A 72,089-nucleotide genomic window follows, 5' to 3' on the forward strand; every position below is an offset into this window, starting at 1 on the left:
CAAAACCTACGATAGTGATTATTGACAAACTGTTTGACTATGGGGTGCATCACATTTGGACTCAACCCATGTTGACAATCACAGCTGTACTTTAGAGCTGGAATTACAAGGCATGAATGAGCAATGAGAATCTTGATGTGTCTTTCCTCTCCCTCTTTAAACTGTGGGAAGCTGCTGCCAAATACAATTCTCACTCTGCTACGTTCTGGTCTGTATAATGCAATTTGTGAGCCCACTGACTCACTGGGGACCAGCCAGCACCTTCTTTTATACAGGGACAAACTTTAGAAAATGGGTGGGAAGGATCAGTCAGAACTAAAGGTAATAGATACTAATTCAGTGGTTAGGCACGATAATCAGTCAAGACCATGTGCTGTGCTTTCCTGTTATCTCATAATATTCCAGTGATAATTTGAGGACACCTTCATGTGCACACAGATCAAAACTGCAAGCACATTTCTTTGAAAGGATTTGTAACATTGGTCAGTGTGTAAGTGAAAATCAAGGGAATAATTTAATGCAATAATCAAAGTGTCTCTTTAAGTAAATCTCACCGATATAGAGATTTGTTTGTTGTAATTGTTTCACTGACAAGTAACCCACATCAGTCCTATTAGAAGAACCATATGGCATGGATCAACATCATAAAGTAATAAAATTTTGGTTTTGAAGTCACGACTTCTTGTTAATTATGTTTACTCTAGGCGGGAGATGGGAGCATGGGAGACAAGAAACATTTCAAGCAGGGTCAAGCTCACATTAACTGACAATTGTAGAGTGAAGCCTACTCCTTGAAAGGTGAGAGGTGACCGTGGTGGTAGAATTCATTTACTATGACATTTCCAGCAGATGCAGCAGTCTTTGTTTCATACACACAAGGATGGAATCACGGCAAGCTTAAAAAAAATTACACAACTTTCGTCTTTTAAAAGCAGAACAACATCAATAGAATTCCCTCAGAAAAGAAAGAGTCCTCGTTACCTTGTCCCCATTCCCCTTCTTCGCGATATTTTCAACTACATTTTTCAGAGGCCTTATTGATCAGAACTGGGAGACTGAAGAGAGCACTTGTTGAACTTTAACCTCTGAAATGGATTTTTTTGTCTGAACCCTCTGCATGAAAGTTATTCTGTTCTACTTCTGAAGGATATATTCTGTCCATGTTCATTTGGTATTGAAAGTGGCTTCACTCTTCTCACTAGCTCTTTTTACTCATGATCTTCATAGCTGAGCAGGGCAATGAAAAGCTTAGAAACATTCTTTTTAGTAAATCTATTCAATTTTCTACTTAAATGTGTGTGTCCATGTGTGTATGTTTTTGTCAATCTAAATGTACACAGGCGTATGTAAGTGTGTTCAAATGTTTGCAAACATACATGAGTCTGTGTTGAAGTGCAGTAAAGTACAATTTTAAAATAAAGAATAGCCATCGAAGCAGAAGAAGTGGAGAAATGGTAAGATTGTTCACAATGGCAATAAATTGTGGCACCTGCCTTGCTGATGCTTGGTATGAATTAACCACAGCATCTGTAAACTTTAGACACAATTGGCACCAATACATTGTGTGATTGGCATTAAACTGGCTGTCTTTTTCTGCACTGTGGGTCAGAATAGTGTCTGTGCACACATGCATACTTCTGCTGTGAATTGCATCATCTTAGTATAACAAAGCATGAAGACAATGATGTCAACTGTCTCATGGGACAACACTGTCTTGAAGCTAGCGGAATTTTCGAGTTACTTACTGACTGGTTTCTAATAGCTGTTGCTATAACTGTACTAGTGCTTGCTGCTTTTAATTGTTCCTTCCAGTTGCAACAGTCTTTAACAAATTGGGTGGCAGGTACTGGTGGACATTTTCCTGATTCTGCACTTACTCCCAAACATGGTTGGTTTTCCCCTTGGAAAAAAAATGTCTGCAAGAATGGCTACATAGGAAAGGGCCAAGGGCTGTAATCAGGAGATGATATGCACCCATAGTATTCAAAAAGCAATTTCTCTGCATGAAATTCCATGGGAAACAATTAGTCAAATGTAATACGACTTGTCAGGCTGGCAGGAAAGGTAGGAGGTATATAAAATCAGATGTGTTGAAGGGTTGTTGCATATGTCACCCCATCAACTCTATCGGTATTTTACCAATGCAGGTTAGGTAGTGAGTAACACATGCAAATTGGGCCATCTGGCCTTACTAATGCCTCTGAATGACCCCTTCCCTCTCCCTCTGCTGTTTTGATTTTGGATGTATGTAGAGGGCAGGTCATGCTGATTTGACCCGCAATTTGCCATTTGTTTGAGTGAGCTGCAGTCCAGTTCACACCTCTCTTAACCTTACACAACCTAGTTTGCATTCAGCAGCAGGGAGGACAGCACATACACTCCAATTTGATTTACAAAGATCAACAACTATTTTCAAGTTGGTTGCTGATTGATTTCTGCTGGCTGTTGCTAAGTGACTAGAAGCATTTGAAATTTTGCACTTTTGTTTAAAGTTGGTAAAGTTTGCAGGGAGTGATATTGCATGTGGTGAAGTCCTTGGTTTTTACTTCAAGGGCTCTGCTTGCAACACTTACTTCCAGCCATGGACATGCAGTTACTATCCTACTTGGTCTGCAGCATAACAGGGAGATTGAGCAGAGGCAAGCTAGAGAAGAACAGGTTGTTTGAAGACAGAGAAAAAAGGCTCTTATCATGAGAATGTATTCACTCAGTTATTAGGGAGCATTCAGCTTACCTTGACCTCAGCAGGAAGCAGTATTTCTTTACAGTAGGGCAAGGGGTAGCACTAATAGCTGTAAAAGTGACTGCAGATATGAACATCTTGGTTCGGGATTCTTCTAGGCTGGAGCTCACAATTCACCACCCACTGCTTAACGAGAGCTCGATGACACTGTCTAAACTGGGAGAGAAGTACACTTGGATTCTCTGCTCACAGGGAAGCAGGCAGAGCTTATACATAGCTTCACCTATAGTAAGGATTTCCACATGGAACAGGGTGCATGTAGACTGTTTAGAGGTCCCATACCTTATGCAGAGTCATATTGCAATCACAAATGATTTCACTCCCTGAATGTGAAGATTGTGCTCAGCACATCATGATGGTGAATATTGAGTATCCTGGCAGCAGGTACTCTTGCTGCTTCAGACTCTGTGAAAGCACCAAATGTGAGCGCCCTTCTGGAAGCTGTGACTTCTAGGTGTAACCTTTTCTTGAAGAACCAAATCCAATAGACAGGTCATTGATGTGTCCAGATGCTCAAAATTAGCCTCTCTCCACAGGTTCTCTTAGCCATTGACCAGTTCTCCATTGATCAACTGTCAAAGGGCAACGAGAGGAAAAGGAATAAGGATACATTCACTGTAAAGTGTGGAGCCATCAACACTGCGAGGACAAAGCAACTTCAACATAACTCCTCCTGATCCATCAAGGCAAAGCTACTTTAAGTCTCCGCAAATCAATTAGCAGAGAGAGGAAGCCAACCTGGGTCTGCAACTTCCATTTCCTCGAGCAACAATGTGTCCCTATGTACGGAAGTGGGATTAGCGCGGATGGACATATTGGTCAGCATGGGCCAATTTAGGCTGAAGGGCCTACCTCCATGTTGTGGGGCTTTATGACTCTAAAAAAACCTGTGGATCCAAAATTTGGTTCATCAGTCATCTGAAGACTCATTCTAACCTGAAGTAGACATCCTTGACTTAAGAGGATCCACTGCTGCCCACAACAACCTCATTTATGAATGTCTCCATCAGTACCTCAGAAAACCTGGGAACCTCTTCTTTCTTGCTTGTCACTTCATTTTGGATTTTCAAAACTCTGGAGTCTCTGGATCAGTGGAGTTGTCGGAGAAAGTTTACTTCATTAATGCAGGCTATAGCTGTGTTCTTGAGTATGCTTTGGAAGTGGAACACAGGCAGCAGAGTGGGAAAGCAGTGAACAGTGGGAGGAGGAATCCAGGAATCTTTCCCTTGGAAATTTGATTCATCTGAGATGTCATCCCCACATCTCAGTTAGTCCACAATTTCACATCTTTCAATCAATCTGCTATAGACCATCACAGTCTTCTCTTGGTGAAAATCCTGAAATGTTGGATAAACAATTATTCTATATTAGCATTTTGAAACAACATTTCTAATAGTACATACAAAACTGAATTGTTCAGCTATATGTTTTCCCTTAATGCCAGTCTTGAACACTGATACCCTCGTGATTTGTTGCTGGCTGCTTTCTTTAGGTTTGATTGTGGATGGCTTTGCAGAATGACCTGAATCAACTCTGGGCCTCCCAAAGACCCAATGTCAGCTGTCACCATCCCATTAAAGGGCAGAAGCAGTCTGAGCTGGCCAGGACTGGCTTAAAAGCAGCAATAATGTCACTGACAGAATGGTGGTAGTGGGTTCACAAATACTTCATTCTGAGAGGCAAGGTTGTTCACCAGAGAGTTAACCATGCTCCCCTTCTCTGAGTAATATGCTGAAACAGATTGCTGGTCTGCTCTGAGATGGGTTAATCTAGAGCTTGGGGAAACAGATTACAACCAGGATGTAGGTTTGCTTGCTGAGCTGGAGGGTTCATTTCCAGACGTTTTGTCACCATACTAGGTAACATCTTCAGTGGGCCTCCAGGCAAAGCATTGCTGATAATTCCTGCTTTCTATTTCTATGTTTGGGGTTCTTTGGGTTGGTGATGCCATTTCCTATGGTGATGCCATTTCCTGTGGTGATGTCATTTCCTGTGGTGACGTCATTTCTTGTTCATTTTCTCAGGGGGTGGTAGACAGGGTATAACTCGATGTGTTTGTTGATAGCGTTCTGGTTGGAATGCCATGCTTCTGGTTGGAATGCCATTCTCATGCGTGTCTCTGTTTGGCTTGTCTTAGACTGGATGTGTTGTCCCAGTCAAAATGGTATCCTTCCTTATCTGTATGTAAAGATACTAATGAGAGAGGGTCATGTCGTTTTGTGGCTAGTTGATGTTGTATCCTGGTGGCTAGTTTTCTGCCTGTTTGTCCAATGTAGTGTTTGTTACAATTCTCGCACAGCATTTTGTAAATGACATTAGTCTCAAAACTTGCTAAGATTACAACCAAGAAATATCCAATTTTAGATGGGGACGAGGGTCATACATTTTTAGAATTCTCTTCCCCAGCAAGACATTGATGTAAACCATAGAATTGGTCACTTACCCTCAAACCAGTTTATTTCTAATTGAATTTTAGGATCATCTCCAGAAATCCAACATTTTGTCTATCCCTAATTACCTTCGAGATGGTGGAGGTGAGTACTCTTGTCACGTGTATCTAGGTACAGTGAAAAGTTTCATTTACGAGCAAGACAGGCAGATCATAGTAAAACAAGGACATATAGATCATAGGGTTAAAAAAAACATTTGGATAGAGTGAGGCATACAGATTACAGCGCACAGGACATGCGCTCGGCAAGATCAACATTAGCAAGCTCAGCATTATTTGAAGTTAGAGAGTCCATTCAGCAGTCTAATAACAGCAGGGAAGAAGCTGTTCTTGAACCTATAGGTATGTTTGTTCAAGCTTCTATATCTTCTGCCTGATGAAAGAGGTTGTAGGAGAGCATTACCAGGTTGGGATGAGTCTTTGATGATGTTGGCAGCCTTTCAGCAGCAGCGGGTCATGTAAATGGAGTTTATGGATGGAAAGTTGGCTTCCGTGATGATCTGGGATTGCACACAACCGTCTGAAGTTTCTTACGGTCCTGGGCAGAGCAGTTGCAATACCAGGTTGTTGTGCACCCAGACTGTTTCCTTTCTATGGTGCATCTGTAGAAGTTGGTGAGGGTCCTTGTTGACATGCTGAATTTTCTGAGGAAGAAGAGGCGCTGTTGTGCCTTCTTGACCATCGCATCTACACAGGAAGTCCAAGATAAATTATCGAGGACCTGATGCTCTCCATCCTCGCAACTTCAGTTCCGTTGATGTAGATGGGGGCGTGTCCTCCTCCCTTCTTTCTGAAGTCAATGATCAGTTCTTTAGTTTTGCAAATGTTGAGAGAGAGGTTGTTCTTATTGCACCATTTCACCAACCCCTCTATCTCCGATGAGTCAGAATACCAATAGTTGTTTGTTATTCGTCTTACCATGACAGTATCGTCAGCTGTGTTCATTTGGGTCCATGATCAGTTCTTGTTGCCACAGTATTTCTATGGCTGGTCTGCTTCAGTTTCTGAATAATGATAACCTACAAGATGTTAATAGTGGGGCCTACAGTGATGGTACTGATGTTGACAGTCAGGGGTAGAGGGGCCTTTACTTCAGCAACTCCATCTCCATTCTCACACGTATACCCACTAATTGGCTAGCAACCTAGTTTTCAGACATCTGTAAAGCTTGTGAACTGTGATTTCTTCTCCTATCTGTCATTCAGAGATAGGATTCAGAAATGGCCTTGATGCTTGATGCATGTTGTGTTCATTTGGAATTTGGCAACACAATCATGGGTGTGTAATGAGAACAGTAGGGAGCTGAGGATGCATCCTTGTGGGGGTGTGGGGGGGGAGGCGGTGTGTGATTACACAGGAAGCTGAGGATCCAGTTGCAGAGGGCAGAGCCAAGACCTATGTCTCAGAGTTTTGAAATCAGTCTGGAGAGGATAGTGGTGTTGAAGGCAGAGCTGTAGTCAATGAGCAGGAGATTGACGTAGGTGTCCTTGTTGTCCAGATGTTCCAGGGATGAGTGCAGGGCTAAGGTACTAAACAGCAATGAAAGAACTGAAAGATGGTTCTTTCTTATGCATCTGTTGCCCTGGGCCTTCTAAACGGTAGAGGACCCAGGTTTAGAAGGTGCTGCTAATAGACACATGGCAAGTTGATGCAGTGCATCTTGTAGATGGTACACATTGCAGTTGGAGGGAGTAAATTCTTAAAATGCTGATTAGGGTATAATAAAATGAGTTGCTTTGCCTTGGATAGTTTTCCATTACACTCCTGACTTGTGTCTTGTAGATATTCGACAGATTTTGGGGAGTCGGGAGTTAAGCTGCTTACCTCAGACACTCTATCCATGATCAGTTCTTGTTGCCACGGTATTTCTATGGCTGGTCTGCTTCAGTTTCTGAATAATGATAACCTACAAGATGTTAATAGCAGGGCCTACAGTGATGGTATTGATGTTGACAATCAGGGGTAGAGGGGCCTTTATTTTAGCAATTCCATCTCCATTCTCACACGTATACCCACTAATTGGCTAGCAACCTAGTTTTCAGACATTTGTAAAGCTTGTGAACTGTGATTTCTTCTCCTATCTGTCCTTCAGAGATAGGATTCAGAAATGGTCTTGATGCTTGATTCCTGGTCCCAGAGGCAAGTCAACTTCAAACTACTAAACATACACCTTATATGCACTTTATATTTATTACAAAAATTAGACTGACAATTAATTGAAAAATAAAGGATATGGTCTGAGACGACATTTAATTTTGAAATAAAAGGAATTATGATTAGAGTGACAATTGTCTCTGGGGTTATAATGCAAAGTTTATCATGATGATTTGTCCCGGGACAGAGGGAAAATCTAGTGATTCCATGGAAAGAGAGGCACAATTAAAAATGACAATTAATACTGAAACTAGAGGGAAAGTCTCACAAATGACAATTGTTGAAAGAACAGCAAAACCTCTTTTACAGAAAATTTTGAGAAATTTAGAAAATTAAAAGATCAGCGAGCTCCTTGGCAGGCATAAAATTGAGATAAAGGGACCACTGAAGTTCATAATCAAATTAAAGTAAAATCAGCATCATAATACCAGACTGCTTGAAGTGATAGCAGTTTAGGGTGACAGGCAGTTTTCCGATAACAGGCAGTTCAGGGTGACAGGCAGTTGTCTGATAGCAGCCAAAGTAGAGTAACATGAGGCTGAAATGAACATGTAACCCTTCCCCTTCCAGCTTGAACCACTGATCATCAAGTTTCATTTGTATTCTTGTGTTACACAAACTTCTGCCAAATCACTTCCATCCTATTCAGATACAGTGACAATGAATAGCAGTAATGTCACGGCAAAAATGCATTTCAGTACTGAGGATTCCAATTTTGTACTTGATTATTCCACGGTAGTGAAATCATATGAGAATGGTATTTAATTGTATCCGTTGACAGGTCAGGGAAGTGTGACAAGAGGGATGAGGCTGAGGTGATAAGTGTCAAGACTTCTTTTGCCTTTCTGTTCTGTGATGAGATGTTGAAACAGGTCGAAAGTAGGAGGGCTATTGTCACTGGAGTTTCCACATCAGGAGAGGTGGGCTCTTTTCTTTCTTGGCAATTGCATGACTTGGCCATGTCAGGCTTTGAAAGAACAGCTCCTCTTCTAAATGCTAGAGCCTGACACCATCCCCCAGCTTGTTTAACAGCATCTCAGGGATCTGTAAATAATAAATGAGAGCTTGCTTGGTAAGAGTGAAATCCATTATGGAACCTCACCCGTGTGTGCATTCTGTTCCAGAGAGTGCTCTGTGCTGTCAAACCCCTCTATGTTTTCGACTTCAATCTGCTGAAAGATGGGAGAGCTCTGTTGAACTGAGCAAGGTAGAAATGTTTGTCCCCTTTGCTCTAACATGTGTGTGCTAACATTCAATCTCAAATAAATGATGTACAGTATCTGTATTATAGAGGATATGTCCATAAGGAGCACTTTTATCCTGCAGTTTTTTTTCATCTGTTCTCTCTTGAAATGAACATGGGAGCAGTGCTCTGCCAATCAGCCCCTGGAGCCACTTGTGCCATTCAATTAGATGATGGTTGATCTCTGCCTGAACTCTATTTACCCACCTTTGTTTCATATTCTTGACTCACAAAGACACAGTTCCATAGTGCCCAACACCCCTAAATTACCTTAGCCACTTGGGAATCCTCATCTCTTAACCTAGATATTGAGTTCTGGCAGGGTATTTGACTATAGTGGGCATCAGCGTGAAAGTAAATTCTCTTCTCATTTGTTTTAAAATGCTGTATCCATATCAAGAAGTACTAAATAGCAATCAGCAATGGCAATCATGTCTGGCAGACACCATCAGTACACCAGCCTAGGGTTTCGGTTAACCCCACATTAAGTGGTAATCTGAATTGAATCTTCCATATGATTTAGTTCCATATTCATAGAATCCCTTCAGAGCAGATGGAGGCCATTTGTTCAACACATCTGCAGCAACCCTCCAAAGAGCATCCCACCCAGACCCAGCTTCCCATCCCCATAGCCCCACATTCCCCATTGCTAGTCCACTTAACCTGCACATCGCTAGACACAATGGGCAATTTAGCATGGCCAAGCCAGCTAACCTGTACATCTTTGGACTGGAGGAAACCGGAACACCTAGAGGAAACCCACGCAGATACAGGAAGAACATGCAAACTCCAAACAGACAGTCATCCAAGATTGGAATTGAACCCGGATCCCTGGTTCTGTGAGGCAACAATGCTAACCATTAAGCTACCATACCACCTATACTAAGAAATGTAAATACCAATTAACTACCCAGTAACATTCATTCACATTGCAAGGTGGATAGCAGCACGACAGGGTAAATAGCTGAAAAACATTGTGTTTTTGGAATCTGATTAAAAACTGCCGATGACTGTGTGAAACCAAGTATAACGCTTGTCATTTCTTTTAGATAAGTGAACTGTGTTTCATCCTTTGTCATTTTGCTGATGGCTTCCCTCTATTCCACTATCCAGGTTGGAGTTAATTAATAATGTATGACAGGCCTCTATTTTGGCATCAACAAATGTGGCCTGGCATTTTGAAAGGATAGCATTGCCCAGAAAATCAAGCACGACCCATACTGACCGGCCTATTTAGAGACCAAGCTCTAAGTAGAAAGTGACTGTGGGAGGGCACAGATTCTATATGTAGTGAGAAGAGGCCTTTACTACATAGTCAACCTACCACCACCTTCCTCATGGTGATCCTGGCAATTAGAAGTAACTGGGGTGAAAAAGATGGAAATAGGCTGGAGGTGAGGAGGTTATCAGGCAAACAATGCATCTTGTCTGCAGAGCTGGGGAAGGAACTGTGGAAAAACCAAGCATTGTGACTGCCTGGAGCTTTACTTCCTATATGGAAACAGTGCATCTGCCCACAAATACGAGATTCTGAGCACATCATTACCATCCACCAAGAGGATGCTGGAGGACTGGCAGCCACATTACCATGCAGGCTAGCTGTGTAGGTGAGTTGTAGCAGGGCAAGCATGTTGGTTAGTTTGAATTGAATTTTCCCGTCTCACTCTGCCTATAGAGACCACTTGACTGTGCTTTTTGCTCTGTGTGAATTTACTGTACGCAAAAACATTATAATAGAGAATGTTAGGTGATTGTAATGCAGTTCACAAAAACAAGAGGTCTGCATTGAATTTGTTCTGATGTTAATTTCGCTGATGTGTATATTATAAGAATGTGTGACAACATTTCATTATAACCAAGTGTGAGACCAATAACCTCCTGAGATACATATATAAAAATATATGCAACATGAATTCTGAAATCCCATCACTAATATGTTAGTTTCAGTAAAATGTGGTTCTCACAAACATCAGAAATTGTAAAGAAAAATACGGAAGTGACAGTAATGTGTTATTGAACTCTAATTAAATAACACTCGATATGATCAGTTACATGAAGCTTTAAAAGATAGCTGTAGCTAGAATTCAGGTGTCTGATCAGTTTAAGATTCTATTGAGGGGCATCTTGGTGGGTATATTGTTCAGTTACCTAAAAGGAGCTGCCGGTTGGTTAATTCTTTCCTGTTCTGCCGACTGGGTTAAATGAGGAGAAAATAATTAAATAATTGGATATCAACCTCTACAAGGCTTGTCTGCCTCACAGCTGACGCTGACTCACATGACCTGGAGGAGTCCAAGGGTTGTCCGAATCAGTCGCCCTTCATCTGTTGTGTCATTGCCTAGAGCTAGTCACCAGCAAAGTGGAATGAAAAGAGTCCCTAAAGAAATCCAGCTGCCTGCTGTTGGTGCTGGCCTGTGAATAGTTATACATACTAATTAACTACAAGCCCTTCAGGACAAACAGCTTACCTACAATATGGTAGCATGCATGTGGCCTACAGGTGATTTGAGCCTACAGCAGCACAACAGATGGGAAGATGGGCTACAGTTTCCTACTTAGACAAAAACGTAATGAAAGAGAATGTTCAGTGAGCAGTCAGGAAATAATCAGCCAGTGAGCATTCTCTGTTCTGTATACCCACGTGGAAAAAGCTACTGACTTATGTAAGCAGACTGAGTCCCATTGCCACAAACCTAAAATTGTATGCAGTTAAAAATAAAACACTAGCCATTTTAATCACGATGAACTAATGATCCAAATTTAATAGAGACGCATTGCTAAACAGTAGTAAAATTCCAGCATCTTCTAATAAAAACAGAATTCAACATGAAATTCTGATCAGTGGCCTTTCACGTTTGTTGCACATGCCTGCACTTTACCCCATATTAGACAATATGTGGTGCATTCCCGGTCTATGGACAGAATTTAAAAACTGTGGCTACCAACCACTGGACCAGAAGTGGCCTCCACTTCCACCTATTCTGAAACTGTCGGTAAGATAATGTAAGAATTGCTGCACACGCTGTAAAAGCAGGGATTCTTTTATCCACTTTCTAGACTTCCTTTGCTGGTAAATGCATGTCGTACCCTTCAGTGGACAAAATGCACAATGCAATTTTAAATGCATTGCAGTTGAGAGCTGCAGTGCATGCAGTTATGATGCAAATCATAAATGTATGCAGTGGACGTTTGCCCTAAATGCAATGAGGTGGTGGAAGATAGAGGGATGAGGAGGTCAAAAGACACTGCCCTGCTATTAGCTGACTTAATTTCACGTCAGAGTGAATGATAAAAGTCCTGCCCCTGAGAGCACTCAGTGTCTATAGGCAAGGCGAGCTGGTGCTGATCTTTTATCTGCAATCTTGGCAGTCATTTTATGATTTATGGCCTTTATACACTTTGACAGTTTCAATCAATTATCCCCCATTATTGCTTCCTTTCATCTGGCAAATCATCCTCTTGGATACCCATCACACCATTCCCCCCAGCCTTCCTGACTGTTCTTCTCCAGGTCTTCGAGGAATGGCAGGAGGTGTTCTCTCCAGGGATGGCAGAACAGGTCCTCCTGCTTGACCAAGGTAACCTGGATGGAGAACACAGAGGCAGTGAGCAGCCATGGGATGCAATCACAACCTTGGGTTCACTGCCACAACTGGATGAATGGCCACCTCCAATCAGCCAATGTACATGGCAATGTGCCATCACATGGAAGACCCTCTCATGAGAATATCAAGCAATGGGACTTTGCAAATGGGGAGAGAGGTCTGGCTGGGAACTATGTGTCAGCATGAGTACCTTAATGTAAAAGAGTTCAAACCACATGACAGTTGGGTATCAGTTGGACTGTGTAGCCAGTAATGGTCTGGGTGCATGAGTAGTTTGATGCCTACTGATACAATTCGGAAAAGGTTTGTATTAAGGTACAGAACATATTCAGGCATATCAATAGGATGCTATTGTCTGTTATGAGAGCAGTTGAACCTAAAAGTAAGATTGTTAGGCTTCAGTTATACAGGGTATTGGTGATACCACATTTCAAATCCAGTGTGGAGTTTTGATCCGCTTATTTAAGGAAGGATATAAATATGCTGGAGATTGTGGAGGGGAGGTTTACAAGATTAATGCCTGGAATGAGTGGGCTATCTTATGAAGATAGGTTGGACAGGCTAGCTTGCTCCCAGAAGATTGAATGGTGACATAATTAAAGTTCACAAGGAGTTCTGAAGAAGGGTCACATCATCTCCATAGATGCTGCTAGACCTGCTGAATTTCTCCAGCAATTTGTGTTTTGTTTCTGAAACTCTCAATACCTGTAGACCTGTCTGACTATTACATCTTTCTTGTTGTTCTTTGCTGCAGGCTGTTGCTATTCATAAAGAAGGTCAAAATCCATAGTGCAAACCAGCAACTCCACCTCTCATGAAGATTAAGTACACCCAGAAGTTCTCCCTCATCCTCCAACAGCACAGTTGCATTCAGATGGATTTGAGAGGATTCAGAAGGATAGAGAGGTAAAGAATCAGTTTCACATGTTGGCAATCAGCAGCTGAAGGACCCTATGCTGAACTTCAGGCTGATGATGGTTTTCTCACCCTGGCCACAGGGAATCTGCTAAAGATGCAAAAGTATTCAGAGGAAATCTGGTAGATATGCCACAGACTACATAGAACCTTGTGCACATTGTGAAGTAACCTCTGATTTCCCTGTGACCCGGGCGTCTGACTGCGTGTTTCCCTCCCTGGAGAGACTGGCAACCACCGTGAAGAGACATGTCTGTCATATGACACACTTGACCTGCATTCTGTTACTCTGGCCTTAATCTCAATTATCAACAGCCAAGCAAGAGGAAATCCTTGAGCCTGGAGCTTCCTTCTAAGTGCTCTTGGCCTCAGGGATACAGCGAGGTGCCATTACGGATTGAGTGGCAGGAGGATTATCAGACAGCCCTATAGTCATCTCGGGCACTCCCAGGGTGAATGGTCACTTCCTATCCTCTTTACCAGTGACTCCAGAACCTCTCTTTCGCAAGCCGAATTCAGCACCTTCCTCGATTACAAGGAGGCATAATCCTACCCTTGGGCACCTTTGACTGTCTCACTGTATGAGCAATATGTGCCTGTGCTCCCTCTCACAACCCAGCGAACCATGTGTCTAGCCTTTGGCCAACGGAGCCAAAGCTACAAAGATAGCATTCAAGGACTCATATCTAGTTCCATCAATGCAATAAAAAATTAGTTGTCCTGAAACAGTTACATAGCAGACCCCTCACAGGCAATTCATGGAAGTGATGCAGAAAGGTGACTAACATCTACAGGATGTACGAGCTATAGATCTGTTCTCTATCTGAAGTATCCAAAGCCAGGATAGGCTTTACAAGTCTATGAGGTGACACAACACACCTAGGAAGTGACTCTCACCTTGCTTTGGTGGGTGGGGGATGGTGAGAAGAGTGGGAATTGTTACCTTTTGAACAACACATTTACTGGAAGTTCACTCACTGAGGACGTGCAGCAATTGCAGTAGTGAAATAGAGGATATTAACAGGACTGTACAGGGAAAGAGAGAACAGAATGTCAAGACCTGGGGAGCATTCTTCACGGTGAGTACTTCATGATCGCCTCCCTATTAATGGAACGGTGGCCTATAATATTGCAGCCCTCTGTGAGGCTCTTATGGTGAGGGTGACCACTATATTCCAGTCCACTTACATTTAAATCCAGAAATTGTGGTTTGTGTGAATATCCTTTATTGCTACATGCATTCAATATAAAATACAGTGAAAAGTGTGTAAGTCATTTGTAAGTAAGCGCCATTCACAGAATAAAATAAATAATGATAACTTAAAGGAATCCCAACTTTTCCTTCTCCACTGCTACAACATACCACCACCACCAGAGTTCCACTCCAGATTCCCACCCCACATCATGCCATCAAAAGCATGTTCCACTCTGGGCTGTACCAGCCCACGCTGTGCCACCATCAGGGAGCCACTCCATGTGGAAGCGAGAGCTCCGCTCCAGGCTGCACAGTCCGACTAACCGACTCTGTAGCCACATTGCCTGAAAAGATTCCTCAGGAATCCTTGCTGATGATCAGGCCTGGACTCGCCATTGTGTAAACCTGGGCTGATTAGTCAATTCTTAGCTCAATATTTATGTTGTTCCATTTCAGGCTTATCCCAGCTGTCATTGAGCTAATTGGGGAGAGCATTTTTTTAAATCAAGAGGAGTGTGAAAACATTTCCAGATCCTAGCCACCCACCCCATCTAACACCAGACTGTCTGGCAATCCACCCCTCCCTTATCACACCCAGCTCTTTATTCCAATAGATGTCGGATAAAGGCGTGACTGGAGTTGAGGAGGTAAATGCATCCAGAGGTGAGGGATGTTGGTACAGGAGGCCAGGGATTGTTTTAGTGCTGGAAGACAGGCTGAGCAGAACCACAGGGGTGGAATTTGAATGGAGAAAACTAGAACTAAAAGTAGTTGAAGGATAAGATTTTAAATGACTTCAACTTGTTATTTTTAAAGTTAAAATTCTTTGTCTATTATTGAATGGAAGGCAGTCTTGAAGAGGCATGTCTTTAGCTCATGATGTTATTGGATGCATGGCTTCAGTAGAATTTCTTTAATTCATTTGTGGGATGTGAGAGTCGCTGGCTAGACCAGCATATAGTACCTATGGAGGTAGTGGTCAGCTGCCTTCTCAAATTACTGCCATGAGGGAGGGAATTCCAGGATTTTGACCCAGTGATAGTGAATGAATGCCAATATATTTCCAAGTTGGGATGGTGAGTGGCTTGGAGGGGAGTTTAAAGGTGATGGTGTTCGCATGGATCTGCTGCTCTTGTCCTTCTAGATGGAAGTGGTCATAAGTTTGGAAGGTGCTGTCTGAGGATCTTTGGTGAATCTCTGCAGTGCATCTTGTAGATAGTAGACAATGCTGCTACTGAGCATTAGTGGTGGAGAGAGTAGTTGCTTGTGGCTGTGGTACTAATCAAGTGGGTTGCTTTGTCCTAGATGGTATCAAGCATGTTGAGTGTTGTTGGAGCTGCACCCATCCAGGCAAGTGGGGAGTATTCCATCACACTCCTGATTTGTGCTTTGTTGATGGTGGATGGGCTTTGGGGAGTCAATAGGTAAGTTACTCACCACAGTATTCCTAGCCTCTGACCTGTTCTTGTAGCCACTGTGTTTATCTAGCGAGTCCAGTTGAGTTTCTGGTCAATGGTAACCCTTAGGATATTGACAGTAGGAGTTTTAATGGTGGTAATACAGTTGAATGTCAAGTGGCAGTAGTTAGGTTGTCTCTTATTGGAGGTGGACATAACCTGGCATTTGTGTCATGTGTTGAGAGTGTGTTGCTGGAAAAGCACAGCAGGTCAGGCAGCATCTGAGCAGCAGGAAAATCGACATTTCGGGCCGGACCCCTTCATTAGGAATGCGGAAGGGCTCTGACATTCTTGATGATGGGCTCCAGCCTGAAACGTCAATTTTCCTGCTCCTTGGATGCTGCCTGATCTGCTGTGCTTTTCCAGCAACACACGCTCAACACTGATCTCCAGCATCTGCAGACCTCACTGTCTCCTATTTGTGTCATGTGAACTAGTTTAATTGGAATTATGGTTGACATTGACTGGTTGGACTGATTGAGAGGGGTCTGTTTCCATGCTGTTTGACTCTGTGATTATGACTCTCTGAATATTACATGCCACTTATCAGCCCAAGCTTGAATATTGTCCAGATCTTGTTGTGTTTGAATATGGACTGCTTCAGTGTCTGAGGAGTCATGAATGGTGCTGAACATTGTGCAATCATCGGCAAACATCCCCACTTCTGACCTTATGATGGTGGGAAGGTCATTGATGAAGCAGCTGAAGATGGTTAGGTCTAGGACAGTACCCTGAGGAACTCCTGCAGAGATATCCTAGTGCTGAGATGACTGACCTCCAACAACCACAACCATCTTCTTATGTATTAGGTATCACTGCAACCAGCAAAGAGTTTGTCCCCTGATACCCATTGATTCAATTATACCAGGGCTCCTTGAGGCCATGCTCAGTTGAATGCAACCTTGATGTGAAGGCTGTCACTCTCACCTCCCCTCTGGAATTCAGCTGTTCTGTCCATGTTTGAACCAAGGCTGTAATAAGGTCAGAAGCTGAGTAGCCCTGGCAGAACCCAAACTGGGCATCATTGAGCAAGTTATTGCTGAGCAGGAGCTGCTTGATAGCACTGTTGATGACACCTTTCATCATCTTACTGATGATTAAGAGAAGAGTGATGGGGCATTAATTGGTTAGCAAGTATGTCCTTCTTTATGTGTATAGGACATACCTGAGCAAATTTCTACATTGTTGGGCAGATGCTAATGTTGTAACTGTACTGGAACAGCTAGGCGAGGGGAGTGGCAAGTTCTGGAGCACATGTCTTCAGTACTATTGCTGGAATGTTGTCAGGGCCCACAGGCTTTGTGGTATCCAGTGTCTCCAACTGTTTCTTGATATTACGTAGAGTGAATCAAATTGGCTGAAGGCTGGTATCTGTAATGCTGGGGACCACTGGAAAATTATCCACATGGCACTTCTGGCTGTAGATTGTGAAAGCCTTATCCTTTACACTGATGTGTTGGGCTGTTCCATCATTGAGGATGAGGATATTTGTGGAGCCTCCTCTTACAAGGAATTGTTCAATTGTCCACCACCATTCATGACTGGATGTAGCAGGACTGCAGAGCTTAGATCTGATCTACTGGTTGTAGGATTTCCTATCTCTGTCTATCACTTGCGGCTAATGCTGTTTGGCATGCAAGTTATCCTGTTTGGTAGCCTGGCCAGGTTGACACCTCATTTTCAGTTATGCTCAGTGCTGCTCCTGGAATGCTTTCCTGCACTTTCCTTTGAACCAGGATTGATCCCCTGACTTGAGAATAGTGCTCAAGTGGGCGATATACTGAACCCTGACTTTGCAGATTGTAGGGGAGTACAATTCTGCTGCTGTTGATGATCCACAATGCCTCATGGATGCCTAGTTTTGAGTTACTTGATCTGTTTGAAGTCTGTCCCATTTGGCACAGTGATTGGATACACACAACACGATGGAGGTTATTCTCAATGTGAAGGTGGGACCTTGTCTCCACAAGGACAGTGTAGTGGTCACTCGAACTGATACTGTCATGGACAGATGCATCTGCAGCTGGCAAATTGTTAAGGATGAGATCAAATATTTTCTTGTTGGTTCCCTCACCATCTACCACAGGCTCAGTCTATCAGCTATGTCTATTAGGACCCGACCAGCTCGATCAGTCATACTGTTGCTAAGCCACTCTTGGTGGTAGACATTGCCATCCTCAGTGCTTCCTCCAATTGTTCAACATAGAGTACTGATTCAGCAAATATGGGGTGATGATATGTGGTAGCAGGAGGTTTCCTTACCCTTGTTTAACCTGAAGCCATGGGCCTTCATGGTGTCTGGAGTCAATGTTGAGGACTCCCTGGGCAGCTCTCTCCCACTTGTATACCATTGTGCCGCAACCTCTGCTGGGTTTGTTTGGCCAGTGGGACAGGACATATCCAGGGATATTTAATGGTGTTGTCTGGGACATTGTCTACAAGGTATGATTCTGCGAGTGTGACTATGTTAGGCAATTGCTTGACTAGTCTGTGAGATAGCTCTCCCAATTTTAGCACTAGCCCCCAGATGTTAGTAAGGAGGACTTTGCAGGGTCAGCAGGGCTGTTTCTGCTGTTGTCTTTGCCAATGTCTAGGGCAATGCCAGATGATCCATCTGGTGTCATTTCTTTGAGACTTTGTAACAGTTGGTACAACTGATTAGCTTGCTAGGTTATTTCAGAGGACAATTGAAAGCCAACCACATTGCTGTGGGTCTGGACTCACATGTTGGCCAGATCAGGTGAGGAAGGCAGATTTCCCTCCATGAAGGGCATTAGTGAACCAGATGGGTTATTCTGACAATTGACAATATTTTCACAGAATTAGAGAATCCCTACTGTGTGAAAGTAGGCACTCAGCTCATCAAGTCCACACCAACATTCCGTTCAGCATCCCACCCAGACTCACACCCCTTCTCTATCTCCATAACCCCACATTTCCCATGGTCATTCCATCTAAACTGCATATCTTTGCACTGTGGGAGGAAACTGGAGCACCGGAAGAAACCCATGCAGACACAGGGAGAATGTACAAACTCCACACAGACAGTTGCCTGAGGCTGGAGTTAAATCTGGGCCCCTGCACTGTTAGGCAGCAGTGCTAACCACTGAACCACAGTGACACGTTTCATGGTCACCAGTAGATTCTTAATTCCAGACTTTTTTTTATTGAATTCAAATTCCACCATCTACTGTGGTCGATTCGAACCCCAGTCCCCAGAACATTAGCTGTCTTTCTAGATTAAAAGTCTAGCAATAATACCACTAGGTCAATTACACCTCACCATTAGGCTTCTCTCCTCACCTTCCCAGTTGATCCCTGCTCCAGCAATACAGACAACAAGAAACACATCAATATACTTTAAAGGCAAACTGCCCTTCACTGCTGACCACATGATCCATGCCATTGAAGTCTTAATTTGTTCCCTTAGTTCTATTGTAATACAGGCTTGATGTATACTGAGGGTGAAATGAAGAGTCCAGATATATTTAGCCAAGATTTTATGATGGTAATAATGGCATTCATTATCAGAATTCCTCTGAAACAAACAGCAAAACCTGGAGTTTTGTTTCGGCATCCAGAGGAGTTATTGAAAAGTCCCAGATTACAATGAAGTTGACGTTATTGAACGAATGAAGTTGTCCTATTACACTGTTAGTTGCTTTAAAACAGCCTTAAAAACATTTACGTTGTTAAATGAGGTGTTACTGAGTTTTCAACACACGTTATGATAATTTACTGCTGAACAGCACCAGTGGATGTGAATAATTAATTTTATATTTGTGGAATGCCAAATTTCAATTAAAGTGAAAAAAAACCTGGTGCCTTTTCTTGCTGGTTTACTATCAGTAGCAATACAAAGTTATGATTGGCTGCTTACCATATGCTTGATGACACCACTGGTGATAGATACGTGATGATCCCCTTGACTTGGTGCCAAATGTAAAATGACATCAGAAAAGGGGAAATCCATGTTAAAAAGATTGCTAAACCTCTGTGGGCGTTTTCTTTGAGGTCTGTAATAAGTATCATCACTTTGCAGCAGATTGCAAAATCCAACATTAATCTATTCTGTAAACTAAGGGTTTTATGCAGTCCTGATAAATATTGTGTATAGCAGTATTAGAAATACATGTGTACATCCATTTTACGTACACCAACATTGTAATCCAAGTTTGATTGCTCATGATATACCTGTAGTACAGCCTTAATGTTTGTTCTTGTTTCATGCTAAGTATTATAGTCTGGTATATATAGGCTATTTTACTGAATTAGAGGTTGGCAAGTTTAATTGTGTAGTGCCCACATCTTTAGCACTATGGGTCCTTTTTCAGATCCAAAATGCATAGAGAATCCACAATTTTGGCATTGGCTCTGTTAGACTCCACATCAGCCAGGCTGATGCTCGAAATGTCGACTGTTCTGCTCCTCGGATGCTGCCTGACCGGCTGTGATTTTCCAACACCACGCTTTTTGACTCTGCTAGTGAAGACACAAGGAATGTGCTGCAAGTATGCTGTAAACGCATTTTGATGGCATTCAGAGTGTTATGCTGGTTTGATGCCAGCAGTATCATTTTCAGTCTGAACACTTCAAGGCTGTCTCTTGATTATATGGAAAATGAAATTTAATGCAGAGAAATATGATGTGTCACGTATTGGTAACACAGCCAAAGAGATCATAATCTCTTTTTTTAAAAATGGTAAATACAATGATTTGGAATGCACTGTGAAAAGAATGGTGGAAGCATATTTAATCAAGGTTTTCAAAAGGGAGTTATGTAGGTAGAGGAAAAGAAAAATATTGTTATGTTCTGGACAATAGGCAGTGTAGTAGAACAGGTTTGATGGCTCTTGCAGAATGCTCGTATTGGCTTGCAGGCTGAATGGCTTTTTTCCCCTGTGTTATAGTAATTCTGTGTTGGAAGACTCAAATACTTTTATTTAAAGATTACTGTGGAGAAGTCCTGCAGTACTTGCCAAAAAGGATGTAACAATTCATTAAGGTCTGCAACATGCTAGACAACCATAACATCATGAGAGCAACAAATGCAGAATAATAGGGAGAGGACAGGGAAAAGAGGCCACAACTAACATAGCCTTTCTAGTTGGGTTGTCAGTGATTGGCATTTTGAACAGCAACAGAGACAAAAATACTGCAGATGCTGGATTCCAAAGTGGACAAGCAAGATGCTGGAAGAACACCGCAAGCCAGGCAGCATCAGAAGGTGGAGAAGTCAATGTTTTAGGTATAACCCTTCTTCAGGTTTTTCCAGCCTCCTGCTTGCCTATTTTTTGAACTACAACAGTAGTGAACACAAACACACTCTTTGACAGTTGGCAAATTTACCACCTCTCTGTTTTTGATCACCATTGTGTCCTGTAGTCAAAATGCTGAAGTAAAAATTGCCACAGAACAAGCTTTCCAAATCAACTTTATGAATTGAACTATCAGATATTCCATACAAAGGTCAACTAATCACCTTTAGTTCCTGTCTCCCTTGTGTCTTTATCTCTCCTCACATTTGAATACAATGTACCCCTCTGGTTGCAACGTGGCTGGTGGAAGACTACTGTCATTCCATGATGGAGGCTGCAGATGATTTTGCAGTAGAACCTCAAGCAGCTCTGGCCCTAGTGGCTTTGGACCAGACTACCTAGACATAGGTGGCAGTGGTCTGGCTTACAACAGTAAAGGTTGTGAAGAAGGGCTTATGCCCGAAACGTCGATTCTCCTGTTCCCTGGATGCTGCCTGACCTGCTGCGCTTTTCCAGCAACACATTTCCAGCTCACAACAGTAAAGGCATGGATGGAGTGGTAGTCATTGGTGGATGAATACTGTCATCCTAAGAGCTTTGGTGTCACTGCCATGTACATGGGGAAGTATTTCAGTAAAGCTGGCAATATGAAGACAGAATATGTGATCACCATGGGACCCTGCTGGCCCCTGTGCACAGCAGTATCCAGAGCTATGGCAGTAGCAGTATCCACAGCAATGGCAGCAGCAGTCTGAGCTTGCACTGTACCATGAATTGCTTCTGGTTATGTTACAATTGAAACTGAGACCTATGCCATTAGATGCTGCATCATGGTTGAGCTTATACATGTCTGAATGGACTTGGCCATTATTTCAACATTGGTAAAGATGGGCACCTAGCTCTGTGCAAAATTTATATAAAGTTGATGGCAGAGTCCACCATGCCCATTCGGTGACCACAGGACTTCCAGGTGGCCTTCCAATGCCCAAACATTTCTGTGTGCACACCCATTCATCATTTTTGTCAGCCAACCCATCAAAGTCTGAAGAAGTACATGTGTACAATCTGTGATGGACCAGACCATACCCTCTCAAAATATTTTAAGAAGATAGCCTAGACACTCACTTATTCAAAATAATATGTGTATAACTACTACTAATTGACTGTTCCAATATATGTGGAAGTGGGTACTGCAGATGCTGGAGATTATAATCAAGATTAGAGTGGTGCTGGAAAAGCACAGCAGGTCAGGCAGCATCCGAGGAGCAGGAAAATTGGCATTTCGGGCAAAAGCCCTTCATTTCTTCCATTATAATAATATCCTATAAGCACATTCTTGGCAAAGGCAAATTCAGTAAATTAAATTTTCTCACATGCAATTCTAGCAGCAGGAAGCAAACCCCAGCTTTTAGCTGTAACACACTGAGGAATAAGAGCTTCCACATCCAATTTCAGGACCCCAGGAACTGCAGAAAGCTCAAACTAAAACACTTGGTTCTATGCAAGCTTGATCCCACCCACTTAGGCTGCTTCTATTGTTCCAACTTAAAAAAAAGGCCTCACAAACTGCCTATTTTAATGGTTTTGAGCAGATTGCTCAGCACCTCTGTCTCAACCTTTCATCAGAAAAAAAGGTCAAAATACACCCCTTAAAGCTGTTGTATCATCATAAACCTCACTTTCTGGTAAACTGGAATCTGTGTTTCCTTTACCTCACTCTTGCCAAGTGTCTCATCAGAAGTTGATCCCATCTGTAAACAACCATCTAAACTATACATGATGGTAATTGCTTAGCTGATGGTTGGAATTCTAAGAGTTTGTGACACTCCTTCTTCCTCATTAGTGTCTCCTTTCTCTTCCACATCCATTTAATGCATTGCCTGGTCAGATCTCAGTTCCGAGGTAGCTGGAATGAGAAAGCACGAGAATAGGGCGATGTTGATTGGGGGTAAGCAGATGATGCTTGTAAATCAGAAGAAGAAGTGGGACGTGGGGGGAAGGATATGTAGAAGCATATTATTATCTTCAATTGTTTCAGAGACGCTGTTGGTCATGGCTTCAGTCATTGATACTATAATGCTGACGAGTATCATTTTCCTCTACATGAGAAAATGTAACCGCACCTGACCCCTGCTTGTCAGCTTATTTCTCTCCAGTATATATGTTAATTTGTTTTCCAAGAGAAAAAGAAGTGTCTCAGTGAGTGCAATTCATGGTTGAATAGCTGCCAGTATATGCAAATAGTGTGTAGCAGGACAACGTATATGACAGTGACATGAGGAATGTGAATGTTAGGTTTAAATGATAATTGATTATGGATGGGTGAGTTATAGAGGTTTGATGTATTCAGTGTGGTCAGATGTTCGTGGGAAGTTGAGAGAATATGGCATTTGAAAGTGCACACACTAGCAATCTGTCAAATAACTTTATGCAGCAAGGGATTCAGGTCCTTGTGGCAGCATTTCTGGTAGTGGACAGCCATGGCTACACATCACTACTGCACTTTTAGAGTTTTTTGGGACACTGGATGGATGAAGTCTTTCCTCCTTAGTATCTCTGCAACTGATGTGCCATTGCAACTTGGGAAAATCTTAAGAGTCCATATTATGCCACCTTGTGCAATTATTCAGTCATCTGTTTGAGGTTACATTTTACTTTGCTGCCAGTTCCATCATCTGTTCTAGTCAGATTATACTGTTACTTTAAAAGGTGCAGGTTGGTGGTAAGTTGTGCAAGTCTCTGAGCATTTTGGGCCCTCCACGCATGCAGATAGCTAATAAGCACTATACTTGGTGCTGGCTATATAGAGAATGATTTAATTGGTGAGGGAACGCAAAATTTGCGTGCTATTTCCATGAGAAAAAGTGGTTGCCCATTGACGTATCTATGTGCCGGTTTTAAGACATTATCAACGTTGGAATGAAGTGTGTGACCATAAAATTTTCTTTATTGTAATCCTGTCTGTATTGGTACACTGTAATTTTCCTCAGTGCTTTTTGTGCAGTAGGGTACAAAGCTTTTATGTTGACCCTGTGGAAGATGCACCACTGTAGGACATTATGGCATACTACTTAAAAGAAAATACGTTTAGAATTGTTAGTACAGTTTTGCATATGGTGAGAAATGTGCACTGTTCAGCAGCTGGGTACAAAGAATGAGAAGGTATTAATCTGAGGCACCTATTTATGCACACCAATGAATTTCTAACCCATTGTATGAAGAGAGAGATTTTGCTAGATATATTTTAGCTAGGAAGGAGGCTTATGCAGAGTATCAACAACTGTACACGAAATGAGGAAGGTGGAGCGGATAGTTTATTGAAAAGAGTAAATGTGGATTGGCTGTACTATGCCATGTGCATCAGGGATTGGTTGTAATAGTTTACGTGGCAGTGCTTGTGGGTGAATATATAGCAAAAGCATATTGATATTGTTCACTTCTCAGCTGCATGTTCCAAAACATTGGTTTTCCCAGGTGCTATTTTCAGAAGGACTGTAGACATTCTTCCTTTTTCTCTTCCTTCTTGTCTTTTCATTTTTAAAAAACTTTTTTTCTTTTTTTCTTTCATCCAACTCATTCTTTTTCTCCCTCTTCTACAGTTGTATTGATTGATCTCACTGAACAACACAAAACAACACAGAGAGAATAATGGGAGATAATAATGAATTATTAATTTATTTGGAACCAAAAATAGGTTTCAAATGTGTGTCAAGATAATGGTAATAAATTAATAATGTACAGCACAGGAAACGGCCAAGATGAGACAAGAAAGGAGGTGAAACATTTATCAAAGCAAGTTTTAAATAATGGCAACAAATAAGACTTAATACTGCAGTGAGGTAAATTTCAGCACTTTGTTGCTGACTCCAGCCACTAATTGTGGAACACCTTCTGAAGGTGATGGTTTCCTCAAAGATTTATGGGTTAAAGTGGCATGATGGCAGGGTGCCAGGTGTACAAGTCTTTATTCAGAAAACAAATAAACCCAGGGCAGCTCATTAAGCTTTTGAATAAATTATCAATGTTGGCAAAGAGATTAGCAATTTGATAGTTAATTGTTGCATTAATGTTTTCCCAACTCTTTTTTTTGCCTTGGATTAATGTTTGTTACAATGCAATTACACTAACAGCATAGTATATGTTCATAGCCAGTTACTGCAAAAAAATGAGTCCATTCAGGCTGTTGTATCTGTACTGGCCCTCTGAAAAACATTTCAGCTTGTGCTATTCCTCTGGCTTTTCCCCACAGCTCTGAAAATTGTTCTTTTTCACAAAAAAAAATTCAATAACTTATGAAACCTTTAGTGACCCTGCTTTTCCACACTCTCAAGCAATGCATTCCAGATCTTAACCACTCACTGGAGGAAAATGGTTGTCCCCCCCATCACACCATTGCGTCTTTTGTTAATTACCTTAAATGTGGACCATTTGGTTCTCAATCCTTCCACTAATGAGAACAGTTTCTCCCTATTTGCTTTATCCAAACTCCCCAGGATTTTAAAATGTCAATCAAATCTCTTCAACATTCTCTTCTCGAGGGAGAGCAGCCCAACTTTTCCAAATTTAAAAATCTAATCTAAACTTTCCAATCTACATAACCACATTTCCTCATTGCTGGAACCATTCTGTGAATCTTCTCTCTATCCTGTCCAATGCCTTCACATCCTTCCCAAAGTGCAGTGCTCAGACTGGATACATCGCTTTAGTTGAAACCAAATCATTGTTTTCTACAGGTTACTTTATTGCTTTTGTACTCTGTCCCTATTAGTAAAGCCAATGGTACGTATGTTTTATGAACCAGTCTCCCAACCTCCCTTCAATGAATTATACAAATACAGAGAAACCTTGATTAATCGGCCTTCACCTATCCGAATATTGGATTATCCGGCAAGATCGCAATGTCCCAAAGCTTGGCTAAACTACGTTATCCGGCCTTTGATTACCTGGGATTCGATCAACTGAACAAAATACTGCCCACCTGTGTCCTTCGAATAATTGAGGTTCCTTTGTATACATTCAGGTCCGTCTGCTCCTGTGCCCTGTTTAATCTTGTACCTTTATTTTCTATTGTCCCTGCATTCTTTGTACCAAGATGAATTAGTTTACACTCTGTGTTAAATTTAATACATCTCTTGTCTGCTCATTCTACCAACACACACCCACCTGTCTACATCCTTTTGAAGTTCTATTATCGCCACATTTACAATACTTCCAACTTTTGCATCGTCTGCAAATTTAGAAACTGATCCCTGCTCACAAAAATATAGACTAATATATATATCAGGAAGTGCAGGACTCCTAACAGTGATCACTGGGGAATTCCAGTATGCACATGCTTCTAGTCCAAACAAAAATTCACTATTTCTATTTGTTTCTGATCACTCAGCTAATTTTATGTCCATGTTGTTACTATCACTTTATTTACCAAGTTCTAAGTTTGTCCCCAGGTTTTCTCCGCACAGTGACCAATACCTGGTGAAAGTTTTAAGGGGTACTTCAGTATGAAAGGAAACCTGTAAAAGCAGGACAGTGGTAGGGGGAAGGTGCTACTAGACCAGTAAGGGGACTGGGTGTGCTAAAGAATTTATGAGAGCAGAGGAGGGATGCCACATGACTGTGCATCTCACTGCAAGTCTAGTAATGTTTCACCGAACAGTCCTATCGACACCCACTGGAAAGCCCTGAGCTGGTGTCGTGGTGCTTCCAGAGTCATGCATGCAATAGTACAAAGAAAGGACTGACAGATGAATTCTAAGAAGAAAAATATCCTTGCTGAAACAGGTCATTTCCCCAAAGTGTCATTCAGAGGAACTTTGATCTCATGAATGTCCATCATAGACATTGGCTGCTCTGTTGAAGCAGGTATTTTCTTCCTTGACAATATCCTGGATCTTTGAACCAGACAATTCCTTCTTGACAGTGTACAGAATCTCTGGGCATTGGTCATCCCACCTCAGTGCTGGTTTCCCTGGAATCATATGCAGCCATTTTCCAGCTCCAAGCAAATCTTTGTTCTCATTACACTGGTAAATGTATCCAAAAATTGGTAAATTCTGCAGTTCAACTTGTTGATTAGGATGTTGGCAACCAAACATGTCATTTTCTTAGTCACACTATTTAAGGATTGCTGCCAATTTAGCATAATCTCTGGTACTGGTACTGATGATTCATTCTTGGAAAATGAGTCCAGGGAGCTCTGTGAAATCTTCTCTCGGTTGTCCTTTGATTGTTCAACAACGAAAATTTCTTTGACCTCTGATTCCATGGTTGCTCAATAGCTAGTTTTCCTATGATCAGTATCTCCTTGAACAATTGTAACAATGACTGAATATCTCTTGACTAATTTGCTCTTTATTGAAACCGGTTTAACACCTTCTGAATATTGTGAAGCTCAAGACATGCATTCATGCAAAGATTGGGAACTTTTGATTGAAACACCTATACGTTCTCAATCTTCCAACCCCTGTATTACAGAATTGATTGCAGCATAACTTTTTTTCTTGCAATCTGTACCTCTTGGACCAAATAGTTTCACTCATGGAAGCTTCAACCTTTGTTTCTTCACCCATGGTGTATGATCTGATTACATAGTGAGACTCTCCTCAGTATCAAGTTTAAAATTAATGGGAGTGTCCATTGACGTAAAAGCCTTCTTGTTTCTTAATAGTTGTCAAAATGATTGTTTTAGATCATCATTTTTCTCCAGGAATAAATTTCATTTCACTTCTAAAGTAGATTGCTATACCTTATCAACCACTTTATATGAATAACTATTGACCCTTTGCTGCTCTGTAAATGTGTCCTACTTCTATACATCTTCTGGAAGTAACCTATTGATTTATAGATGTTGCATTTATTTTAATATGTTGACACTGCTTGTGCCTGTGAGGCTTCCTTGTTCCACAGAACTGGCACTTAGTATCTGCTATCTAACTTATCTTCTATGTTGACATCTCACTTGTGTCTTTAGAGTATTCGTGCCTTGCCAACTGAATGGATTCTGTTCCTTTCCTGTGATAAGGTTAATATTTTTCTCTCACGATTGATCTGTACTTTCTGATTTTGGCTTCCAGCACTATCAGATGAAGGAGCAGCACTCTGAAAGTTAGTGCTTCCAAATAAACCAGTTGGACTGTAACCTATTGTTGTGTGATTTTTAACTTTGTAGACTCCAATCCAACATGGGCATCTCTAAATCATGCCTCTCATACTTGAGAAATTAATGATCTCAATGAGTCATTAATGATCCTTACTTCATTGACAATGTGAGTTTATTTGCATTGTCATGTCTTCTACTTCTGTTGTATCTCCAAATCGCACAGAGTTGTTTCCTGCCAACAGATCAGGCTTGGCAAGGAGGGGAGAGTGTGTCTATGACGATTGGGCAGGATGGCTGTAAGAAGGAGACATGGGGTGTAGGCGGAGCATATAAATGATGGGACTATGTTCCCTAGCACAGGGGTCTTGATGGATTACTGCAAAAGCATCCGAAATGAAGCATGCCTGGAGGGGTCCACAGTGAATTTCTCTAGCAGCCACATGTATTGCTGAATGTAGCACTGACACATCAAGTTCGTCCTTGAGGTTGCTGTCTGCTCTCTGCCTTACTCTTACACTAGCTCCAACATTCTTTGTATCTAACGTGGTGAAGATCACCACAAACCGTAACAATTTGATGGTGATCCTTAGTGGGACTTATTGAAAGGCTGCATCTTTCAAGGTCCTGAAATTTTTCTCAGGCAAGCCTCACCTTGCTTTATTATTGTAAAGCAAAGAATTGCTAGAATTCTGAAATAAAAACAGAAATTGCTAGAGAAACTCAACAGATTTGGCAGCATCTATGGAGAGAAAGTGAAGTTACCATTTTGATTCCAGCAAAATCTCTTCTGAACTTTTGTTGCTTAATTATGCCCTGGTCTTGACATGAATCTTATTAGAGCTCTCTTATACCTTTGTGGTGGGGTTTGTCGCTAAGGTCAGCAACCAACTCCTCAGTGGTATCGCTTGCCTCCCAGAAGCCAAGCTATGAAGCTGTTCAATGGAGGAAGCACATGCAGTCCTGAGATTGCAGAATGATGGAACAGTCATGATAGTTTGGTTGATACATGGCACAGACCTGCTCGATGGCCTTGTCACGGTCACAGGCCAGCAGCACTTTCAGAGAGTGAGAGTGCCTCCGATTGATACAAAAACCTGGCTGATCTTATGGTACCTTGAATTCCATGAGTGCAATCAATCACTGTCTGAACCTATGCAAAACCTGTCGGGGCAACTTACAGGCCTTTGGGTTTGACTCACTTCATCTGGGTCAAACTGGATTTAATTTGCAACCTTCACAGACAAGGCATTGGTGAGTTGGGTGATATAGTTTTTGGGTTGCAAAGTGTGAAATTCTGACAATGTCACCAGACTATCCCTGGAAGGGACCAAATCAAAACATGTTGAGGTCTGTGCTGACCTCGACAGCTATGCACAATGCATAGTCACCTGATCCTCTTGGGTCGACTCTGCTTCCAGAAGGTTACAGTTGGCTCAGGTTACTGATCCCATGAGTTTGAAACTTCTGAAGCACTCTCTTTTGGACTTGTCAAGGAAGCTGTTCCTTGGCTTACAGTTCCTATGCTGCATGTGTGGCCTTCTTAGAGTTGGTGCTCAGTGTCCATATCCTGTGTCCTATGGTGATGCATGCGATTGTAGATAAAACAGCAGCTGCTAGATTGCTGCTCCTGTTGCTGTGGCTCCTGGGCTAGATGAAATTCCTTAGCAATTTGAGATACTGCACCCCATATAGAGTCATAGAGATGTACAGCACGGAAATAGACCCTTCGGTCCAACTTGTCCATGCTGACCACATATCCTAACCTAATCTAGTCCCATTTTCCAGCATTTGGCCCATATACTTCTAAACCTTTCCTATTCATATACCCATCCAGATATCTTTTAAATGTTGTAATTGTGCCAGCCACCATCTCTTCTGGTAGCTCATCCATACATGCAGCACCTTCTGCATGGAAAAGTTGCACCTTTGGTCCCTTTTAAATTTTTCCCCTCTAACCCTAAACTTATGCCCTCTATTTCTGGACTCCCCCACCCGAGGGAAAAGATCTTGTCTATTTACCCTATCCATGCCCCTCACGATTTTATAAACCTCAGCCTCTGATGCTCCAGGGAAAACAGCCCCAGCCTCTCCCTATAGCTCAAATTCTCCAACCCTGGCAACATCCACGGTGGACGGCACGGTGGCACTGTGGTTAGCACTGCTGTCTCACAGTGCCAGAGACCTGGGTTCAATTCCTGCCTCAGGTGACTGTCTGTGTGGAGTTTGCACATTCTCCCTGTGTCTGCGTGGGTTTCCTCCGGGTGCTCTGGTTTCCTCCCACAGTCCAAAAATGTGCAGGTTAAGTGAATTGGCCACGCTAAATTGCCCGTAGTGTTAGGTGAAGGGGTAAATGTAGAGGAATGGGTCTGGGTGGGTTGTGCTTCGGCGGGTCGGTGCGGACTTGTTGGGCCGAAGGGCCTGTTTCCACACTGTAAGTAATCTAAATCTAATCTAAGTAATCTAATCTGTAAGTAATCTAAGTAAAAATCCATGTAAATAGTTTCTGAACCCTTTCAAGTTTCACAACATCCTTTAGATAAGAGGGAGACCAGAATTGCACACAATATTCTAAAAGCGACCTAACCAATGTCCTGTACAGCCACAACATGACCTCCCAATTCCTATACTCAGTGCTCTGACCAATAAAGGAAAGCATACCAAATGCCTTCTTCATTACCTTATTTACCTGTGACTCAACTTTCAAGGAAATATGAACACGTTGCAGGGAAGTCTCACAAGTAAGAGGCTGAGACTCAGCTGGGTGGTCTCCAAGATAGCTGATAGTTATGGACAATATTGCTATTCTCACAGAAAGTAGTAATCCTGTCAATGCTAATATTTCACTGTGGCTAACCACTAGCTTGCCAATTTCAGATTTTGCACTATTGTCATTAGGTGAATTTAGTTGGCAATGATCTCCCACTCCACACTTACCTCCTCTAAATTGACGAAATGTAGAGTCATCATGGAACCCATGCATAGACAGTGAATGTTAGAATGCTGGGCTAAAAAATGATGACATTGTAATTGTTAATGAGTTGTCTAATAGCTGTGCAGACATCCCCAGTTGATTCACAATTCAGGTGAAATTCAGAAGAGAGTAAGATGATGCCAATCCTGCTTCACAATGGAGAAAGCACAAAACCAATCTCTGCTTGGTGGGGATCATTCACCCTTGGGTCTGGTAGTCAAATTGACAGCCAACTGGCTCTGTTGGCTAAAGATGGATAATTGGTTGCTGATAATGGATGGAGGTGACCAGCTTCTTCTGGAATCCTAAGCTTTAACCAGCTCTCGCCCAGGGATGAGACACATCCGGTGACTTGTTTTCTGGCTGGGTGCTGATGGTGGCTGGTTATTTGATGGCCACTGGTTACTTAATGATGACCAACTATTATTTGGTAGCTGGTTATGTGATAATTGTTGGTTGTTTGATGACGACTGGTTAATTAGTGCTGACTGGTTAATTTGATAAACCTTTGTTGTTGATGGTTGGTGGCTAGTTTTGGGGACTGGCTATTATTAAGTGTTGTATTGGCAGGCAGTGGTTTGGCTGGCTGTTATTTGTTTGGGTCAATAGCAGATGAACAGGTTAGCTAACCATTGATGTGCATAGCTCCCATACCACAAAGATTAAATCAACTCAGACATCAAAATGCACATTTTAAAAATTTAAATATAAGTTAAATAGCTCGTGCAGTGGTATTGATTATATTAATTTTTTGTTCATATTCTAATAATCAATATATAGCATACAAATTGCAAAGTCTTTATGTATTCATAAGAAAAAAGTGAACTAAGTGTTGGCAAAAACATCAAGTGTAGTGTAAAAATGGACATTTTCAGGGAGAAAGTTCCTTTAGACCACATCCTGAAGGAAATTCTTAGCCATTAGAGGACTGAATACCCACTTCTAAAATTGATCTTGCACTATTGCTTTGAATCTTCTGGGCTATGACCAATCGTAGTTCAGTTATCAACATGTGGACTTTTCTTGGACTGCAGTTGTCAATTGGGACCCCTGTACACTACTCGTTTTCCTCCTGTACAGAATGCAGTGTTGCACTTTGTAGCATGTGATACTTAGGCTTTGCAGTTTTACAAAGCATTTTGAACACAGCAAAAGTATTCAATGTCCAAAAGGCCAAATGATAGAAATGATTATATCCAGACATCAGGTTAAACTTATCACACTCAGAGCTGAGGAAGGGGTAATTCTTAATTACATAAATTCTTAATGGTCTTGTCAATATGTAATAAATGACATGATGACTTATTTATCAGAATTGCCTAAGGGTTTTCCCAGGTTAGTCCCTGAAGTCACATGTAATTTCAATCTGGTTCCCAATTTGTCCAGATGCCTCTTGGCTGACATACTTGTCAGAGGAAGGTGGATGCCTCATGAAATTGGGTGCAATTAGAAGAAGGAGAAAGTGAGGACTGCAGATATTGGAAACCAGAGTTGAAAAATGTGGTTCTTCAGAAGAAGGGCTTATGCCCGAAACGTTGATTCTCCTGATCCTCGGATGCTGTCTGCCCTGCTGTATTTTTCCAGCACCACATTTTTCAACTGCAATTAGAAGAACAAAACTTTTTTATTTTCCCAACAGTCAACCTGCAGAATAAAGCATCATAAAATTGGATTCAGGCACTACACCATTCAGATCATAGTGATACATTTTTGCACTATATCAGCAAATTTAGCATCAATCTTTTTGGTCCTTTCATCCATGTCATTTGTTTAAGTTGTTAAAGATCATATCTTGCCAACCAAAAAATGTCTACTGATTCCTTCTCTCTGTTTTGTGTTAACTAGCCGTGAACTTTTATTTTCTGCAATACATTTTGATGTGGCATCTTTAAATGTCTTCTCACTATCTAGGTACAGTGCATTCACCTGTCCTCCTTTATTTACACCAGACAATTTCTTCAAAGGACTCCAATAAATTGGTTTTCACCTAACCAATATTACCCTGCCTGTGACCATATCCTAGACAAGGTACCAGATGGGACACCAATTGTGGTGAACGGATGAACTTGCCCCCTGCCCCCTTCTTTATTCACCAGCTGCCTTGGTTGGTCACAATAAGTTTAACTTATAAAGGAGCCTCTCCTTGTGTATACCTATCTCTCAGACCAAATCAATAAAAAGAGCCAACTTAAACAAGCTTTTTCAGGTTTGACAAATAAGTAGCTTTATTAGTTACTAACTGTGGGAATTAGTAATAACATAATAGGCACATACATACAGAATAGGAAATAAGAGGTGAGTCAATAAAAGGAGAAAGTTAAAAGAAAATGTTCAGGCCAAACTCTGATCCATTCGTGCAAAATGGGTGGTAAAGCTCTATGGTTGTTGCCAGTAACATTGACATTGATCGATGAAAGTGAATTTCAAATTCTTGACTTTGTAGGTTGGTTGAAATCCTTTTGTCCTGGTTCCTTTTTGACAATGGCTGGCTGGCAGCACCCACAGTGAGAATGTGAGTTTTCCCTTCCTATATCTGCAGTGCAGGAGTATTTAATAGTTGCTCACAGAACTGTGACCTTCACAGGACACGATGCTACACATTAGCACATCAGACCATCAGTACATACAGATCAGGGAGGGAGCTTGCTTTTAACAATTGTCCCTGTGTATTCATGAAAAAGGCAAGCACAAATAGTCTTTTTTTCTGGACTGCTTTTTTTAACCAACATGTGCACAATCTGATGTACTTGCTAGAGATTACACTTCAATTTATAGTGTACATCTTCCTTTGAATCTTCTTTGACACTTGTAGGTGTAAGGCGTGACATTCCAGGACCACTCTCTCCAGACAACCACTAAATTTTCATCTGCAAAAATTTTGGTTGTATCAGTTCCTTTAAAAAAAAAATGTGGAAATTAAAGTTTGACATGACCATAGTTGACCAATGTTCTGATTCATGGTCATAAATCTGATTACCTTGAAGCTGTCTAAATGACCTGCGAAATAGCCTTTTGTAATAGATTCTAACATCTTCATTATATAGTTTCTTGCTTTCAATTTGCCTTTCTTTTGAATAAAGGAATTACATTTTCTGTTTTCCAAACAAACAGAACCTTTTTGCAATTAGAGAATTAAGAAAAAAATTAAATCAACGCATCAACTGTTCAGCTAGTCACTTCTTTTATGACCTCAGGATAAAGTCCATCAGGATTTGGGGACTTGTCAGTTCACAGCTGTAACAATTTGCTTAATTCCCGTTAATTGTAATTTTCTTTAATTCCTGCTTCCTTTCTATTTCTTGATTCACAGCTATTTCTGGGATATTAATTGAATTCTCTATAGTGAAGACAAATGCAAAATACCTGTTCAGTTAATCTGCTATTTCCTTATTACCCATTAGTAATTCTCCAAACTTGCCTTCTATATACTTTTGCTCATTTTGTTAATTCTTCTCTTTCTTAAATGTCTATTGGAAACTCTTACATTTTATGTATTTCTGACCAGTTTTCTCTCCTACTTTAATTTTTAACTCTCCTATTCTTACAATATTCTTTGCCTTTTTTTTAATATTCTGTTCAATCTTCTGACCTGCCTTCCATCTTTGTGTAATTACATGTTTCGTTTTCTTTAAGCTTAATGCTATCTTTAACCTTTTTTTTAGATAACCACAGATGGTGGGTCCTCCTCTTGAAAATTTTCCTTTTCATTGAAATTTATCTACTCAGTGCATTCTGAAATACCCCCTTAGATGTCTGCCACTGCATATTTATTAATCTATCCCTTAATTTTATCTAGTTTGCCAGTTCATTTTAAGCAGCCCTGCTAATAATTGTACTTATTTAAGTTTAAAATACTAGTCTTGGACCCATGTGTTTGCATTCTTGTGGTTGCTTTTTGGAATGATAATCAACTGTGAATTACTTATAATGAAGCCTGACTTCGGGAAAGAGCCCTGGATAAAGTTGTGCACTGCTGCATATATAAGAAAATAGGTTGAAAAAATGAATGGCAACATTATATATTTTATGTATTAATGGGATATTCACTCTGTTGAAAGTTCTACACACTTCCTGAGGGCCTCATGATGAACAGGCTGTAGTTACACTCTTAAGAAGTTAAAATTATACAAGATTTGATAGTATTGACACAGAGAATATTACCACAACTAGAGATTATCAAGATAGGTATTAAAAATCAAATTGTGAATTCAGAAGATATTTGACCAAAGAAAGTGAGAATAATGAATGGGTAACAGAGATGATAGCTCAGCTGAAGAGAACTAATGAACGTCCATACTGGTGCTCTGAAAGTCCCATCTTACACAGGACTAAATTGAATGTAGAGCACAGGAATAAACCATACAGCCCAACCATCCATGCTTGTGATTATGTTTCACTTGAGTCTCCCTCCATCCTTCCTAACTCTGTCAGGATAATCCTCTATTCCCTTTCCATCATATGCTTATCCAGTTTTCCCTTAAATGTATGGATGCTCTCTAGTTGTGCCTTTTCCATAAGTGGTAATACTCTCTGTGTCAACATTATCAAATCTTGTATAATTTTAAGGACCTTTTTTAACTTTATAAGAGTATAAAGACACAGCCTGCTCATCCTTTCTTAACAACTATAATCTCACATCATTCTTTTAAATCTTTTTTCTGCAGATGTTGCTACCATGATGGTCCTGTGCCACCAATGTGAAGGGCCCAGTTAGGGGAAGTTTAAAGTTCCTTAATTACTTGTCACTCCTGGTGCCGTGACACTGTTTTAAGTATCTAAAAGAGTTTCCTATGAAAGGTGGTGTTGATGTACAATTCTGTCTTTGATGTCAGACAGATTAAGGAAAGCTGTTCAAGGCACAGAACAATTTTGGTAAGCAGTGGCTGCAGATGTGTCAACTTCTTACATTGTGATATAGATTATCATTTGCTCCTGTTCAAACTTGGTTTTGGATGACAGCTTCCCTGCAGGGCTTGGCTGTCCTCCACAGCTCATTAACCCAGGGCCTGTGCTAAATCACAGTAAGTCTAGAAGCGACAGAGGAAAGCATCCTCCCCAGTCATAACATGATATATGGATCCAAGGAGGTTAATAGGAAAGTATTGACAGAACGTGTTACTTAAGTTCACATTCACTACTTAGAATACTGTAATCAAACCTAAAGGCAATGGGTCTGGATGCAGAGGGGATATAGTAAGCTCCCTAATATTCATAGCTCACGCCTTACTCCTCCCTCACTTGGAAACATTGCTTCAAACTTCAAATTGTTTACATATCTTTTTAATAACTTGGACCCAAATACATGGAACTTTAAAATAAATCAGATGTTCATTTTCACAAAAGAGGCAATGTTTAAATATTAATTATGCATTAATTATCATCAGACAAAGAATAAACATGTGTTAAAAATTCATGAAGAGCCTATAGTGAATGTCAATTAAAACCTCAAATCAGAAATTAACAGGAAGTTAACATCTATTTGCATACACTTAGAGAAGGTCAAGGGCTGATTGGAGAACAGCACTGCATGCACAGGGTGATGGCTGCTTAATCAGAGGTTGCTATGAGTTGGCAGCTGTATGGATAGTCTAATAGAAGATTTGTTTGTCTAGAAATATGGGAACTTTAAAATAAATACTGTTTACATATGTGTTTCCACCGTCTCCATGATAACTTCAGTATAAACATTAAAATGGATATTGCATCCAAACTCACATGTTTAAGAAAGGACATACAAGCATCATATGTCTGGTGTGTGTTTACCTTCAGACACATCTTACTGGATGCAGCAGTGTTATGCTTTGTTATATTAGACACTGAGTTTGCATATTATGATATTGAAGAAATCAGCAGACATTTATTAAAGTTAAGCATTATGTCAAAGTACAGGCTCAGGTGTGTCTGTGCTAACATTAAGTATTGTGAGTACAACAGAGAGCAGTGTGCTTCCAGTCGAATGTCATAGTTCATAGAATTCCTACAGTGTGGAAATAGCCATTTGATCCAACAAGTCCACACCAACCCTTGAAAGAATAACCCACCCAGACCCATTCCCCTAACCTACTCCTGACTAATGCACCTAACCTATGCATTCCTGAACATTATGGGCAATTTAGCATGGCCAATTCACCTAACCTACATATCTTTGGATTGTGGAGGAAACCAGAGCACCAAGATGAAATCCATGCAGACACGGGGAGAATGTACAAACTCCACACATACTGAGAGTGGAATCGAACCCGGGTGCCTGGCACCCTCAGTGCGAACTACTGAGCCACTGTTCCGCCCCCTGAGCTACCATACCATAGTAAGATCACTCTAACAAGACCTTTATCCCCTCACCTGATATGCTATAATGCAGCAAAGATATTATAAGCATATTACCTAAAGGTATACTGCCTGTGAGACATAACACCGTAGTCCCTCTTTTTTCATAGATAAAACTTATTCAGAACAGATATATCTGGATATACATTGATATATGCTGTAAAACAGCATTTACAACTGTCACATTTCAAACTTCAATGTAATACTTTAGAGGTTAAATTGTCCTATGTGATGATCGTATTGCTGTCAGAAGAGGTATGCATTGTCCTCTGTTGCACTTATTTGACAACTCGGTGATCTTACTGCCATTTGCTATCATACAACATCACTACACAATCATTATCGTCATCATCAGAACGTTCTTCCTCCATAACTTCTTCCTGCATAATTCGTATGCTGTATATTGGTCTAGTTATTTGGCAATGTGGCGCCATGATCAGGAATAGCTTTGAATGATTTGCACTTGTTACATTTTTAAAAATTAATTCATCGAATTTTAGTATTGCTGGCTGGGCCAGCTGTTATTAGATTAGATTAGATTCCATTCCCTAGTGTGGAAACAGGCCATTTAGCCCAACCAGTCCACACCGACCCTCCAAACAGTAACCCACCAAGACCCATTTCCCTCTGACTAATGCATCTAACACTATGGGCGATTTGGCATGGCCAATTCACCTAACCTGCACATCTTTGGACTGTGGGAGGAAATCGGAGCACTCTCAGGAAACCCACACAGACACTGGGAGAATGTGCAAACTCCACGCAGACAGTCGCCCGAGGCCAGAATCAATCCTGGTCCCTGGTGTTGTGAGCCACCATGCTGCCCCATGATAAGTGGTTAGCTACCACTTTAAATTCTTAGAGTCTGTTTGGTGTAGTTACACCCACAAAGCTATGATGGAGGGAGCTCCAGGATTTTGACCCAATGATGCTAAAGGAACAGTAATATATTACCAAGTCAGGATGGTGAGTGGTTTGGAGGGGAATTTGATGTGATGGTGATGTGCCCATGATTCTGCTGTCATTGCCTTTCTAGATAGTAGTTATTGTGGTTTGGAAGGTACTGTCTAAGTAGTCTTAATGGATTTCTGCAGTGCATCTTGTAGATGTCACATCATATAGCTACTGAGCAGGTGGAGGGGCTGCAAGTTTATGGGTGTGGTGCAATCAATTGGGCTGTATTGCCCTATATTTTATCAAGTTTTTTGAGTGTTATAAGAGCTGCTGTCATCCTGGCAAATGGGAATATGCCATCACACACCTAATTTGTGTCTTGTAGATGGAGATGGTGAGCAGCTTTGAGAAATCAGAAGGTGAGTTACCTAGTGCAAGGTTCTAATCATCTAATTGCTTTGCAACCATTGTGTTTCTATTGTTGGTCTAGTCCAGTTTGGTTTCTGCTCAATAGTAACCTCCAGGATATTGTCAGTGGGTGGTTCAGCGATGGTAAAGCTACTGAATATCATGGGGTGGTAGTTAGATTATCGGCAAATGCTGGAAACCAGAGTTTAGACTAGAGTGGTGCTGGAAAAGCACAGCAAGCCAGGCAGCATCTGAGGAGCAGGAAAATCGATGTTTCGGGCAAAAGCCCTTCATCAGGAAAGATAGTTAGATTATATCTTATTAGAGATGGTGAATTTTGGGCATTTGTCAGCCCAAACCTGGATATTGTCCAGCTCTTGCATTTGGGCCTGGACTGATTCAGTATTTGAAGAGTCGCGAATGGTGCTGAACATTTTGCAATCATCAGTGAACATCCCCACTTCAGACCTTATGACGGAGAGAAAGTCATTGATGAAGCAGCTGAAGTGGCTGAGTCTAGAGCATTACCCTAAGGAATTCCTGCAGGAATTCTGTCTTTTATTCCTGTCCTTTATTCTCCTTTGTCTGACTCCACAGGTTTCCATCCCCCACCATTTTAGTTTAAAGCTTTCTCAACTATTCTGCCAAATACTTAGTCCAAAGGCGTCTTGCCTTAGTGTAACCCATGCAGTTTGTACAGGTGCCATGTCCCCCAGAACTGGTCCCAATGCCCCAGGAATCTGAAACCGTCCACCTCATACCATTTCTTCAGCCACGTATTCATCTGATATATCCTGCTGTTTCTACTCTGACTAGTACGTGACCCTGGTAGTAGTCCTGCCACTGCTACTTTTAAGATCCTGATTTTCAACTGACTCCTTATACCCTGCTTTTAGGATCTCATCTTTTTTTTAACCTCTGTCATATATAACAATGCGTACCACAACCACTGGCTGTTCACCCTCCCCCTGCAAAATGCCCTGTAGTGGTTCCAAGACATAGAGTCATAGAGATGTACAGCACGGAAACAGACCCTTTGGTCCAACTTGTCCATGCTGACCAGATATCCTAGATTAACCTAGTCCCATTTGGCCCATATCCCACTAAATTCTCCTTATTCATGTACAGATCCAGATGCCTTTTAAATATTGTAATTGTACCAGCTTCCATCACCTCGACTGGTGGCTTGTTCCCTATATTCACTACACTCTGCATGGAAAAGTTATCCCTTAAGTATCCAAATGGCTAGCTCTTTGACCCTAGCACCCGAACAACTGGAGTTTATTATATACATTAGTGTAACATGGGGAAAATATTTATGTTTTTGTAAAGCTGCTTTCAATTATAACAGGTTTCCAGCTCTTGAGGGGCTCTCTTCATACATATTTGCTTCTCTCTGCTGTTGGGATGATGTTAATCCTCTATCATACCTCAGAGACCAGAAATGTTAGCAGACCTGAACTATAAGAAGGGTTAGAGTATAGACCCAGGTCAATATACATGCAAAGAGTCATATAAGTTGCTCTTCTCATCAGAAAATGATAAAGGATTTTAAACTGCAACTTGATCTCACAATATTTTACATTTTGAATCTACATGGTTTATTGAATCATACATTCATACATGTCTGCTCTTGTTATTCATACTGTAAACTCCAACAAACCTGTACTCAGTATCCGTGCACCGTGCCCAGAATCATGCCTGTACAAGTATGCACAACCCACATAATGAGCTCAATCTCCACTCATTATCTGCATTAAAAGTCAGGACTCACCTATAGAATGAGCACTTTTTGTTTTTGTTCGAGATTTTCAATTCTGTGTTTTATTTATTGCAGTTGTATGAGTCCCACTTTTCAGTTAATTCTGGATCCAATCTACTGTTAGACATGAACTGATATGAGAAGTTCCAGCTCCATAGTAGGGCATGTGGATCTCACTGAGATGAGGCAGCTATTGGTTACTTAGCAGGCAAGGGAAAGCTGAAAGACTTGATTTTTTTTAAACATATACATTTATTATCTGTCCCTTGTCTTCAGAAGCTGAAAGGGATATGGCTTAGTTCTGAGCAGAATAATTTAGGAAACCATTCCTTTAAACAACAGAGAAGCACCAGATTATACAGTTGCATGGGACAGGTACAGACCAGAGGTACACTTCTTCTTTATTCATTCACAGTGTAAGGGTGCTGCTGGCCAGGTCAGCATTAATTGCCCATCCCAAATTACCCAGACAGTAATTAAGAGTCAATCACACTGTTGTGAGGCACACGTAGGCCAGACCAGGTAAGGATGGCACTTTCCTTCCCTAAAGGACATTAGTGAACCAGATGGGCTTTTCCTGGCAATCGACAATTGAATTAATCGTCATCAGTAGATTCTTAATTCCAGATTGTTATTGAACTAAGATTTCCCCCCCCCCCCCCCCCCCCCACCATTGGAGCCAGGTCCCCAAAACATAATGTGGGTCTCTGAAATAACAGTCCAGTAAGAATACCACTAGGCCACATCTCCCCTTAAGGAAAAAAAACTTCCATTAGAATAGTAACCTCCTGCTCCATGCAAATTAGTTTCTGACCACTGATGCTAAAATCTTTGGTGGAGCCTTTACTGAAGAAACTGGTAGAAATATCTTCTGAGATCATCATCTATGAATTTCAGCTTAAAGCTCTCACCTTTTAGCATCAGGACTATGAAAAATTGCCTGTTCTGAAAATTTATCTTACTGGAGGAGTCTGAGGCTGAAGATATAGTGAGGACGAACACACTTTTAAATGCTTGGATGGTGCAACAGGCTGGGCACTTGCTGGTAATTATTGTACCCACCAGGTCATCCGTAATTACTATACCCAGGTATCCAATATGCTCGGATGCTAATAAAGGGCAATCTAACTTATTGTTTCTTTTTAGCACCCATTTACTTTTCGATGACTGACGTTTAGGTTTTGAACATTGTTATCTCTCCATGGACTAGATAACAATTACAAGTAACTGGTAAAAAAAAGCTAACTTATTAATATTATGGGAAGCCAGCTCAATGCACCATTTTCTATCCTGCAGTAGCAACTAAGCAGCTGAGTTGAATCCGGACTTGGCAGAGAAACCAAGATTTACAAATGAAACTCAGCTTGCTTCTGCCTTCACCAAGTGTTCCATTTACTGGCCAGTCCAAGACATGTACCAGAAATGAAGGAAGTCCCAAAACTTTCAAAGTGCTCACTTCTATTGCTGCTTTGTGCTAAACAAAATCTGTCCCATATGGAATTGGGATGGTGACTATTGCACCATAAGTTCCAGAATGTTGCAGAAATGCTTTTGTTTAAGTAACTCCTGTAACATAACGAGAAGCAAAATATTTGATTGATGTAAAGCTTCTTTAACATATACAGCTGAAGATGGAGGGTAAAATGGCAAAGGAGAATAGGAATGAAGGATGTGGAGCTACAGAGACATTAAAAACTTTGAGCAAGAGAAGAGTTCATCTCTGCGATTCCTACCATTGATGTGCAATCACCATAATTCCCAACACGGCACTATTATTCGAAAGGACCACTCTGACTGACTGTATAAGCACAATAAAGCAGGTTAATAACAGTTATAAACTGTGAAGCTTCCTTTCATGTACTGAGCTAAAGCTATCAGACCCATCAATTCTCAGGTCCCGGGAGTGTTGAGTTGACGTCTGTTTGGTGTTAGTTAGATAATGAGCCTTTTATTCCTAACCTCTGTCATTATTTTCTTTACAAACAATTTATGCACTACAGCTTGTTATTTTCCTATTATTTCAGAGTATCTTTATGGTATAAAAGCAGAAAATGTTGGAACACTATCATTTCAGGTCCATCTCAGGTTCTTTAGAAAAAGAGTCATATCATACTTGAAGCAATAACACTGTTTCTCTTTCCACAGATCCTGCCAGATTTGCTGATTTTTTTCAGATTTCCACTCCCTGCAGTATTTTGCTTTTATGTTTCTGAGTATGGGTAAAAGTTAGAGACAGCCAGTAGAATTGGAGGTTAGAAAGGTAATGGGTGACATGGTGGCTCAGTGGTTAGCACTGCTGCCTCACAGCGCCAGGGACCTGGGTTCAATTCCAGCCTTGGGCAACTGTCAGTGTGAAGTTTGTGAAGACACGTTCTCCCTGTGTCTGCGTGGGTTTCCTCCAGGTGCTCTCATTTCCTCCCACAATCCAAAAGATGCACAGATCAGGTGAATTGGCCATGCTAAATTGCCTATAGTATTAGGTACATTAGTCAGGGGTAAATATAGGTTAGGGGAATGGGTCTGGGTGGGTTACTCTTCGGAGGGTCGGTGTGGACCTGTTGGGCTAAAGTGCCAGTTTCAATACTGTAGGGAATCTAATCTACTCTAATTGGAGATTAGGAAGGAAATGAGTGCAGCCTAAGTGAGAGGATTCTGAGTCATTCTGTTTCTCATTAATTGTCACAGCAGTATTGAAAGACCTACAGAATCTGGAGTGGATCAAAACAATAAATGAATGATCGTTTCCACAATTGAAGATGATTTGGACATCAGGAAATTGAGTTTTCTGAAACAAAGGTCAGACTTTTGAAGTGATTTAACTTATGTCTTTTCAATTATGATGGGATTGTCAATAGATGCTAAAGGATCATACAGTATTCAATGTCAGGTACCTAAGTAAATCCTTTCCTCACATAAATTTGTTGAATGGGAACAAGGAAAACCCAAAAAACATGGGAAGTATGAATGGTGTCACCAGTCAAGAAACATATTCAGATATTTCTTCTTCATGCAAGCTTTATGTTTTTAAAATGAAGCTTAAGGTCCTAATTCATCACATTCTTCTTTTATACACTTTTCACATTCAACAGTGTCTTCACCCAAATATTTCAATTTAATAAAACTGGAGAATGTAGGTGTATGGAGAGTAAAATTATTGAGGGAGAGATAAACCCAGCATGGACTACCTAAAAACATAGGCTTGTTGCATTTAATGAAGCTCCATAGGTCTTCGTATTATGCTGCAGACATTGGTGTTGCAGAGTCACACAACCTCATTCCCTATCCCTTCCATACATTGCTCACACAGGGCCTCTGCAAACATCGAAGCCATCCGTCTATCAAAATGACCAACAGCAAATACAACTCACTACAATTATTACGATAGCCAATTAACCTGAGACAGCAAGAGAAACATTTTCAAAACTTACAAGTTGTTATAATCTGAAATGCACTGCCTGAGAAGCTTGTGAAAAGTGACTTTCAAAAGGAAATTAGACAAAGACTCAAAAATGCTGGGGTGCTCTAGAGAATGCACAGGGAGCTTGGTCAGTTTTATAACTCATTCAAACTGCTGACACTGACATGATGGACCAAGGGGACTCCTTCTGTGCTATTTCATTCTATGAGGCACAAGAAACAATATAAGATAGATTTTGGGCTTTTCCTTTCTGATATGCCTTGTTTGTATAGCATTTGCATGTATTTGGAAAGGCAAGGACTGATTAGGGATCGTCAGTATGGCTTAGTGCATGGGAAATTATGTCTTATGAACATGATTGAGATTTTTGAAGAAGTAACAAAAAAGATTGATGACGGCAGAGCGGTGGACATAATCTATATGGACTTCAGCAAAGCGTTTGACAAGATTCCTCATGGTAGACTGGTTAACAAGGTTAAATCTCTTGAAATACAGGGAGTACTAGCCATTTGGATACAGAATTGGCTTGAAGGTAGAAGACAGAGGGTGGTGATGGAGGGTTGTCTTTCAGACTGGAGGACTGTGACCAGTGGTGTGCCACAAGGATCGGTACTGGATCCATTACTTTTCATCATTTATGTAAATGATTTGGATGTGAATATAGGAGGTATAGTTAGTAAATTTGCAGATGACACCAAAATTGGACAGCGAAGAAGGTTATCCCTGAGTACAATGGGATCTTGATCAGATGGGCCAATGGGTTGAGGAGTGGCAGGTAGAGTTTAATTTAGATAAATGCGAGGTGCTGCATTTTGGAAAAGCAAATCAGTGCAGGACTTATACACTTAATGGTTTAATGGTAAGGTCCTGGGGAGTGTTGCTGAACAAAGAGACCTTGGGGTGCAGGTTCATAGCTCCTTGAAAGAGGTATGGGGGAGGTAGGATAGTGAAGAAGGCATTTGGTATGCTTTATTGGTCAGAGCATTGAGTATAGGAGTTGGGAGGTCATTGTGTGGCTGTACAGGACATTGGTCAGTTTTGGAATATTGCGTGCAATTCTGGTTTTCCTCCTATTGGAAAGATGTTGTGAAACTTGAAAGGGTTCAGAAAAGATTTACAAGGATGTTGCCAGGATTGGAGGATTTGAGTTATAGGGAGAGGCTGAATAGGCTGAAGCTGTTTTTTCTGGAGCATTGTAGCCTGAGAGGTGACCTTATAGAAGTTTATAAAATCATGAGGGGCATAGACAAAGTAAATAGACAAGGTATTTTCTCTGGGGTGGGAGTGTCCAGAACTAGAGGGCAGAGGTTTAGGGTGAGAGGGAAAAGATTTAAAAGGGATCTAAGGGGCAACCTTTTCACGTAGAAGGTGGTGCATGTATGGAATGAGCTGTCAGAGGAAGTGGTGGAGGCTGGTACAATTGCATTATTTAAAAGGCATCTGGATGGGTATATGAATAAGAAGGATTTAAAGGGATATGGGTGAAGCGCTGGTAAATGGGACTAGATTAGGTTAGGATATCTGGTCGGCATGGACGAGTTGGTCCGAAGGGTCTGTTTCCATGCTGTACATATCTATGAATTAACAACATGGATTCTGGCCAGGTTTGGAGTCTGATGAATTTAGGCCCCAAAAGCTTTTCCATTCTTAAAAATTCTTTTATAAGTTGTTATTGATGGGTATGTGATGTAAACGTTCTAACTTTACAGAGTAGGAAAGGCATCCACTTGGTTGTCTACATTAGGACTGCAGAAAGATCTGTGACAGACCATAGACTCATAGAGATGTACAGCATGGAAACAGATCCATTGGCCCAAATTGTCCGTGCTGACATCCCAACCTAATCTAGTCTCACTTGCTAGCACCTGGCCCATAGCCCTCCAAACCAAAAAAAATGAATTAAATTGCAATACAGTACAGAATTGTAATAATTGAATGTCCATACAGTGGATTTCTTATTGCAATTTTCTGGAGCAGGAGTGAGGAAGAAGGACGAATAAGAGAGTGTTTTTTAAGAAAGGAGAAAAACAGCACAAAGGTGAATAAATGCCCTCTTATGCACTCTGAAGTGACCAACACCAAAGGGTCATTGGATGAAGGCTACCTTCCAGCCTGCATACAGGCTCAGTCAAACAACAGACTCTATCACTGCTGAACTTCTAAAAGAAGTCAAATGTCAATTTGCAGACTCATGGCATGCTGTGACAAGGAATAGGCTGCAGGCTAGGGAGAAATAGCTACAACAGAAACAAAGGTTACAGTATTATACTTGAAATCCATTCAGCTTCTTGCTACTCAGTCAGGACAGGAGACTGACAGGAAGCTGTAGAAATTCACTCTGCACCTCAGTCAACAGCAGATAAGGGACAGAAACTGTAACAGGGGAGTTAATGACCGAATGATATTGTTGCTGGACTAATAATTCCAGGGACCCAAGTGGTGTTCTCGGGTCCTCCGCTATTTAATTTTATTTCAATAGAAATTTAGAATTGAAAGTTGAATGGTGATTATGAAATCATTGTCAATAAAACTTATCTGCTTCAATAGTGTCCTTTTAAGGAAGGAAACTGCTGGCCTATGTGTGACTCCATAGCAGTGTGTTTGATTTTTAACTGCTCTTTGAAATGGCCTAGAAAGCTACTCAGTTGTATCCAAGAGCAACTTCTTTGGCAATAAATGCTGATCCCATCCAGCAATGCCCACATCCCATGAAAGAATTAAGACAAAAAAACATGTTGTACAGGCAACCTACATCAGTCAGTCTATATGCAGGGTGACATTCAAGGAGTCATACTGTTGCTGGCCATACAAGGAAGGTAAAGGGAATCCTCAAAATGAAATCTTTTTGACACCTTTGGGCCTCAATCTGATTCAGTTAAACTCAGTGGAGGTCAACTGAAATCTGTAAAGTCATCCACAAAGCTTTATTCATGTTTATTGTGAAATAAAAATGCATTAATATAGCAGTTTCCTCCACCGCCAGATGTCAAACCACTGGATCTATGCACTTTACAGACTTTACAGTCACAAAGACAGAGCACAGAAGTCAACACTATCACTCCATGGTAGCACTAAGTGAGCGCAGAAGTGTGCTGTCTTAAACGAGACATTACACCAAGTCTCCATCTGTCTGCTTGGATGGATGTAATAGATTCCATGGCATTATTTACAAGAAGTTATGGCAAGTTATTTTTGACATTTTGGCCAACATTTATCCCTTAACCTGCATCACAAAAGCAAACATATTATCTGTTATCACATTCCTCTTCGTGCAAGTTGACTGTATGCTTTCTGCCTGTTGCATTTTTTACACTTAACCGTGACCATATCCCAAAAGGGATCTATGAATATGAACACCAGTGTCCCTCATTTCCTCTGACCCCATCAATATCTCTTCCATTTGTTGTGTATTCCCTTAACTATGTTTGTCCTCCTCAAATTCATGACTTAACTTCTCTGGATTGAATTTCATTTGCCATTTTTCCTTCCACTCAGCAAGACTAATGACATCATCCTGCAGTTGACAGTCATTCTCTTCACTGTGAACTTAATGGCTAAATGTTCTCTCATTCACAAAGTTCCCAGTTATGCCTCCGACATTTAAGTTTAAGTCATCAGATCAGCCCAATGGAACACCACTGGAAACCACTCTCCATTTGCAAAAACATCTGATGGCCATTGTCCACTGTTTCCAGTGACTGAAACAATAGCTCTCCATATTTTCCGATATCCCATAGGCTTTAATTTTTTTTCCTGACCAGACTGCCATATGGGAATGTGTCAAATGCCTTTCTAAATTCTAAATGCAGACAGCATCCACAGCACAACACTCATCAAGCCTCATTGTTACTTCTTCAAAATGTTCAATTAAGTTAGTAAGACATCAGCTTCCCTTACAAAATATTCTGATTATTAAGCAAAGGCAAAATGCCACAAATGATGGAGATCTGAAATAAAAACCAAGTGATGAAGAAATTCAACAGACCTGGTAACATCTGTGGAGACTGAAACAGAGCGAATCTTTTGAGTCCAATGATTTCTTCAGAATAGGCACTGGCATCAGTCCACAGGAAAGAGAGAGCTGTTCTGTTGGGACAGGCTTGATTTGAATTATGCTGGGACTAGTGACTTGGTGATTTGTATAACTAGGGTTAAACTAATTAGCGGGGCAAAGGTAATGCATGGTATTGGTAGTAATATATTGGCATGGATGGAGGATTGATTAACATACAGAAGACAGGGATTCGGTTTTATTGGGTCATCCTCATATTGGAAAGATGCAGTTACTGGACCACCACAAAGATCTAGAGTCTCAACTATTTACTATTTATATTAATGATTGGAGAAGGGGCCAGAATGCACAGCATCCAAAATTGCTGTTGTGATGAGGGCATAAAGACAATTTGAATGAATGGGCAAAAAGAGTGGCAGTTGGAAGTTTAATGTAGGAAAGTGTGAGGTCATCCACCTTGATTGGAAAAATCAAAAGGAAGGCTACATTTAAGTGGAGAGAGACTCCAAAAAAGTGCAGCTTAGATGGGTCTGTGTGAATTGGTGCGAGAAACATAAATGTTAGCATGCACGTGCTGTAAGTAATTAAGAAGGCAGATAAAATTTTCACCCTTACTGCTAGGACGTTGGAGTTAAAAATAGGGAACTCTTATAATGTCTGTACAGGGTGTTGGTGATCTATGGAGTAATGTGTACAGTTTTGGTCCCCATATTCAAAAAAAGGATATACTGATGTCATAGGCAATTCAAAAAAGATGCACGAGGCTAATATCTGAGATAAAGTTGTTGACTTGTTAGGCCTTAATGTATTAGAATTTAGAAGAATGAGGGTTTTTGTTTGAAGCATACAGGATTTTGAGGAGCTTTCACTGGGTAGATGTTCAAAAGATATATGTATGAATGAGGGAATCTCAAATTAGGTTAATAGTTATAGAACAACCTGTGCTGAATCTGTGCAACTCATTGCAGCAGAAAGTTGTAGAGGCCAAGTCACAGAGTCATACAGCATGGAAACAGACCCTTTGGTCCAACAAGTGCATGCTGATCATAAACTAGTTCCTTTTGCCTGCATTTGGCCCATATCCCTCCAGGCATTTCTTATTCATGTACGTATGTAAATGCCTTTTAAACTTTGTAACTGTATCTGCATCCACCACGTCCTCTGGAAGTTCATTCCATACACCAACCACTCTCTGTGTAAAAAACTTTCCCCTTATGTTTCTTCTAAATCTTTCTCCTCTCACCTTAAAAGTATGCCTCCTAGTCTTGAAATCCCCCACCCGAGGGAAAAGACACTTTTGAATGTATTGAAGACAGAGATAGATAAGTTCTTGATTGGTAAGGGAATTAAGGGTTAAAGGGAGAAGGCAGGAGAATAGGGTGAGAAACATATCAGCCATGATGTGCCCGAAACGTCGAATCTTCTGTTCCCTAGATGCTGCCTGACCTGCTGTGCTGTTCCAGCAATAAAGTTTCAGTTCAGGAATGGTGCAACAGACTTGATGGACCAAATTCTGCTCCTATATCTTTTGATTTTGTGGCCTAGTACTGTAACACCCATAGTAAACTGAGATATGAAAGAATTTTTTCCCTCAGTGGGTAGTGAAGGTTGGGAATTTTGTACACCAGAAACTTCCACAGAAACATAGAAAATAGGAGCAGGAGTAGGCAATTCGGCCCTTTGAATCTGCTCCACAATCCAACTCCATACCCTGTTCCTGCTTTCTCCTTATACCTTTTAATCTCTTTGACCTTAAAGACTATATCTGACTCCTTATTGGAAACATTCAATGTTTTGGTCTCAAGCACTTTCTTTGCCAGAGAATTCCACAGTCTCAGCATTAACTGGGTTTAGAAATGTTTCTTTATCTATGTCCTCAACTGCCAACATTGTATCCTTAAAATATGATCCTGGTCTGGACTCCCCGGTCATTGGGAACATCCTTCATGTATTTAACCTGTTAGTCCTGTGGAATTTTATTGGTTTCTATGAGATCCTCCCTCATTCTTCTAAACTCCAGTTAATATAGTCCTGACTGACCCAGTCTTTCTTCATATGTCAATCCTTCCATTCCAGGAACCAGTCTGATAAACCTTTGTTGCTTTCCTTCCATAGTCAGAACATCCTCCTTCAGATGAGGAAACCAAAACTTCACACAATTCTCCAGGTGTGGCCTCACCAAGGCCCTGTGCAAATGCAGCAATAACTCCCTGTTCCTGGACTTGAATTCTCTCTCTATGATGACCAACATGCCATTTGCCTTCTTGACAGCCCGCTGTACTTGCATGCTTACTTTCAGCGACTGATGTAGAATGACACCCAGGTCTTGTTGCAACTTCTCTTTCCCAATCTATTACCATTCAGATAATAATCTGTCTTATTGTTTTTACTACCAAAGTGATAACCTAACATTCATACATATTGTGTCCATCCGTAATGCATTTATCCATTCACTCAACTTGTCAAAGCACACTGAAGCATCTCTGTATCCTCCAAACAGCTCATCCTTATACCATCCCAAGTTATGGCAGCTAGATTATTGAAAGTATTTAAGAGGAGGTAGAAAGGATTTGAAATAATGAGGAGATGAATCATAAAAGGAGTGATATAAAAGAGGAAAGAGGCCTGGGACAAATCAGTCATGATCTTATTGAACATTGGGGCAGGCTTGAAGGGCTAATTGGCCTCCTCCTGTTGCTATTTCTAATGTTCTTTGCACAGCTGCTGCCAGGCTTGCTGAGTTTCTCCATCACTTTCTGTTTTTATTCCATGCTGACTATCCCTGTTTAATCAATGCCTTGCCAGATAATATTTCATCTTACCTTTCAATATTGATTGCTGTAACTTGCTCACCACCAAGGTCTGACTGACCAGCCTATAGTTATTTGACTGATCCCTAGTCCCTTTTTACTGATGACTGGTACCCCTATAACAAAGCTAATAACAACTAGCTAGAGAAACAGACATAAACACATGCTTTGTTTGCCTCAAGTATTTCAAAGTTATGGAAAAGCTCCCAATTCTGAAAAGTTAGAGGGAGTCCATCGACTTTTTGTAGTTCTTATTGTCATTTGTCCTCATCACTTTTTGCCAGCCATTCTTTTATGCAGATGTTGTATGGTTCAGTATGAGCCAATACATATTCCTAGGTCCATGTCAGGACAAGGTCAGAAGTCACAGTATGCTCAGTTATAGTCCAACAGGCTTATTTGAAATCACAAGCTTTCGGAGCACTGCTCCTTCATCAGGCGCTTTCAAGTAAATCTGTTAGACTATAACAGGGTGTTGTGTGACTTCTGACCTTGTCCACCCCAGTCCAACACCAGCATCTCCACATCAAGTCAGGGCGGAAATTGAAATAATGCAGTTTGAGATTTGTTTTTTTTTAGGGTTTATCTATTATAAGTCTTAACAATTACATTATTAACTAATACTGCAAAGTCTTGACATAGAAGAAAGTGGGAATAACAAACTTCTTTAGAAGCACCACTGCTTTTGCATGAGGCACTTTATAGATACATTTCAGACATGTCATTCCCAAGATGGTTTGTTCACCAACATTACCTTTAATTAGCATTATGTCTTAAAGTGAATAAACTCCTCCATAATGTTTCATTTTGCATAGAATTCTCTGATGATGGAGAGAAGTATAGGGACAGTGGACTGAGCACATGATTGAAGGTAGAGAATTTGAAGAGGCTTTGTAATGCAGGAAGGGCTTTAGCAAGCAGACATGATGGAGGGAGTTCCATAACATAGAACCTTGATAGCAAAAAGTATGTCACTCAGTAAAACATGCAGGGAGAGTGGAAGTTAGTACATCAAAATCAGAGCAAAGGCTGAGATATAAAAAGTTTCAAAGAGTAATTGAGACAAGGCCACACACGAGCTTATAAACTAGGACAAAGATTTCAAATTTAATGCATTAAGAAAAAGGCAAAAGTGGAGTGGAATATGAAATGGACCAGTAGGAATTCACCAGAGCTGAATTCAATCTGCAGATACTACCTAGAAGTGAGGCATCCCTCTTATTTTGACTACTGTAATATAATCACTGCTGATCTGGTGTGTGAAGGAGTTAGACCTAATTTTCTGTTTCACAGTATAAAACATTGTCATGCTAACTGGAACTGTATGGGTTAAAATAGCCAGCACTAATCTATTGAATGATAGCTGCCCACACAGCTGTCAATAAAGAAAGAATTGCAGGCTGCCACATTACACAGAGGTTAAACTCCTCAGTCTTCATACTTTTTGTTATGGAAACAATGCCAACGAATAGTGGCAGCTCATTCCTTTCACCTCAGTGAAACTAGAGCCAACAGACTTGCAAGTGCAGGTTTTTACTGGGAGGTTAATTGTAGCAGTACATACAGCATATGGTCTGGTAGGGAAGCCTGCTGCTACACCAGCTGTGGACTGGGTGCTGGGGATCAGGCTGACATTAAAAGCCCCACTCTTGCAGATGAAGCAGTTATTCAAATGACAGCAGCCTTAAAGGGGCACTCACTTTCCTTTTAGCAGCAACTACTTGCCCTCAGGCTGAAATGTACTTTCTAAATGGGATCTAGGTTTCTATTGACAGGAGGGGAGATGGGAGGTCGTGGCAAGGGATCTGCTTCTGGTAAATACCTCACAATCAACAGAGAGGAAACAGGTTGACTATTGGCCAATGAACCCAAATCATAAATTTGTCAAAGCCATTGTTTGACTTGCTCTACCCTTTAGTTAAGAAAGGAAGTAGCTTTGGCAGAACTCATTCACTAAGGAGCCCAGAATTGTCAAAAGGCATATTTCCGTTGTAAAGCAGGAGCTATAGAGCTAGCAACCTGCAACTCAATGCCAGGCATACCACAGCAAAGTGTGCATTTATCATGTGTATCAGAACGTGTTACAAAAAAAAGCAACCCACACTCATCCCTTGGATAGGTACAACAAACAGGCCTCATATCCCAGTAGAATTCTATGTGTCCCACATTCAGTGTGAGTGATGCCAAATAAACAGACAACTTCACAAAGTCACAATATGTTTCAGCTCTACTGCAGTAGCCTTGATTATGATCTTTATTATATGATCTTGATAAAGAATATAGGCCTGGGGCTAAATACTGAAACACATCTGTGATCATTTTTATTCATTGTAATTCCTTGTTGTACTCATAAATACCAATCAGCTGGCTGGGATCGCATCCTCAAACGTTTGCTTTAATGTTTTGGTATTAATAAGGTGGTGTTCCTATTACTGATACTGTAGGGTTTGATCACAAATAATGTCTAACAATGAGGAGATTAGAAGTAAATGTAGCCACCATGTTATATTCAGTTAAAACACGTAGGATGAACTCAAATATCACTGCTTTTCACCAGTTTTATGTGTATATTTATGCAAGAGACAATGTTTCTGTCTTTAAGTTTGTGCAGTACCGTGTACTGATACCTGTTCATGTGGATTTGATGTCTGTATATAAACGTTTGTTCTGTAAGTATGCACAATTTGTGTTTTCCCATGAAATGTTGTTATGTGGCAGTTCCATTGAAGTTGTATCATTTCAGTTCTAGCAAGTTTGTATATGTCTATAAAGGCCCTGTGAATTTGTACCATGTGTGTCTGATTCTGAGGTTCTGGCTTGTAATATTCCATGTAACCTTGTCCCACATGTCCCTCACTTTTTGTTTGCATAAATGTGTTGAACCTGCAGAGGTTGCATCATGTGCCAGGCTATTTGAGATAGAACTGTGTATCTATTGCATGAATTTGTGATCATTCTAGTGTATGTGTAAGTGTTTATAAACATCTATAGTGTTTACATACCTGTTCCAGTTGCCTGTGCTATATACCAGATCCCATTAGATTGTTTTGTGTACTGCATCCTATAAGGTATTGCCTTACATATCGGGATCTATAAAATTGTGGCTGACCCTGCAGGTTTATCCTAGGGCCAAGTCCTGTTACCTGTAAGTTTATTCAGGGTCAAGTCCTGTTACCTGTATGTTTATCCCAGGGTCAAGTCCTGTTACCTGTATGTTTATCCCAGGGTCAAGTGCTGTTACCTGTAAGTTTATCGCAGGGTCAAGTCCTGTTACCTGTACGTTTATCCCAGGGTCAAGTGATGTTACCTGTAAGTTTATCCCATGGTCAAGTTGTGTTACCTGTATGTTTATCCCAGGGTCAAGTCGTGTTGCCTCTAAGTTTATCCGAGGGCCAAGTGCTATTACTTGTAGGTTTATCCCAGGGTCAAGTTGTGTTATCTGTAAGTTTATCCTAGGGTCAAGTGCTATTACCTGTAGGTTTATCCCAGGATCAAATGCTGTTACCTGTAAGTTTATCCCAGGATCAAGTCCTGTTATCTGTAAGTTTATCCCAGGGCCAAGTCCTGTTACCTGTAAGTTTATCCCAGGGCCAAGTCCTGTTACCTGTAAGTCTATCCTAGGACCAAATCCTGTTATCTGTAAGTTTAACCCAGGGTCAAGTCCTGTTACCTGTAAGTTTATCCCAAGGCCAAGCCCTGTTACATGTGCCCAAGAGTTTGTGTTGTGCATTTATTTTCTACAGGGCTGATATTGTTCTGGGCCTATGTTAAGAATTTGCTTTTATTACAAATTTGTTGAGTTCTCACAATGTGATTCCTCCTTCACTGAAATCCACATGGAATGGGACAGAGTGTATAAAGAGTAAAGTATAAGTATGTAATACCTGCAGATTAACCACTTGACTAGAACTGACTTCGTCAATGTTCCTTCAGTGGTAGCATCTTGTTGCTTTGTAGCTTGCACTGGGCACTGTTTGTATCTGTTGAAAGTATTTTTAATGTTTTGATCAAGTTCTTATTAGAACAGATCTGTCCATTCCACACCAGATCCGGTCTGATACAGGCTGTCCCACAATTCCAATAACTGGGCTGAACATTTCAGCACTGTTGTTTGCACATGAGGGACTAGGAAGGGTCTATGAAGCAGGATTCCTGATCCATTCACTGCCAAAAGATAAAAGTGGTGTCCAAGAGAGCAGGGGTGATGATGTCGGCCACATGCTGTTGAATGGTTATGGCAGCAGAGAAGCCTGAGGGGGACAAGAGCAGAAAGCAGAATCTTTCGGCAATAACTGAGGCAGAACTTCAAGCAGTGATGCCCCCTAGAAGCTTGTCCTCCAGGCTGTGCAAGTGAGGCAGAGATCATCTTCTACTGTAAAGGAAAGGGGGATGACCAATCCTCCAGTCCAAGAAAGCCTTGTTGAAGATTGCAAAGGAGGTGAACAGCTAAGTGCTCATCCCTCGAACATAAATGCAATGCAGCAAAAGTTTGAAAACTCCCAAGAAACCTGCAAAAGTAAGAGTACAACAATTTGCTCACCTTAGGGACTTGCATATTATGAGTCCTGAGGGTAAACTAGTTAGCAAAGTGATGGCAATGGAACCAAGAACCAGCATTGAGTGTGACAACTATTCTAGGAGGTCAGACTATTAAAATTTGCTAATGAGACATACTGGTCTAAATCATTTTGTATACTTCAACATGGAGCTCCAGTGCAACCAGTATTTTCATTTAGAATTATGACTTTTTTTAACTTGGGAAACAGCATCATGACACCACAGCACAAGATGGATTGGTACAAGAGAAAATCTGACAAACTTGAAACATAGTGCCCATGTGCCCACCAATGTAAATAGAGGTTCACATTGGGAACAGACTGATAGACATGTTGGGATGCTCATTGCCACTCATGAACACATGAAAAAAAGCATTTCCACTGGAACATCATTGGCAATCAGGCAGCCGGCATTAAGATGATGCAGATGTCCTTGATGAGCTACTAACAATGTCCCCTGTATTCCAAGAACAGACAACCCCCACAATTCCAGGAAAGGACGAGAAGCAGTTAGGCTATCCCATACCTATTAATCCTGAACTCAGTAAGGAGGACGTGCTGGTGCTGACAGGGCAGGATGTTGAAATAGTGCTGGTCAATGATGGAGAGGTGGGATTGGAGAATTGAATGAGTTAATGGCTGAATGTCAAAGAGAGTCTTTGGAAAACATGAAGTAACATGCACATGAATTCACCACTGGTCACATGGAGCTCCACACGAAGAGTTGACAATTGGACATGATGGAATGCTCATTATTCTGTTGAACCCTCTGCACTCTCATGCCATTCAAAGAGAAGCCAACTGAACTGAGTGGTATCTCATGGAAGGAAGAGAGATTCTCAGAGGGATGTGCCAATATCATTCTGCCGTGCCCTTCAGTAGCATAGATATTCCCATGTTATTGGGTATGCACTCACAAGTAGATCTGAGATCGGAATCTGGTGGGTACAGTGCAAACCCTCTGGCTTCATCAGTAAGACAGCAGATGCTGGAGCTGCAGTGGGAGGTGAGGAAACATTGGTGCAGATTTCAGAGGCAATGGACATTTATGCATGCACAATGGTAGAGTCCGACCAGGTATGAGTGCCACCATATCTCTGGTATCTGTCTGGTGGGCTCCTTCCATGAAAAGATGAATAATTCTCTTGGAGAGCCAGAATGTAGCAGACCATTTCATGGATATTGGATTTGTACACAGACCTGAACACCATCAACTGTGCTGTGAGCCACGTGCAGCCTGAAAGTGGTTCTGGTATTTTGCTCCTGTTTCTCGTCATGTCACAAGGGACAACAATATGTGAGGCTCTTACTGAGGCAGATTGCAGGGCTTTCACTAGATCTTCCTAGGTAGCATGCAGGCAGCATTTTCAGAAGCTCTATAGCCTGCTGGATGGCTGTTTGAGTTATGATGTCTCCGTGTTGTGACTCTGTATCTTATTAGGTTCTACACATCAGTAGCTACCTCATTATGGACAGACATAATTATTCCAAATCCAACCTTGAACAATCCCTCCGCCACCGACCGCACTCCCCCACCCCTGCCCCCTCAGAAAATCTTTCCTGAGACTACCTTTAAATACAGGCATTATGGCCTTTTTCCTGGGAATTGCCCAACACTGGGAAGAAGCACTCACAATGGTCATAGACCAATTGTTGATGGAGTGGGTAGAAGCATTTCTTATTAATGAAGGCTTGTCAGTGGAAGGCCTGATGGCCAGATACATGTAGTCAATGGCACCTTGCACTGAGGGAACCCAGCAATGGCCCTGAATCTTCTAGTTCTTTCTGTTTGTCTGGCAAAAGTTAAAAAGTGCATATTCAGATTGGCCACATTGGGAAGATCCTACACATCTCCAGAGAATCCCTGTAATAACGCCGAGATTGAGAAGTTCAGTACCACAGTGAGCTTTAGTCAATGGCATTGGCTGGCCATCACTTCCAGTGAAGTTCACCTCATCCTCCAGCATAGTATCCAGCTCTGTGCCTTCGGCAAACATTGCTGCTCTGACTTATGGAAGTAACTGAGCCAAGTGTGTAGTCCTTCTGTAGTGAGTAACTATTACTTTAGACAGGAGGCTGGTTGAGCCCTTGTCTGTGCCTTTCTCCTTGACTTCTTTGAGGCTGGCCTTCCGAACTGCCCCTGTTGCTGCCTATTGCTGCAGTTCTCTCCCTCTCTGTTGCTTTTCCTCATTGGAGGGGGTTGAAACCTGAGTGATAGAGACCTGTGCTCTGTTGATTCACTTAGTATCCAGAGCATCCTTCTATTCAGTTATTCCACCAACACAAATATCTGCATTACTCTGCCACTCTGGTTATATGTGCCCCAGAGTACTAATATCTTTTCCTTTCCTTCTCTCTGTGAGTGTCAATGGCTCCATTGTCCAACCTTCCCTGTCAAAGCTTGCCAGTCAGCATGATGAATGCTGTTTGCAGCCGGCACTGATTTCCCACTATTCACTGTCTCTTGACATCTGATGAGGCTTTGAAGCCCCAAGGTTTATGTGCAGGCCTAAAATAATCCAAAGCACTTAGATTTTATAAGTGCTTTGCAGCCCTGTCCTAGAATTTTCTGAACTGATACCCAAACCCTTCGCCTTCAGGCCAACTTCCAATGCAACCCAATGTTACAAAACAGACCAAAGCAGTCCCACAATTCTAATAACTGCTCCACACAAGTATGAAGGAAGTTCTTTCTGAGGAATTTCAACTCGTCTGTTCAATTCTAATCTCTTCATTTCATTCCATTCACACAACAGAGTGCTTGGGAGTACGATGTTATACTGTATTGTTATTTGGAGTACTCTGGTGGTCTGTGGTAAATAGTAAAGTAATGTGGTGTCGTGTTACACTGTTACATGGTGTTGATATACAATTGATACACATCTACATAAAATGAAATTGGCCAAAACCACTGCTGAAGTTAAATTTCATTTCCAATTTTAACATCGAATTACTAGGTGTATTCTATATGGTATTGCTCACATATGATAGTTGCTGCTGTAGGTCATAATTGTGGAACAAAATTACAATGTGATTGTTCATATGACACACTGCTCTATAACCTACGAATACCAAATCTTCGCATTAGGAAGAGCTAATCCGAATACAGGGCGACCCCCATGTCCGCGGAATCATTTTCCGCAGTTTCAGTTACCTGTGGTTTACCGCGGCCTGAACATATTATAGGGAACCTTCCAGAACCAGGGACCAGGGGGCTGCCTGGAAGGTAAATTTCCCATTTAAATTAATGGGTTGGCTCCTATCCACGATGTTGGCCTTCCATGGTAGGCCTTGGAATGTATCTCCTGCGGGTACAGGGGGGAATACTGTATAAAGTGAAGAATAAAAATAACAACAGTCAGTGTTGTGGAAGAGACACTTCAATCTCACTCAGTGAAAAACCTTCAGGTAAGGCATATTTAAGTGTGTTTAAGAAGCTATTGCCTAAAAGGTGTATAAGACTACAGTTTCTGTGCATATACATTCGCTTAAATAAAAGATAATACAGTAGAGATGCAGACCAATTAATGGATTCACTTAGTTTGGACAGAAAACAATGAATATCCTTGAAATGTTGCAGATGTTATTATAACTGAGGATATGGATGATTTATAGATTGAGTAATGGATGTATGGGAGGGAGTTACTGGCTGGAACCTTATCAAAGAAATAACGCACTTGACCTATTTTTGTCATTCACTGCATCAAGTTAAACTTTGTGAAACCACAGCAGATAGAGTTTTGCACTAAATGTAGTAATTGCAACAAAGTCAGCCAGGTGGACCTCATAGGATATGAGTTTCCTGATTGATTGGGCTAGATTAATAAAGCCAGGGAGCCCTCCTGACAGATATAAAAAGGACTGTAAGGGCACTGCTTGTCACTGGCCACTCGGGTGTTTTCCTGTCTTCCTGGTGGTGGAAAGTGAATAAAGATTTGTGCACCTTGTGTCTTTCACTGTGTCTCACACCTGCACACACACACCATGGGTGCTGGGGAAAAAAATAAGCACTATAAAAAAAAGAGGTGGCTCTAAAAAAAAGAAAAAAGACATAAAAAGGACTGTCTCGTGGAAATTTGAATAAAAGTTTGTGCACCTTGTGTCTTTCACTGTGTCTCACACCTGCACACATACAACATGGGTACTGGGGAAAGAATAAGCACTACTGCAGTTAGGCAGTAGTGTGGGGGTTTAAAAAAAAAGAACAGGAGTGTCAGAGGTTCTGTTCACTCTGAGAGCTGGCTCTGAGGAAGCTAAACATAAAAAGGACTGTCTGATGGATATTTGAATAAAGATTTGTGTACCTTGTGTCTCTCACTGTGTCTCACACCTGCACACACACAACATGGGTGCTGGGGGAAAAATATAAGCACTACCGCAGTTAGGCGGCAGTGTGGAGGTAAGGAAACAAAATAGGAGTGTCAAACAAAAAAAAGGGTAGGAGGGTCAGAGGTTCTGTTCATCCTGAAAAAAATAAAAATAAAAAAAAGGACTGTCTGGTGGAAATTTGAATAAACATTTGTGCACCTTGTGTCTTTCACTGTGTCTCACACCTGCACACACACAACATGGGTGCTGGGGAAAAAATAAGCACTACTGCAGTTAGGCAGTAGTGTGAAAAAAAAGCAAAAAAACAAATAAAAAGGACTGTCTCCCCCTTTCTCTCAGGGATCTGGGGTGGAGGGTGCTGTGCACAGCAATCCCTTGTAACCACAGATTGTGGTGGTTCAAGGACTCCCAGCCCAACTGCTTGTTCTGTGGCGCTGTGAAGTCCATGGACCTTATATATATTGGGTGTGGGCATTTGCATTCCCTTTTAGATTTTCTCAAAAACCTACTCCTCTGCTTTTGGTTGCACTTCAGTCCCACACTCCTGATCTTCGGGCACCCGGTACAGAGGAGAGAGGGCAGGTCTGAAGACCTCCTCGTGGGTCTGGCCAAACTGGCCATAAACAGGTCCAGGCAGCAGGCCTTGGAGGGGGTCGTTAGGGCCGACTGCCTGCCCCTCTTCCACAGTTACGTTAGAGCCCGGGTGTCCTTGGAGAAGGAGCACGCGGTGTCCACCAACCCCCTGGAGTTGTTCAGGGAGAGGTGGGCGCCGCAGGGAGTGGAGTGCATTATTTCCCCCTCCAATTCTATTTTGATTTAGTCACTGCCCCCCTCCTTCACTGTTTGATCACACAGCATTGCCCTTTGATGTGAACGGCACTGCTTGTCACTGGCCACTTGGATGTTTCTTTTCTTCCTGGTGGCGAAAATTGAATAAATATTCGTGCACCTTGTATCTCTCACTGTGTCTCACACCTACACACACACAAAATGGGTGCTGAGGAAAAAATAAGCACTACCGCAGTTAGGTGGCAGTGTGGGGAGAAAAAAATAAAAAAGACTGTCTCCCCCTTTCTCTCAGGGATCTGGGATGGAGGGTGCTCGCACAGCAATCCCCTGTAACCACAGATTGCGGTGGTTCATGTACTCCCAGCTCAACTGCCCAGGTCCAGGCAGTGGGCCGTGGAAGGGGTCATTAGGGTCGATTGCCTGCCCCTCTTCCGTGGTTATATTAGAGCCCGGGTATTCCTGGAGAAGGAGCATGCAGTGTCCACCAACAACCTTGAGTTGTTCAGGGAGCGGTGAGCACCACAGGGAGTGGAGTGCTTTATTTTCCCCTCCAACTCTATTTTGATTTAGTCACTGCTCCCCTCCTTCACTTTTTGATCACGCAGCATTGCCAATTGTCAAGAAGGGCATTGCTTGTCACTGGCCACTCGGATGTTTCCTTTCTTCCTCATGGTAAAAACTGAATAAAGATTGACACACTTGTTCTTCACTGTGTCCTACACCTGCACATGCACGCACATGCACACACACACACACACACAACATGAGTGCTGGGAAAAAATAAGCACTACGGCTGTTAGTAGTGTGGGGGAAGGAATAAATAAATAAATAACTAAACAAACAGGAGTGTCAGGGGTTCTGTTCATTCTGAGAGCTGCCTCTGAGGGAACTGGATCAGTGGTGAAGGACTCTCCATTTTGTGTTAAGGAGGGGGACTGACCATGATCTGCAAAAGAAAAGAAAGCAAAAAAAGGAGTGTCAGAAGTTCTTTCACTCTGACAGCTGGCTCTGACAGAGCCAGAACAGTGTTAAGTATTATGCACATGTAAATAAAGGGTGACTTGGTAACGAGATACTGATCCCTGTGGGGTTACTTCAGTAGTTATGAGAATGTGATTAATGATGTCACATGCAAAAGCGCCTACTAGCTGAAACCCAACTGGACTTCTAACGGGCACTGCAACTGGCTTTATCATTGGAAAATACTGCAGGTGAAGCATGAGTTGCAGGGTAATCCAATGGAGGTGGATACTCTCACTAGTCCGACTAAGCTTGGGGAACACCACTTGCAAGAAGACAATTGCATAGTCTAACTCAGGACATATCCTGAACTGAGGGATTCTAGATAAACCCACAGCAAAACGCCAAAACAAAGCCAAGCCTTGGCCGAATGGTTAAAAATTTCTTCAGAATCTGAGCTGGTAAGTCATTCTAGTTGCTGCTGATATACAGACTCAGGACAAAAAAAGAGTCCCACTAGACCTAAATGGAGTAAGAGAACTCATAGGCTGGTATCCAGCATAGTGCATACCCTGGAAACTCCGCCTACATCTGGTTTGGATCTGTTAAATTGCTTAGCAAAATCCAAATCAGAACCAATCAAAATAAACGTCTGGTTAAATGCTCACGCAGTTCTAATGGAGGTTGATAACTGCGTAGCAGCTAGTGTTCGCAGAACCAACCTTTAGCAACATTCACTCTGGACTCCAACCCTTAAATTTGCACAAGACCTTGGCTAGATTGAGAACCTATACTGGAGAAACCGTACAGATTCAGGGTACAAGTTTGGTTCCGGTCTCTTATGAGAAGCATTGCTTCAGTTTCCAGTGATTGTAGTAAAAGGCTCAGGCCCAAGCCTGATGGGGCAAAATTACTTGAGCAAGATTGACTGAACGTTTTTTGATTAGAGAATGGCTGCCTGAGTGAAGTCCTAATTAAATACCCAGAAGTTTTTCAGAAAGGTCTTGGGACTACCTTGCAAGTTGACCAAGAAGCAATTCCATGATTCTGCAAAGCCCACCAGTTCCATTTGCCTTATGGGCAAAGGCTGAGGCAGAAATCAGAAGGCTGGATAGCAAAGGAATCATCAAACCAGTCCAGTTTGTGGAATGGGCAGCACTAGTTACACGAACTGGGAAACCCAATGAAATGGTTCACCTTTGTGAGGATTTTAAACAAACTGCTTTTTGCATCTTGATAAATACCCACATGAGCCATGCATACTTGCTATTTTGGTTAGATGAGGATTCCCCAAACAATGCTGGAATGAATATCCATAAGGGCTTGTACCAATATACGAGACTGCCGTTTAGGATATCATCAGCCTGTGAAAATTTTCAGCAAACAATGGAGAACATTTTACAAGGTCACCACGTATCTAGATGATGTGCTATAAACAGGGAAGACAATAAGGAGAACTTAGAGAACTTATACATAGTCCTTGGATGGTTCTCCCAGGTGGCCGTACACTTTAGAAGAGAAAAAATGTGTATTCCAGGCACCCCAGGTGACCTACTTAGGCTACAGTGTCAACAAGACCGGGGTACACCTGTTGGAAGATAAAATGAGGGCAATCAAAGGTGCCCTAACTCCCACGTCTCTACCAAAGCATAGGTCTTACCTTGGGTTGGTGAATTATTGCAGAAAGTTCAGACATAACCTGGCCTCCATCCTACTACCTTGCAACAACTCCTAGAAAATGATCAGCCTTGGAAATAGTTATGTAGCCAAGCCATACCTACACTCAGTTACACGTCGCAGGTCCTTTCATGGACTCAATGTTCTTAATTATTGCGGACACCTACTCAAAATTGCTGGACATGCATAGAATTTCTTCGTCAAACATGGGAATGCTGATAGAAAATCTGTGCACATCTTTCACAAGACATGGACTCCCAGAAGTATTGGTCACAGATAACGAGCTATCGTTTGCCATATAAGGACATCTCCATGCCTTCTATCATCTAATGGTCTAGCAGAAAGAGCAGGCTCAATGTTGAAGGTAGGCTTAAAGAAACAGCCTAAGTTTCACTAGATACCAATTGTCCAGGTTCAAATTTGATTATACAAGCACCACTCCTGCATCTCCAGCAGAGTTGTTAACAGAGCCAAGACTTCACACCAGGTTAAGTCTGCTCTTCCAGGACCTGGGAGTGAGTGAGGGTGAAAAGGCATCAAGAATGCTAATGTCAGACACAAGACTCTGCTAAGCATGAGAGACAGTTTACTTCAGGAGGTGAAGTTTGGTGCAGGAATCACAGGAATGGCCTTGCATGGGTAAGAGGCATGGTCAGTATGAGGTCAGGTCCAGTGATGCATAAAGTTTGGGTCAGTGCGATGGTCCTGAACAAATACATGGACCATATGAATGCTGCAAACTCACAAATGGTGAGAGAGCAAAATGTGCCCAACTCTTTCACTGCCTTTCCAAATGTTCAGGAACCCACAGGTTTTCCCTCTTTGTCAATCTTTGAAGGCACCTTGGAATCTGAGATGGACACGGTAGATGTTGTCACCTTGTTGCCTTTGCCGCCTAAAGAGTAGAGTGAATTTATTCCAAGACACTCCATGTGCAAGAGGTGAGCTACCGTGCATTACATGCTGCCTGTATCAGAGGCAGAGTTGGAGGAACCTGACCCGGTGCTAAAACATGACAGGAGGAGCTACAAGAAAATGAATGGCCTGTGTCCTCAGACTCAGAGGTGGAGGGATGTAGTGTTTGTAACAAGGTCAGCCAGGTGGATGTCATAGAATATGAGTTCCCTGATTGGGGCTGTTAATCTGGTCCAATAAGGGAGTCCTGGCTGGCTGTTATAAACAAGGAGTCAGGAGTTCTGTGCACTCTGAGAGCTGGCTCTGAGGGAACTGGATCAATGTCAAGGACTCTCCATTTGTAAATAAAGGGTGATTTGGTGATGGGATACCAGCCTCTGCGGAGTCAATTCACTAAATAGCTGCTTTTGGGGGACTTCTAATCAGCAAAAATTATTTAGTAACAGCAAAGAATGTAAAGCTATCAGAAAGAAAAATACTATTTCATCTTAGTCAGGATAAAGATTTGAAGTGGAATACATTCTTTACACAATCAATTCAATAACTCCAGGGTCAAATGTAACATAAGGTAATATCTTGCAGAGAAAAGTGAATAGTCAATTGACTTTCAATTAAGTTTCATACTTGTGGCATTTGAAAATGCCATTTTTATGTATAAATATTGATTACATACAGGCAGAAGGAAATTTGCTTATGCTCATTCTATCACTGGGAAACGTGATGCTTTTTATTTTCTACCAACTATCCCTTTATCTTTATGTCAGCGTTTCCTAAATTTATTAAAAATTACATTTTAGCAGACAGTGGCTAACTCAACCCCATTCCAAAAGTCAGTTACAAACTTATTGACTTAGTGAAAGGAACCTCACAATGATAACATGCTGCCATTGGCCTCATAAGCAGGAATGAAACTCCAGCCCTCAGTAGGAGGATAACCTCCATCTTCAACAGTTGCTAGCCAGTGGGTTTAGTAATCCTGGGAATGTCAGAACTTGGTAGTGGGCACTGCTGGGACTGTAAGCCACCCTTATAAACATATCTCAGATTAAGTTGAGCCCTCAGTTTTAAGAATGGGAAGGTGTTGGGCACCCTGAGGAGACAATGGGAATGCTGAGTCTCAAGTGAAACTGGTTAGGTTGTTTTGTTTTGTCAATGTCTGGCACTTGAGCTTATATTTATCTGTAACTGTGGGATAGAAGGGAAATGGGATGTGAAAAAGAGGATGAGGTAGAAAGGTATTATGACTTTCAATAAGTTCAGCCCTCCCACTGGTCATGTCCTTAGTGACAGCTGCCTAATAATAGCCAGTGTTGTAAAAGACAGTTAAAATACATAAAAAGGGTTAACTAACATCACAAGATAAGCTCTACCCAATGAGATGTGACAAACAATTCCTGGGAGGAGGAAGACAGAGTTTGATGTATCCTATGAGTTCTGCATGCATTCACCAGAGGCATATGGTTCTTTAGTGATTGTCATAAATATTGATAACATGCAGTTAAAGTAATAATCACCATTTAAGTGTGATAGTCACACAAGTAAAAGTGCCGTATCTCAGGTATAATATCACTAGCTGCCAAATAGCATGTGATAAACCTATTTTCTGTTCATCAAAATTGAGTCTACCTTCTGGTGAAGAGTTAGTGTAGGCATCATTCCTCACATGGCATCAGTAGCTTAGACAGATCGTAGCAAGAAGGATTTGTAGAAGCAAATGTAAGACATCCCAAATGGTTCCAGCAGGAATCCACAAATACAAAATGATGACAGCATTAGGCATGTGAAGATTTCATTTGGCTGCATTGTGCAAGATAGAAGCAGTGGTGGACACCACCATCTTATAAGATCCGCCAACACTGATGATATCTGGAAAATATTTTCAGTTCTACAAAAGCTATAGCTACAAAGAGAAGAAAGAAGAAAAATTTCCACCCAGTAAAATGTGAATATATCTTTACATATCCAGAAGCTTAATGCACCCACAGCCAGTAACTCTCTGCAAATGCAACAGCTCAAAAGACTGTAAAAGTATTAACAGCACTAAAACTGCTGCTGGAAGTTTGAGACTGCTTGAAAGAGTGAAGAATATTGAAGACACTGGTGTAGACCATGAAGATTCTTACATGAACTGTAAAGAAAACATCTGAATCATAACCTGGGGATACACAGCTAGCTATCAGCTCTGAAGCAAGCACAGCTCCTTAGAAGGGTGAACATATTTACATTTGAAGATATTTTTAAAATAAAGTACACATTTTTGAAATACAAGAAAATTATATTTGAGAGAAAGTCCAAGCTGAGAAGCTGATGGAAAATTTGAATGGCTATGTTAAGCAAATAAGCATTGTTGAAATTATTTAGTTATTAGGAAAAGGTACTGAATCTTTGTTAACAAAGGTTGCTTGTTAAGAAATCATTAAAAATAGCAATATAATTTAACTAATTGGACTGAAAAGGATTGAAGGCTGAAGAACAATTTAGTTAAAATCAGTCTTTTGATGGAAAGATTATTTCTCATTCAACTGGAATTATTGCTTTAAGATATGAAAGCAGGTCAATGCCTTTTATTTTATGTAAAATGGTCTAAAAGGAACTGAGAAGATACACAAAAGGAACAAACTATAGATAGTTATAAAAAGGGTACAACAATCTCTAAGAAGGGCAACTAGCAGGAGAAAATAAAAAAAATACAACAAACAGTTTTTTCAGAAGTCAATAATGTCTAAATTTTGGCCAAGTTCGTTGTTAATAACCAATGCTCACATCATTCAGAGTCTGGGAAGATTCCACCCAACATTTCTTCATTTTAAAGCATTTCAATGATGTTTCGATTCTTGAAAATAATTGTTTTTAGCAGAAAAAGGAGGATAATCTTGAAACATTTGGAAGTTTTTCAACTTCAATTAGCAGAGATAATAGAAATTTATGTAAAAAGAAAATAGAAACAAGATTGTATATTACAACTGAGAATATTATTTTAAAGCATTATTTGCAATTTGTCTTTGATAATTCAAAACAATTGCAATATTCAATTTTTTTTAAAAGCTTGCTGAATAAGTCTCAGCATTAATACACTTGAACTGATTGTACAATTTAAATATTGAAAGGTAAAACCTAAAAAAAAATAAAATCCTGCAACAGCTGTCAAGTAAATCATTTAAGTGAGCAAACCAATAAAGCTAAGTACAATAAAAATGGAAGAAGACTTTACACCTCCAAGCAGTTTATTCAGAGAATTAAGCTGAATGGTATGGAAAAGACAATTCATACATTATGGAATTACTTTAAGATGACAGAAGAAGCACAGAAAAGAACAAATGCACATGTTTCTTTATTCTGTCACTTTGATTGCAGATCATGTCTCAGGATGACAGAATGTAAGAAAAAGGACAGACACCTTTTATGATATTATAAAAGCATTTGATAATTACTTTGATTAAATTATTTCAATTTATTTGCCAACTGTATAATGAAAAAGCCAACATTTAGTTGAAGTATGGTGTCCAGAAGAACCTGAGACAAATTTATCAATGATCTTTATACATTTTCTGAATTATTTCAATTATGGTATTTTAAATCCAAATTAATTTGAGGCATAATTGTTGCTGAAATTTCTGATCTATCTCTTTCAGCTATGTTACAAAGAAAAGATGGTCTCATTCTGGAAAGAACTATCTAAGTAGTGGTAGAAGCTTGAATCGAAAAACTGCACAAGGGAAAAGTAGTAATAAAAAATCAACCTAACTAAAAATGTTTGTTGGACTTTGTCAACTTTCTAAGGTACAAAAACATCAAAACATTACATGGTAGACCAACACAAAACGTCTTTTAAATTTTGACGCCGTAAGTTAATGTTTCAGATATAGAGTTATAAAACACATAACTAGTTATAATGCTAATGCATGAATCCTTTGTAAGAAAATGGGACATTTCCTAAGAATGTGAAAAATTTGAAAACAACTATTGATCCAAAGAACTAACAGTCCTACTTGCACAGAGATTAACACCTTACAGCAAGTATTTTTGGAAGAAGGCAGAGAATATAAAGCCATCATTTCATTTGAACACGTTATGGTAATAAGTGATTCACCTGAACCAGAAATGATGCAGATCACAGAGTAATGGTCATCAAATTATATTCAAGCCTGACACTGGAGCAAACTTTATTGTATTAATTGAGAAAGTCCTTGGTTAAGGATAATAAAATTACAACCTTCTGATGGACAATTTCATTTTGGAACTACAACATCAAAGGAATGTTGAGAACTCTCTTAAAATACATAAACCAATTGTTTATGGAACTTATGCCATTAGAAATCAAAACTTCACACCTCTGAGGAAAAACACATGCTTGGGCTCTCAAACTTTAAGGCAAGTAGCCGGAGACTCAGATGAGATTTGAGGAAAATCAAATTCACCCAGAGGGATTGTGGGTATTTGGATAGTACTGCCTAACAGGTTGATAGAAGCAGAACCACTTGAGATATTTAAAAACTATTTAGATGAATATTTGAAATGTCATCACATTCAAGACTATGGGCTAAGTACTAGAAAATGAGACTAGAATAGATGTTTGATGACTCGCAGGGAAAAGGAGAGCTGGAAGGCCTATTTTCATGCTGTAAAATCTCGATGTGAATTGAATTTGTTGTCATGTGTTCTGAGGCACAGTGAAAAGTTTTGTCTTGCGAGCAATACAGGCAGATCATATAGTTAAGTAGCTACATAAATAATAGGTAAACAGTGGCAAAAACAAAAACACAGGTACAGGCGAATGTTAAGAGTTTGTGAGTCCATTCAGTATTCTAACAACAGTAGCGTAGAAACTGTTATGAAACCTGCTGGTGCATGTGTTCACACTTCTGTACTTCTCCCCGATGGTAAAGGATGTAGAAAAACATTGCCAGGGTGGGATGGATCTTTGAGAATACTGCCGGCCTTTCCTTGACAGTGGGCCTGGTAGATGGATTCTATAGATGGGAGGTTGGCCTTTGTGATTGTCCGGGCCAATTTCACCACTCTCTGTAATCGCCTCCGATCTTGAATGGTACAGTTGCCATACCAGGTAGCGATACATTCAGACAGACTGCTCTCAATGGCGCAACTAAGGAGGTTGGCAAGGGTATTCGCCATCAAGCCAAATTTCCTCAGCTGCCTGAGGAAGAAGAGACATTTTTAGGCCTTTGTATCCAATGCGTCCACATGAAGAGTCCAAGAAAGCTTGTTATGGATGACCGTTCCCAGGAGCTTGATACTCTCCACTCGTTCCACCCTGTGCTGTTAATGTGTAGGGATGCATGAGTAACATCCCACCAAAAGTCAATAATGACTTCCTTGGTTTCGCTAGCATTGAGACCTAGATTCTTCTCAGTGCACCATTTTTCCAGGTCTTCCACCTCCCGTCTGCAGTTTGTTTCGTCACCATCTGAGATTCGGCCGACTATGGTGTTGTCATCAGTGAATTTGTAAATGGCATTAGTCTGGTATTTAGCGACGCAGTCATGGGTGTACAGTAAGTACAGTTGGGGGCTGAGTACGCACCCCTGGGGGCTCCAGTGTTGAGTGTTAGTGAGGATGAAATATTGTCCCCAATTTTCACTGATTGTGGTCTGTGGGTCAGGAAACTGAGGATCCAGTTGCAGAGAGTGGGGCTTAGTCCGAGATCACTAAGTTTATTAATCAGTCTCGAGGGGATAATAGTGTTGAAGACTGAACTGTAGGCAATGAGTAGGGTTCTTATGTAGCTGTTCTTGGTGTCTCTCTATGATTCTAATTCTACAGTATTTTGAAACGTCAGCCAACTCAGAAGCAAACTACCAGTGATCAGTGTAACTTTATTCATCAAAAGGAAGACTAAATAGTTTCACAAAGAATGCTTATTGAACCTAAAAGATCACCACTTGACATTGGTGCATGACAACTTTCCACCACAGTGTGACACCGTGGGCGGCACGGTGTCACAGTGGTTAGCACCGCTGCCTCACAGTGCCTGTGACCCGAGTTCAATTCCCGCCTCAGGCGACTAACTGTGTGGAGTCTGCACGTTCTCCCCGTGTCTGCGTGGGTTTCCTCCGGGTGCTCCGGTTTCCTCCCACAGTCCAAAGATGTGCAGGTCAGGTGAATTGGCCATGCTAAATTGTCCATAGTGTTAGGTAAGGGGTAAATGTAGGGGTATGGATGGGTTGCGCTTCGGCGGGTCAGTGTGGACTTGTTGGGCCGAAGGGCCTGTTTCCACACTGTAATGTAATCTAAAAAAAATCTAATCACAGAGATCAGAAGAGATCACTGATTTCACAGGTATGGGATAATTAGTTAATTGTCTTCCAGCCACAAAAAAATCTTCAAAATCTGATCATCTGATATCCTTGACATCACAACTGCTAAGAGTTCATGGTAGATTTTTGTTACGTTCAATTAAGCAAAACAGCTGTCAGCATTGAATGAACCTCATCAAATTATGGTTTTATCCAAACGAATATGAGAAAGCCTGGAAGGATTCAATGTACCTCATTACAGTCACAAGAAAAAATGTCTTCTTTCAGAAACACAACAATCTTCTCTGAAAGAATTTAAGGAAAATAAAGATCCTCCCAGAGAAATAAATGATATCAATACCAAAGGACATTCTCTGTAAAGAACCCTGAGAAATCAAAGATCCAACAAGGGCCCAGTGTGACAATTAACTGTACTTGCATTTTGTGTCTGCTGCAAAGGAGATTTAGGAAATCAAAGATTCATCAAGGCTCCATAGCAACAAACCATGCTTGAGTACTTCATCCTCAAGCAGCAGATTTTCAACCCAACTAAGTAGTCAGTCATTTATAAAGTCAGAGACATAGGGAGATGGGGATAGTCATAAATGCAATTGAATTGTTTGAAACAATTATATCAAGAATTTAGTAACTGGCAAAAGGCAGAGGGTAGAGGTTGTATAGGAGAGTTAATTGCTGAAAAGGTTTACAGACATGGCAAGATTAGCTCTGCCCTTCAGAATATCAAGGGCTATTCCTGTGAGGAGCTAACCTGCATTTGGAATGGCCCACAAGTTATGTTTGTATTCAACAGAGTGTACACCACTTCAGTGATGGTCCTTTGTGTTAATTGCACGTAGCTAAAACACTAATGTGTGCTTTAATCTTCAATTGAGCCTGAAAATCTCATGCACCCCAGGTGAAACATAACAAGCTACCAAGTAAAATGTAATTAATCTATTTACTCTTCATCAAGATTGCACATAATTTCTGCTGAAATAGTTAGTATGGGCATCCTCTCCCAGATGGTAGCAGTAGTTTAGATTAAAACCACTGCTATGATCAGACCCTGGGCAATGTTCTGCTCATTATGGTTCCAGCTGGAAAACCAAAATAGATAAGCTCCTGGGAGAGGATGGATGAACTGGCTCCTCTCCATTATACATCCACCCCTTTGTTGGTTGTCCCAAGGTTAATCCAGAAAGGCTGTTATTCATTGAGATGAGTGTAATGTTAAAAGATTAAATTGGGTGATCTCTCTGGACATTAATGTAATATTAAAGGGTTAAACTGCACTGACTGAACATTCTGAAAGTGGGTGGGGACGACATTCATGCAGGAATGCGAATGACTCCCACTCCATTTAGACAGTTATTTGCTACTACTCCCCTACTATTATCAAATTAAACTATCATTCGGTACCTTCCATTCAGAAATACTTTCATAGCCATCCCCCAGTCAATCAGGTTCACTTGATGATCAACCCTGATGCTGAAGCCTACCACACCTACATAGTCTGGGGAAGTAGCATGAGCCAGAACCCATTTGCAGGTCTGCCCCGAAGCTAGGACACATCACACCTACATTGTCTTGGTGAATCACTGAGTCAGGAAATCATCTGCATAACGATTCCCCAGGAATAGAGCATTTATATTTGCTTTATATCTGAGGATGATCTCATCCTGCTATTGTACCTGGAGTAACATGTAGTTATGGGAGGGGAGTGGCCAGAGTATTACCAGCTGACCTGTATAAAGAGGATGTGTTTAATTTGTTCAGGGCCTCATTTTGACTCGACTTTGCACGACCAGCAAAGAGTATCAGAGGGATCACCTAGCTTGTGCAGGCTTTAATAAACAATAGACAATAGACAATAGGTGCAGGAGTAGGCC

The sequence above is a fragment of the Chiloscyllium plagiosum genome, chromosome 15 (assembly GCF_004010195.1).
Source record: "Chiloscyllium plagiosum isolate BGI_BamShark_2017 chromosome 15, ASM401019v2, whole genome shotgun sequence".
In the NCBI taxonomy this organism is placed as follows: domain Eukaryota; kingdom Metazoa; phylum Chordata; class Chondrichthyes; order Orectolobiformes; family Hemiscylliidae; genus Chiloscyllium; species Chiloscyllium plagiosum.